Raw genomic sequence first — 72089 nt, forward strand, 5'->3', positions numbered from 1 at the left:
TCTTCTTTTTATGATGCAAAAATGTGCTTGTATTACAACACAGGGACAGGGTAGAAAGAACTGTGATTGTGAGGTGTAGCTGATTATATATTTTTAGGTTAGAGGTGGGGTAGAGATAAGGGAATTATCTAAAGGGATTTCTGTACTTTAGAGAAGACTTACAGGATCCTGAAGGTCTGGCTATTATCAAGCTAAGGTTGTTTTTAGTCTCTAGCAAAGCATTAACATTAAGGCAGCTATGAATCCCTTGAGGAATGTTGCACTCTGTATGTCTCAGGTATTTATCAAAGGGCTGTAAATTGTAAGGAAATTTAATTTTTTCTACATTTCTTTTGCCTTTGTTCTCCTCATTTTACCCCCTGAACAATTTTGACCCTTAAATCTTTAAGGTTGCTGAGGGTGGAAGGTCATATCTTCTGTAGCTTCTTCCTGCTGAATAGGGGCATAGAGATGTCCCTACCTATGGATCAACTTTGATCTGTTGGGGAACTTACATATAGGAATTACAAACAGCAGAGACAGACAAATCCAAGGTAGACAACATTTATGAATCTCCTTGAGTAGAAAGGATCATCTGTTGGCTTGAAGTTATGACAGTGAAGGAGACTCAGCACCAGGCTGAGAGACACTAGAAAAGACAATAAAAGTTAATATTTTGAGAAAGGGGTGACTCCATCGGTTAAGCATCTCACTCTTGATTTCAGCTCAGGTCATGATCTCAGGGTTGTGAGATTGAGCCCTGGGTGGGGCCTCACACTGGGTGTGAAAACTGCTTAAGATTCTCTCGCTCCCTCTCCCTCTGCCTTTCCCCCATCCCTGTGCACACATGCACATGCATGTTCTCTCTCTCTCTCTCTCAAAAAAAAAAAAAAAAATATATATATATATATATATATATATATATATATATATGTAAAATTATGAGGAAAAGAAGCCCAAAAAAAAGATCTTTGATGGCTGTCTGAAGTCTTCCTCCAGTCCAGGAGTTTAACCAATCATTAAAGGAGAGTAACATTCTCACCTCCACACAAAACTTTAGGCCTTTTAAACTTAAGACTTATGGGACCCACATATAGTCTACCTTTGTAAACAAAATAGGTGTACTTGAAAAGAATGTGTATTTGGCATTTGTGTGAAGTATAATAGTCTGTAAACACCAGTTAGGTCAAGGTGATTGGCAGTGTTGTTCAGATCATCTTTATCAATTGCTGAGAAAGGGCTGTTTAAAATTATGACTGTGTTTTTGTCTATTTCCCCCTTTAATTTTGTCCATTTTTGTTTCATATCTTTTGAAACATTGTCATTAAGTTTATATTCATTATGATATATCTTCCAGATGAACTGAACCTATTATCATTATGAAATCTTCTCTCCCCTTATCTCTACTAATATTCTTTTTCTTAACTTGTATTTAATTTTATATTAACATAGCCCTTCGAGCCTTCTTGTAATTGTTTCCATGATATACTTTTTCCATCCATTTATTTTCAACTTGTTTGTGTTTTTATATTTAAAGCATATCTGTTGCAGATAGCATATGGTTGGTTTTTTTAGTTCATTGTAATAATCTCTGCACACACTCTCTTTAAAAGTTCCACATAACATTTTGGCTTTTGTCTCATTGGTCAGAATGACTACCTTAATTGCTAGGGAAGCTGAGAAATGTTGGATTTAAGTGAGCATGTTATGCAGGGTTTTATTACTAAGGAAAAAGTAATGGGTATTGAAAAGTAATTAAGCATATCTTAGAGTAACTTCCTGGATATATTCTTTCTATGCTCAAGTACTTTCTCAAGAGTAATTCCCAGGATGGTCCTTGAACAATAAACCTTCTGAGGCCTTTTAGGTCTGGTAATATTATTTTCTTTCATTTATTTTTAAAAATTAAATTTATTTTTCTAAAGGTAATATACTCCCATGGATGCACACACACACACAAAGGTAAACAGTGAAAACTCTCCTTCCCACCCCTGTCTCCTTTACCTGTTTCCTACCCCCTTCATTTGTAAACATAGTTATTTGGGGTTTTTTTTTCTATACTTCTAGGATTTTATGCATAAAAAGAGAATAAGGACATTCTTATTTTCCCTTGTTTCACACTTAAGACACATTATAAGATATATTTTACCTTTCTTTTCCCACTTAACAATATCAAAGACCTTTAATTTTGCTTTTATATGAAAGTTGGCTAGATACAATCATTTTAAAGAATCATTTTTGAAAACTATTTGTATAAGGGAGTGGAGGTGAAAGAAATATTCAGGGGCCAGCTAACTGCCTGTACTTCTCAACTGCTCTCCAGACCCAGATGTTTCCCTGTGTTTTCCCATCAACAAAAAGCTGCCAACACTACAAGGGTGAGATAAAAAGATATACCTAAAAACTTGCCAACAATGCTAGGTCCCGAAAATGCTATCATGTGATGCTTAATTTTATGTTCTTACTTAACAGGGCCACAGAGTGCCCATTATTCTGGGTATTTCTATGAGGGTGTTTCTGGATGATATAAACATTTGAATAAGTAGACTAAGAAAAGCATATTGCCCTCCCCAGTGTGGGTAGGACTCATCTAATCCATTGAGGTCCTGAATAGAACAGAAAAACTGAGTAAGAGGGAATTCACTCTCTCTGCCTGATTGTCTTCGAGTTGGGACATAGGTCTTCTCCTGCCTTTGGACTTAAACTCAGACTGGAACTTAGACCATTTCCTTTCCTGTTTCTCAGATCTTCACACACATATTGAACTATAGCATTGTTTCTCTTGGGTCTCAAGCTTTCCTACTTCAGATCTTAAGACTTCTCAGACTCCATAATCCAGAGCAGATTCCTTATAATCCATCCATCCATCCATCCATCCATCAATCAATCTCTCTCTCTTTGAAATATATAAAATTTTCTATTGGTCATATTTCTCTCGCTGATGCAAGAATTCAGCCTTAATTGTCTTTATATTAGTTTTGACAGATATCTTACTTTTTCTCCAGATTTTGTAATGTCTTTAGGTTTAGGTTTTTGAGAAGAGAGTCAGTGCTTGCTTCCCATTTTTGTTTTATAGTCTTGTTTGTCTTTTATTTGTATTTTTTTTAAAGATTTTATTTATTTATTTGACAGAGAGAGACACAACAAGAGAGGGAACACAAGCAGGGGGAGTGGGAGAGGGAGAAGCAGGCTTCCCGCTGAGCAGGGAGCCTGATGCAGGGCTTGATCCCAGGACCCTGGGACCATGACTCGAGCTGAATGCAGACACTTAACGACTGAGCCACCCAGGCACCCCATATTTGTATTTTTAAAGACAGCCTTTTTTTTCTTTTAATTTGTTTATCCATAGTTTTTTTTTATTCCACTTATGAGTGGAATCATATGGTATTTGTTCTCTAAATCTGACCTATTTCACTTTGCATAATAACCTTTAGATCCATCCATTTTGTCTCAAATGGCATAATCTCATGCTTTTTAATGACTACATAATATTCCAGTGTGTGTGCATGCATGTGTGTGTGTGTATCACATTTTCCTTACCCATTCATCTCTGGATGGACACTTGGACTCTTCCATATCTTGGCTATTGTAGATAATGCTGCTGTAAACATAGGGGTACATATATCTTTTTGAATTAGTGTTTTTGTTTTCTTTGGGTAAGTACTCAGTAATGGAATTATTGGATCATATTGTATTTCTATTTTTAATTTTTTGAGAAACCTCCATACCGTTTTCCGTGGTGGTTATTACAATTTACATTCCCACCAACAGAGCACAAGGGTATATTTTTCTCCACATCCTTGCCAACACTTGTTATTTCTTGTCATTTTGATTTTAGCACTTGAACTGATATAAGGTGATATCTCAATGTGATTTTGATTTGCATTTTCCTGATGATTAGGATGTTGAGCATCTTTTCATATGTATTGACCATCTGTATGTCTTCTTTGGAAAAATGTCTATTCAGATCCTCTGCCCATTTTTAATCAGATTTTTTTTTGGTGTTGATTTGTATAATATATATTTTATATATTTATATATTTTGGATATTAATCCTTATTGGAATATCATTTGCAAATATCTTCTCCCATTCAGTAGGTAGTTTTTTTGTTTGTTTGTTTTGTTGATGGTTTCCTTCACTATGCAAAAGCTTCTTATTTTACGTTGTCCCAATAATTGATTTTTGTTTTTGTTTCCCTGCCTTAGGAGACATATGTAGAAAAAGGTTGCTATAGTTGACATCAGAGAAATTACTGCCTGTGCTCTCTTCTGGGATTTTTATGGTTTCAAGTCTCACGTTTAGGTCTTTAATCTGCTTTGAGTTTGTTTTTTGTGAATGGTGTTAGAAAATCTATAGAAAATCTAGGATAATTTTATATAACATATGCTCCATTTAATATCCTTGGTGTCCCACTTGCTAACTAGTATTTTCTTACAACTTAAGCAGTCTCAGATTACCCATTCACCTTTTTTTTTTTTTTTTAGATTTACAGTGTAAAATATTTGGGAATTAGTTAGGGCATATTTGTCTTTTTTTCAGAGGAACTAATCCCATAATTCTAAGTATTGACTTCTTGAATCAGGTTAAATACAAATTTTAAAGGAAACACAATAAAACTTTATTTTTATTTATTTATTTATTTTTTAAAGATTTTATTTCTTTATTTGACAGAGAAAGAGACACAGCAAGAGAGGGAACACAAGCAGGGGGAGTGGGAGAGGGAGAAGCAGGCTTCCTGCTGAGCAGGGAGGCCCATGCGGGGCTTGATCCCAGGACCCTGGGATTATGACCTGAGCCAAAGGCAGACGCTTAACGACTGAGCCACCCAGGAACCCCACAACAAAACTTTAAAAATGTGAAGTGGGTGAGTTTAGCAAGAAGCTTTATAAAAGGGGAAATATTTATCTTTGGCAATGAAATTTAGGCAGGATTTTGAGACTCTGGACTAAAAGAAAATTTATTTAAGTTAGATTGACTTTCTTAGCAGTTCTGAAACCATACCATCACTATGTAAAAATTGTTTGATTTGGTTGTTTAGTGTTTGATTCAGTGTAAATATTAAGGGAACCCACCATTTAACTAGCCTTGCTCTTTTTCAGTGTTCTGTTAGATTTTTAAGAGTGTAATTTAGATCAAATTTAAAGCTCAGAGGAATGAAACAACTTTCTACTTGTATATTGTAGCATTAATGTACTTTAGCATAGTCAGGGAATAAGATATAAATACTACTGACTGGAACATATTGAAATGTGTAGACTTACAGCATAACAAGGTGAAAAGATAGTAAGCTCAAAGAAGAACTTAATAAATAGAGAGATATTCCATGTTCATGGATAGAAAGATTCAATATTGTCAAGATGTCAGTTCTTTCCAACTTGATCTATAGATTCAATTCAATTGCAGTTAATCCCAACAAAATATTCTGTGAATATCAACAAAATGATTCTAAAGTTTATATGGAGAGGCAAAAGACCCAGAATAGCCAACAAAATAAAGAAGGAGAGGAACAAAGTTGGATGACTTACTATAAAGCTCCAGTAATCAAGACAGTGTGATATTGATGAAAGAACAAATAGATCAATGGAATGGAATAGAGAAACTCAGAAGAGACCTACACAAATTCATTCAATTGATCTTTGACAAAGGAACAAAAGCAATACAATGGAGTAAAGATAGTCTTTTCAACAAATGGTGCTGGAACAACCAGACATCCACATATAAAAAACAAAACAAACAAACAAACAAAAAACGGATCTAGATACAGACCTCACACTCTTCACAAAAATAAAATGGGTCACATAAATGTAAATATAAAATACAAAGCTATGAAATTCCTAGAAGATTACATAGAAGATAATCTAGATGACCTAGGGTTTGGTGATGACTCTTTCTTTCTTTTTTTTTTTTTTTAAGATTTATTTATTTATTTGAGAGGGAAAGAGCGAGTGTGAAGTGGGAAAGGGGCAGAAGGAGAGAGAAATGAAGACAAGCAGTCTCCCTGCAAAGTGGGGAGCCCAACATGGGGCTCGATCCAGGACTCCAAAATCATGACCTGAGCTGAAATCAAGAGCTGGACACTTAACCTGAGTCACACAGGTGCCCCCATGACTTTTTCTATATAATATTAAAGGCACAATCTATGAAAGAAATAACTGATAAGCTGAACTTCATTAAAATTAAATTTTTCTGCTCTGCAAAAGACATGGTCAAGAGAATAAAAAAAGAAGCCACAGATTGGAAGAAAATATTTGCAAAAGACACATCTGATAAGAGACTGTTACCCATAATATACAAAAACTCTTAAAACTCGGGGCGCCTGGGTGACTCAGTCATTAAGCACCTGCCTTCGGCTTAGGTCATGATCCCAGGGTCCTGGATCAAGCCCCGCATTGGGCTCCCTGCTCAGCGGGAAGCCTGCTTCTCCCTCTCCCACTCCCTCTGCTTGTGTTCCCTCTCTCACTGAGTCTCTCTGCCAAATAAATAAATAAAATCTTTAAAAAAAAAGTGGCCTTTATATAAAAAAAACTCTTAAAATTCAACAATAAGAAAAAAAAGCCTTGACAATAAGAAAACAAATCACTCAATTAAAAAATGCGCCACAGATCTGAACAGACACCTCACCAAAGAAGATATGCAGATGACAAATAAGCATATGAAAAGATGTTCCACATCATACATCATCAGCGAAATGTAAGTTAAAACAATAAGGAGATACCATACAAATCTATCAGAATGGCCCAAATCTAGAATATCAACAATACCAAATCCTACCAAGGATGTGGAGCAACAAGAACTTTCACTCATTGCTGGTGGGAATGCAAAATGGTAGAGCTATTTTGGAAGACAGTTTGGCATTTTCTTAAGAAACTAAGCATACTCTTACCATATGATCTAGCTCTAGCTATGGTGCTTCTTATTTTTACCCACAGGAGATGAAAATATATATCTACACAGAAACCTGCATACAGATGTCTATAGTAGCTTTATTCATAATTGCCAAAACCTGGAAGCAACTAAGGCATTATTCAGTAGGTGAGTGGGTAAGTAAACTGTGGTACACCCAAACAATGGAATATTATTCAGTGTTAAATATGTTACCAAGCTATGAAAGGACATGGAGATAACTTAAATAGGTATTACTAAGTGAAAGAAGCCAATCTGCAAAGACTACATACTATATGATTCTAACTATTTGAGTTTCTAGAAAAGGCAAAACTATGGAGACAGTAAAAAGGTCAGTGGTTGTGGAGGGGTTAAGAGGGAGAGAGGAGTGAATAGGCAGAGCAGAGGATTTTTGGGACAATGAAAATACTCTGTATCATGCTATAATAACAGATACATGTTATTACAAGTTTGTCCAAACCCAGAGAATGTACAACACAAAGAGTAAACCCTAATAAGTTATGGACTTTGAGTGATAATGATGTGTCAATATACGTTCATTGATTGTACAAATGTACCACTCTGGTGGTGGATATTGATAATGAGAGAGGCTGTGCATGTGTGGGGGTAGGGAGCTTATGGGAAATCTCTACCTTTTGCTCAATTTTTCTGTGAGCCTAAAACTGCTCTAAAAAGTAAAGTCTATTAAAAAAATCAATAGAGGAAAAATTTGAACAACACACACACACACACACACACACGGCTTTAAGCTTTCTACTGCTTTGCTGATTGCAGGGTTGTAAATCCTTTTTGAGTAATGAAAAATGTAAATATTAATTTTTTATTTATCATGATTGAGAATTTCAGGGGCCTAAATAGGTGACTGACTAGAGCTTTAATTACTGCTAGCTAACCAGAGAGGGTTAGTAATTTTGAAGTGAAGAAAAATTACAATTTTTAAAATAAAGTTTTTCTGATCTTTTGAAGGAATGAATGAACAAGAAATGTACAAACCGGCATGTTGGCATGTTGATGCTTTCCCTTTGAATTTCAGTTTGCTCCATATAACTTGCCTTAGAGGCTGAATGGCTCATTTAGAACCATTCCCATTGCCTTGCTTTTATACTTTGCTCTTGATTTCTCCTAAGCTGACACAAGTCACATGCAATCAAATCTGTATCCCTGGTGGACAGGCTTGTCCTAATATTCTCTGACTCACACCCAGGTTGTTTACAGTGCAGCAGTTCTGCTTCTAAATACGTCACTTTGTATTCTGATGTTGACATCTTGCTGAGAATTTCTCTCTTAAAACATTATTTCTTTCTTGATTTGTGATGAATATGATCCTCTTTTTAGAATTTTCCCCTACTTTTTAGAGGGTAACTTTCCCAAAGTATCAGCTTGCCTTTTGATTTTTTGTGGGGGGGGGGCATGTTTTAGGAAGTATTTTTTTCATGAAGGAGTTTTTATTTTTTTAAGAGTTTTTTTTATTTTTAAGTAATCTCTACACCCAGTGTGGGGGCTTGAACTTACAACCCTGAGATCAAGAGTCACATGCTCCACTGACTGAGCCAGCCAGGCATCCCTTCATGAAGGATTTGTAGCTCCAGATTGCTGAATCACAAGAGAGTATAGTAGAGGGATGATGGATAGAGTATTGAATAGTAATGGAGAGTGTGGGCCCTGATATTACTATCCAGGTTTAAACACTGAAAGATTCATGCTAAAGGGTGACTCTGGGCCAATTATTTATCTTCTTTGCTTCAGTTTCCTCATTTTAAAAATGGGGTTGATCATCCTAACTATCAAAGAGGATTATTGGGAGTATTAAAATGACTTAGCTCATGGTAAGTGCTTGGTGATCTAACTTGTTTTAGAGACAGGTGATAGAGCTTTTCATGCAAAATGTAAGATAATTTAATGTTCAGGTTTTTAAATTTTATTAAGAAATGCTAAATACATCAAATGATAGAGACAAAAGATATTTTAAAGTAATTTTTAGAGTCTATCCAGTGATAAAACAAGTATTCAGTAAGAAGGCATTCATATTAATTCAGTTACACCATGGTCCAAATGAGTCTAGCCAAAGAAGAAATAATTTTGTCTTCCAATACGTCATGAAGGAATAACATTAAAATATTTACTTCCTAATCTCTTTTTTATTCTTTTGCCCGACTTTATGATTAATGGATGCCTTCTGATGATATAAAAATATTTGAATTATGCTTTGAGGTTTTTGATAACTAGTAATATTCTGTATCTGTTGAATTAGTCTATCTCTTTCTTACTCTCTATACCTAATGGGTAGAAAAATAAAAGGATCTCAAAAATTAATAATGTGGCTAACCTAGTAATAATTAATTTAAGAAATGCTTGTTAAGGTCTACCAAGTGGAAATGAGAGGCAGTACACAAAACTTGCATAAATACTTAAAATGTTCTCAGTAATGAGCACAAAATGGGCAGAGGTCCTGAGACAGGAACCTGGCATTTCTAGGAGGTAGAAGTCAGTATGGCCAGAGCATAGTGAATGAGGAGAGAAAAAAGGGGAAATAGTAGTGTTATTTTATCTGAGCTGAACAAAAATTAATCCTCCATAACGATAGTAACATCCCTATGAGAACCTGAGCTTATTCATGCATAAAATCAACCTGGTCTCAAAAATACAGTTGAGAGTATAATACAAAAATTTTTTATTCCTAGATTCCCACATAACACAATGAGAATAAATTATTATAAGTGTATCTCTAACAGATAGCCTAAATTAAACAGAAATGTAATTAATAGGCTTAAAAAACCAAAATCAATACAATAGTATATTTATTTTTTTTCTTTGTGATTAGAGAATTATGAGGGGGAGAAATTTTTTACCTGCTTCCATTGCTTGAAATACCACCTCTGTGTTATTTACTTCTACTTATCCTCTACAATTCATCTCAAAAACACCTCTGCAAAGCCTTCTCTGACTTCACCAAACAGGTCTCAGTACTTTTTTTAAAAGTTTTTTTTAGTAATCTCTGCACCCATTGGGGGGTTCAAAGTCATGACCCCGAGAGATCAAGAGTCACATGCTCTTCCACCTGAGCCAGCCAGGCACCCCAGAACTCAGCACTTCTTAAATGCTCCAAACATAGTTTGGTTATACCTGTTAGCATAGCTTTTACAATATTTATTTGTAAAATTAGACCTTGTATTTTACAAGGACAAGGATTGTGCTCTAGATATCTTGTATCCCCAAGTACAATGATGCTTTAATTATTTTTATAATTCTTGAGTAATTCCCACCTTCCCCACCTGACTAAATCTAATTTGTTTGATACTGCTGCTTCAGATAGAATCTACTGTGGTACCTAGCCCATGTAAAATGCTCAATAAATATTTGCTGGAAGAAAAGTGAATGGCATGAGCCAACTATGCCAATAGGCTAGTCAATCCTACAGATAAAGACTACATCTTAATCATTTTTAGTCATCAGTTTCTAGCACTACTGTTTTATAGAATATAATTTTTCTTGAGAACTTTTCTCATAACCTGGATATGAGTTCCTTGAGAGCAGGGAATTGGTCTTTAATCTTTAACATATCCCCATGGCCTGGTTCTCTTTTTTTTAATTTTTAAAATTTTTTTTAAATTTTACTATGTTATGTTAGTCACCATACATTACATCATTAGTTTTTGAAGTAGTGTTCCATGATTCATTGTTTGCATATAACACCCAGTGCTCCATTCAATACATGCCCTCTTTAATACCAATCACCAGGCTAACCCATCCCCCCACCCCCCTCCCCTCTAGAACCCTCAGTTTGTTTCTCAGAGTCCATAGTCTCCCATGGTTCATCTCCCCCTCTGATTTTCCCCCCTTCATTTTTCCCTCCCTACTATCTTTTTTTTTTTTTTTTAACATATAACGTATCATTTGTTTCAGAGGTACAGGTCTGTGATTCATCAGTCTTACACAATTCACAACGGTCACCATAGCACATGCCCTCCCCAGTGTCTATCACCCAGCCACCCCATCCCTCCCACCCCCCCCACCACTCTAGCAACCCTCAGTTTGTTTCCTGAGATTAAGAATTCCTCATATCAGTGAGATCGTATGATACTTGTCTTTCTCTGATTGACTTATCTCGCTTAGCATAATACCCTCTAGTTCCATCCACCTTGTTTCAAAGGCCATTGCCTGGTTCTTAATAGGTGATCAATGAATGTTTACTAAATTACAATGTAGCATGTAGTATATACTTGGTAAATGTATGTGCAGATGATAATTTGAAAAGTATTTTTAGATATTCTTTAAAGTTATTTAAAAATACTTGAAATTGAAATATTTTTATCTTAATAGATAATCAACTTGACCTAAAGTATATTCTGTTTTTAAGCAAAAAAAGAATATGTATAGCTCTGACATTGATCAACATTGAATTATTACATTTTCTTTTGAGAACGAACTTGAAAAAAATTACCTCAGAAAAATGATTTGCAATCTGAAATTAACTTCAAAAGCAACCTAAAATCTAATAATTGCCTTTTCTTTAAATATCTTGAACAAAAGTTATTTTACATCTTATTCAACATTAAGTGGCATGTTAGACTCCTCAGATGTAAGCAATAGATACCCAACTCATACAAGCTTAAACACAAAAGAAGCCATAGGTTTGGCTTTAGGTCTGATTAGAATCATAGGCTTTGTTACACCAATATACTCACTGATTCATGTCAATTTCTCAAAGAAGCTTTCCCTTCCTCCACTGTTAGGCTATCTTTCATAACATTCTGCATACCTCCTTCATATAACATTACAACTCTAATTATATAAGGACTTATGTATGTACTTTAATGTTGTATCTGCCACTAGACTGAAGGTTCCAGAAGGGGAGAGATCAAGTCTGTCATATTCACTTCTGTCTCTAAAACACCTAGTACAGGATTTTTCACATAAGAATACTACATACATTTTTGTCAAATAGGTAATTAGAATTCTTTTTGAAAACTACTGGAAAACCTAGGGAAATATGCCTCAGAAATTGTCATTAAATTTTTTATTGAATAATGAAGCAGTCTCTTCTATCCCATATAAGAAGAAAAATTGTAACTATGCAGTGAGTCTTCTATATTAGGAAAAAGATTAGTCCCTTCTGGAAGGTACAGGTGGCCTAAAACAGAACAAGGATTATAAGAAATACACTGATGGGTTAGCTCTCTTGAGGTATACCACTGCCATTTTACTTCTAAGAATTTTCACCTATCCATACACACAGCTGCATATTTTCTGGTTTAGATAACAAGGAAGAATACCAAAAATGCTGTATAAGAGGAATAATTCTTTTATTTACACAATTTAACATGTTTCATGATCTGTTTCTTCCTGTTTGTAAAATCAAGACCAATCTAAAATAACTATTTGAATTTCATGGGACCTTATATGTATTTTCCTTTAGTTCTTCAAGGAAATGACACTTCAGAACTAAGATCATCAGAGACTAAGCATGGTGGGTGGATCAATTCTAAGTACTGACATAATGTAAAACTATTTGTATTCCTGGTTTTTGTCATTTATTGCTCCTTTTTAGTTATGAAAATTACTCTGACAAGGGAATGCTGAAGGCTTAGCAATTTTTTCCAGGACTTCAAATATAGTTACCTTTTCTCTGGGCTATCAATATATGAGAGATGACATTTGATGGTCAATGCTTACCACATCTTTGTAATTTAAGAAATGAAATTGGATGCAAATGCATGTATTTTTATTATAATGTTAATAAGCATGGATTTATAAACTACTAATAAGAATCTTTTCATATTGTAATGTCTCCAAATTCTATATTGTAAACACATAAGAAAAATAACACAAAATGTGTACAGATTTACTCTTATAAGCAGGTCGTTCAAATATGTCATTATTTTTATTTTTTCTATTATAAGTCAATTATGAGAACTGCTATAAGGTGGGTTATTTTTGAAAACAGTGGGTCAGCTATTACCAAGGAATTAAAGGTAAAATGTTTATACTGCATATTTTCAAATTAACATACTATCTATTTAAGAAAGTGATATTAAATTTAGTAAATGTTACTCTGGTAGCTTGAAAAATGCCTAATCGTTGTTTTCTAAAATGAACTAATTTTTTTCCATGAAAAAATAATACAGTATTCTTGGCTATATATCATCTCACTGTTATATTAAGATATAGGGCACCTGGGTTGCTCAGTCGGCTGGGCCTCCAACTCTTGATTTCAGCTCAGGTCATGATCTCGAGGTTGTAGGATTGAGCCCCACCCCAGGCTCCCTGCTCAGCAGGGAACCTGCTTCTCCTTCTTCCTCCCTCTGCCACTCCCCCTGCTTGTAATCTCTCTCTCTCTCTGACCAAAAAAAAAAAAAAAAGAGAGAGCGAGAGAGAGAGAGAGAGAGAGAGAGCGAGAGAGACATACCATACAAACAGTATTTTTTTTTAAAGCAGGAGTGGCTATATTAACATCGATAAGATAGACTTCAAAACAATAAAAATTACAAGAGAGAAAAAGGCACATTACACACGATGAAAGGATCAATCCATTAGGAAGACTTAATCTTAAATCTGTATACACCAAACAACAGAGCCCCAAAAGTATGAAACAAAAACTGATAGGAGAAATAGACAAATCCACAGTTACACACTGGGCAGTTAATATCCCTCTCTTAGCAATTACTACTAAACAACTACTAGATGGCAAACTATAAGATCTAAACAACACAATCAGCCAAGAGGCTCTAACTGAAATGTACAGAATACTTTACCTAGCAACAGCAAAATGCACATTTTTTTTTTCTAGTGCCCATGAAGCATTTACCAAGATAGACCATATCCTGGGCCACAGAAAATATAGCAACACGTTTAAAAGAACTGAAATCACAGAGTATATTCTGTAACTATAATGGAGCCAAAGTAGAAATCAATAATAGAAAAACAATTAGGAAACTCTTCAAACACTTGGAAATAAAATAACACACTTCTAAATAATTCATAAAGAGGAAGTCTCAAAGAAAAATTTAAAAATACATAGAACTGAATAAAAGTGAAAATACAACATATGAAAATATGTGGGATGCAGCTAAAGCAGTGCTGAATATTAAATGCTAATATTAGAAAAAAAAGATCTTAATCTAAGTTCCTACCTCAAGAAACTAGAAAACGAGGGCGCCTGGGTGGCTCAGTCGTTAAGCGTCTGCCTTAAGCTCAGGTCATGATCCCAGGTTCCTGGGATTGAGTCCCACATCGGGCTCCCTGCTCAGCGGGAAGCCTGCTTCTCCCTCTCCCACTCCCCCTGCTTGTGTTCCCTCTCTCACTGTGTCTCTCTCTGTCAAATAAATAAATAAAATCTTTAAAAAATAAAAGAAACTAGAAAACGAAGACAAAAATAAATCTAAAGCAAGATGAAAGAATAAAATGATGAAGAGCAGAAATTAATGTAATTGGAAACAATAGAGAAAAATCAATAAAACAAAAGGCTGGGTTTTTTTTAAATCAATAAATTGATAAATCTCTAATGATACTAACAAAGACAAAAAGAGTGAAGACCTACATCACCAATACTAGCAATTAAACAGAGACTATTACTAAGAGCCTGCAGCCATTAGGAGGAAATAATTATTAGATTCTCCAGTGAAACAGAATGGATAAGATGTATATGTATTAGAGATTTATTTTAAGGAATTGGCTCATGTGTTATGGAGGCTGGCAGTCCAAAATCTGCATGGTAACCCAGAGAAAAGCCAGTACTGCAGCTCAATTCTAAAACTACCAAGCTGAAAACCCAGAAAAGAGCCAGTGTTGCAGTTCAAGGGTGAACACAGTTGAGCTAGGGAAACAGGAAGAGCTAATGTTGTAGTCCAAGTCCAAAACACATCTGGTGCAGTATTTCTCCTTGGTCAGGGGAGGTAAGTCTCTGTGCTATTCAGCTCTTTAACTGATTGCATGAGGCCCACTCACATTATGGCGGGCAATCTGCTTTACTCAAAATCTACCAGTTTAAATGTTAATCTCATCCAAAAACACCCTCACAGAAACATCCAAAATAATGTTTGGACAAATATCTAGGCACTGGCCCAGCCAAGTTGACACATAAAATTAACCATCACAACTATGAACAACTTTATGCTCATAAATTTAAAAACATAAAAGAAATGAACCAGTTCCTCAAAAATCACAAACTATCAGAATTCAACCAAGATGAAATGGAAAACCTCAATAAGTCCTACAATGATCATGGAAATTTAGTTTGTAATTAAAAAGCTCCCCAAAAAGAAATCATTAGGGCCAGGTAGACTCACTGGAGAATTCTACAAAACATTTAAAGAGTTAACACCCAGGGGTGCCTGGGTGGCTCAGTCGTTAAGCATCTGCCTTTGGCTCAGGTCATGATCCCAGAGTCCTGTGATCAAGCCCTGCATTTGGCTCTCTGCTCAACAGCGAACCTGCTTCTCCCTCTCCTTCTGCCTGCCACGCCCCCTGCTTATGCATGCGCACACGTGTATACTCTCTCTCTCTCTGTGTCAAATAAATAAATAAAATCTTTAAAAAAAATAAAAAATAAAATAATTAACACCCATTGTACACAATCTATTCTAGAAAATGGAAGAGGAGGAAACACCTCCCAACTCATTTTACAAGGCTGCTATTACACCAAAGTCAGACAAAGCACACACACACACACACACACACACACAGCAAAAAACTACAGATCAATATCTCTCATAATGGAATTAATAGTCCCATTAATTTCAGGCCTGAGAATTTCTTCCATAGAAATAAACTCATCAGGGTATAAAAACATATAAGCACTTACTGAATTTGTTCTTAGTGGCAAAACCCAGAAACAAATGACTACCCATGAATTTGGTAGTGATAGAATAATTATGATATATAATATTATGCATCTATTAAAAATGAATTAAAGCTCTGCCAGTTGATTTGAAAGAATTCTCACAAAGTTGAATAAGAAAACAAAGTGAAGAAAAATGTGTGTAATATAATCCCCTTTTAATAAAGGAAAATAATGACAAAAACTCTTATGTGTTTGTGAATATATGTATGTATGTACATGAGTTTACATACTTTTTTATGATAACATAAGGCAGATGCTTAACTGACTGAGCCACCCAGGCATCCCTGGTATGTCTCTTTCTATTATTTTACTTTATTTTTTTTTTATAAATTAGTTTTTTATTAAAAAACATTGAAGCCATTTATTTTCTTAGTGAAGAATTTTGGGCATGTTCAGTTTACTTGACTTGTCTATTCAAATACAAATATATTAAGTTCAGAGTAAAAAAAGGGCATAAAATTATAGGTGCTTTGCAGAACATATAATTAGATATAATTCCTGTAAAAGTTCTTTTAATCCAAAATATTAATCACAAGTAAGGACCAATAATAATTTTCTATATTTTTCAGGCTTATGTAGAGTCCTTCCTTGTAAAATTTCAACAAATGTAACCTCAAGGTACTATATTTCAATGCTAAATAACAAGAAAATTCCTAAAAAATAAAGCTGGAAAAAATAAATAAAACTTTCAAAATTGTTATGAGCTTGTCATATACAGACTTTGTTAGGTTGAAATAAATTCAACCTATATGTTTGAGAGTTTTTATCATGCATCTGTTGAGATGATCATGTGATTTTTCTTTTTCTTTTTTTTTTAAAGATTTTATTTATTTATTTGACAGAGAGAGACACAGTGAGAGAGGGAACACAAGCAGGGGGAGTGGGAGAGGGAGAAGCAGGCTTCGCGTGGAGCAGGGAGCCCGATGCAGGACTCGATCCCAGGACCCTGGGACCATGACCTGAGCTGAAGGCAGACGCTTAACGACTTAGCCACCCGGATGCCCCATACTTTTCATTTTTTAATGTGGTATATCCCATTAACGGATTTGCAGCACAGAAAGGCTGGGGGTGTTGGATGTTCTCCTCACTCTCTCTTCTTCCCCCCCACCCCAGGGAGGAGTCGCAATCTCGCTCTGTGATGAGCTGCACCAGGTTTGGGGGACTGATGTAAAAAAAGTGAAATTGCTGTTCTTACTTGTTTTAGTGCAGCTGATCTCAGGTTTTTCATTTACCTGGAGTACTGCAACTTCTTTTTTTTTCTTTAAAGATTTTATTTATTTATTTGTCAGAGAGAGAGAGAGAGCATGGGCGCGAGAGAGCACAGGCAGGGGGAGCGACAGAGAGCAGAGGGAGAAGCAGGCTCCCCACTGAGCAAGGAGCCTGTTGCGGGACTTGGTCCCAGGACCCTGGGATCATAACCTGAGCCGAAGGCAGATGCTTAACTGACTGAGCCACCCAGGCATCCTAGCACTGCAACTTCTTAACTGAATCTGGACTTCTCATAAAGGTATTTTGTAATTTATGTTGTTAAATCTGTGTTGGTGGGGAGATGGAAATGAGGGCTGAGACTTCCTATTCTGTCATTTTGATATTTACTTTAAACCTACTCATGTCATTGTATTTGAAGTGAATTTATTATATACAGCATATTTTGGATGATGTTTTCTCAGCCACTCTGCCAACCTCTTTTAATTGGTATATTTAAACTATTTACATTTAAGGGAATAACTGATATGTTAAGGCTTAAGTCAGTCATTTTATTGTTTTCTGTTTGTTTCTTCTGTTTGTCTTTTCTTACCTTCCTGTGATCTATTTGAATATTTTTAAGAGTGGGGTTTTTCCACTGATGTTTGGCTGGAGTGGGATGTGTATTGCCCTGAGGTTTTCTGTTGTTAGGCCATTCAGTTCTTTGGCTAGGGGAAACAGATTTTTCTTGGAAGTGTTTGGTTTTTTGCCTATGCCTATTCATGGTTTCAGTTTGGAGGCTTCTGCATTTTCTTGTCCAGGATATGTGGGAGGCAACAAGGAAACTCAGGAACTCATCACTATGTTGTTCCTCAAGTCCTGAGGTCCTTAGGCAGTTTAACGTCTTACACAGTCTTCCTATCTTTGTTGTGTATGCCCAGGGTTTTTTAGTTGCAGGTAGGAGGTCTTAGGAGGAATAAAAGTACTCCATCTTGCCAGAACTGGGGTATATGTATTTTTTTCCTTTTTTTTTGTAATAGCCTCTATTGTTTTACAGAAGTGTTAGGTGCAGAATGGTACAGCTACTTTGGAAAACAGTTTAGCAGTTTTTTGGTTTTTTTTTTAATAGAAGTAAATGTAGTTTTACTGTATGATCCAGCAATTGCATCTCTTGGTATTTATGAAAAGGGGTATATGTATTTTAATAGCTGTTTCTAGATTGCTTTAATGTGCACTCAGTAGGATGTAATTGCCTCTGGCTTTGATGGCAAATTCCAGTGTTAGAAAAACTTCAGAGGATATGTGTATTTTTTTTCAGTACTGACAAATGATTCTCATAATTAGGGTAATTAATATTTTTTAGGGTAAATAATATATTAGGCTAACTAATATATTTAAACATTTCTTTTTTTATAAGCATCATTTTATTAATCTTCACTTTGGAGCACATTCAAATGACGTGCACTAAATCTATTGTCAGTACTGTCTTTGTTGGTTTACTCTGTGTGACTAACATTCAAGAAAATAAATACCCTGCTCTTTTTAACTCATTAGAATAGAAATATTCTGATTTTCTTTAAGATAAGAAGAAAAATACAAGTAGCAAGAAACAGGATGAAATAAATATAGTTGTTTTATTGGATATTTGCACATATTCTCAATGAATATAAACTGTGTTTTAGGTTATGCAGTCCAAGTACCCAGTCAGAAGTATGGTACCTGAAATCAAGCCATGTAATGAGAAACAGAGTTTCTGCATTCAATGTTTATTTTAGAACAAAGCAAATTACACACACATATCTATATATCTTTGTTTCTATATCTATATATAACCAAATCCACAAAATTACCTAGAAAGTACTTATCTTGTTTGAGATTCTCTATGATAAAGTGAATTCAATAGGTTAAAAAAGAAATAGAGGAAGGAAGGAAGGAAGGAAAGGAAGGAAGGAAGGAAGACAAAAACCTTTGCTGTGTTAAAGACCACGTGAATAGGATAAACAGACAAGCTACAGACTTTTTCTAGCAAGTTCCACTGATGTGGCATCACAGTGAAATCTCTGTCAGCCATATGGTAAGCAAAGCCAGTACCTTCAACAAGATCTGCGTCTCAGCTCTGGTGGGGCTTCTTCCTTAGATACTTTTTCTCAGTCCTAGGGATAGTATCTTCTTTTTGTAACTACTATTTCTATATTCTTTAAAGCTCTCTTTATTTTTCACTGGCCAGTCTTTTGGTCTTCAGTCCCCTGCTATTTTTAAAAATTCTTAAGTATAAGAATTAAGTTAAAAAGTATTTAAACTGTTCCTGTTCAAACTATGTGGTTTCTCTATCCTGACTGATATAGACAAGAAGAAAATATTTTAAGGCTTACATCTGACAAAGGACTTCTATCCAGAATATATAAAGAATTCCTACAAATCAATATTAAAGACAAACAATTCAGTAAAATATGGGCAAAAGACTGAACAGACCCTTCTCAAAAGATGTGCAGATGATCAGTACATAAAAAGGTGCACATCATTATTGGTCATCAGGAAAATACAAAATAAAATCACAATGGATGCTATTTTATACCCATTAGAATGGCTAAAATTAAAAAGATTTTGACAACACCAAATGTTGGTGAGAATGTGGAGAAACACGAGTTTTCATCCATTGCTGGTAGGAGAGCAAAATAGTGATCACTTTGGAAAACTGACAGTTTCCCATTATGTTAAGGAAGCACATACCTACCCCAGTGACTCAATAATTTCACTCATTTCTATTTGTCCAAGAGGAATGAAAACATCTTCACACAAAGACTTGAATAATAGTGTTCATAGCATCTTTATTCATAATAACCAAAAACTGGAAACAACTCAAATATATTGATAAACATTGTAAAGTATCCCTATAGTGGGCCACTACTCAGCAATGCAAAAGAATGAACTATGGATATATTCAACACCGTGGACAAATCTCAAAAACATCATGGTGAGTGAAAGGAGTCTTATCCTCAAGAACGGGAGACATAGCTGACTTTCTTAACACAGAAACAGGCACAGAGACTTAGACAAAATAAGACAGAGAAATTGATCCCAAATGAAGAAACAGGACAAGACCATGGCCAGAGATCTAAACAAAACAGATGTAAGTAAAATGCCTGATAGAGAATTTAAAATAATTGTCATAAGGATGCTCACTGGACTTGAGAAAAGAATTAAAGACCTGAGTGAGACCCTTAACACAGAAATAAGGAATAACATAGCAGAGATTAAGGGCTCAATAAACAAAATGAGAAACATCTTGTTGGAATGAACAGTAGGATGGAAGAAGCAGAGGAACAAACTAGTGACCTAGAACACAGAGTACTGCAAAGTAATCAAGCTGAAAAGAGAGAAAAAAGAATTATGCAACAGTAAAATAGACTTAGGGAATTCAGTGACTCCATCACACGTAATAACACTCATATTATAGGAATCCCAGAAGAAGAAGAGAAGAATGAGGGGCAGAAAATTTATTTGAAGAAATAATATGTGAAAACTTCCCTAATCTGAGGAAGGAAGCAGATATCCAGGTCCAAAATACACAGAGAACTCCCATAAAAATCAACAAAAGCAGATCCACCCCAAGACATATTGTAATTAAATTGGCAAAATACAGCAATAAAGAAAAAAATTTAAAAACAGCAAGACAAAATAAGACAGTAACTTACAAGGGAAAACCCATAAGGCTAGTAGGAACTTTTTCAACAGAAATTTTGCAAGCCAGAAGAGAGTGGCATGATATATGCAAAGTTCTGAATGGGAAAAATGTGCAGCCAAGAATACTCTATCCAGCAAGGCTATCATTCAGAATAGAAGGAGAGATAAAGAGTTTCCCAGAAAAACAAAAGCTAAAGGAGTTCGTGACTACTCAATCAGCCCTGAAATATTAAAGGGGACTCTTTGAGTGGAAAGGAGACACCAAAAGTTGACAGTATAAAGGTAGGAAACAAAAAAGCAGTAAAAATGAATATTTCTATAAAAAATTAGTCAAGGAGCTCACAAAATAAAAGAAGGCAAAATATAACAACATGTACCTAAAATGTGGGGAGGAGAGGAGTAAAGAATGGGTTCAAATTTGAACAACCATCAACTTAATATAGACTGCTATATGCAGAAGAGGTTATAAACAAGAATCAAACTTTGCCATTTACAACTACATGGGTGGGGCTAGAGAGTATAATGCAAAGTGAAATAGGTCAGTTAGAGAAAGACAAATACCATATGATTTCACTCATATGTGGAATTTAAGAAACAAAACAAGTGAGCAAAGAGGGGGAAGAGACAGACAAATTAAGAACAGACTCTTAATTATAGAAAAGAAACTAATGGTTATCAGAGGGGAAGGGGTGGGGGGAATGGGTTAAATAGGTGATGGGGATCAGGCAGCACACTTGTGATGAGCACTGCGTGATGTATGGAATTGTTGAATTACTATATTGTACATCTGCAACTGATATAACACTGTATGTTAACTAAGTGGAATTAAAATAAAAACTTAAAGTCAGTGATTTTTTAGGGGCTTAAAAGCAGCAGCGGAAACTGGTCTTCAAGGTAATTTCTAAATTCTATCAACTTTATGTCATTTTTCTGTGTCAACCTAGTCCATAATGATGATTTCCATTCAGAGGCAGATTTATGGAGAAAGTACGAAAGCTTAAGCAATTTTTTGACCTCTTCTGATGTATGCACATACTTACGCTTTTGTAAAATTTGTTAAGACCAAGGTATTTTAACTGTAATCAGTTAAGGCCACTTGTGTGAGGTAGTATTGGAGTAGCCAGTGGCATTTTTGGGATTCAGATGAGGGACAAATGAGTTGGGGGTACATCTTCTTTGAGTTTGAGGGGGTATATTTGGGTAGCTTGCAGTTACTTGCATGTTTATTTAAGGCATTGTTAGATGTCAGAATAGTGTTGGAATGGCTTTCAATATGCTCCCATGGCCCGCTGAGCCTGCTTAGCCAGCAGAGTGACAGGAAGGTAAAAGACCAGAGCCCACAGTACCATATGAAGTTGTCCTATGGTGCTGTGACAGGCAGCTCATAGAATGATGCTTCCTGATATTCACACCCTGTGTAATTACTTTCCCTTGAGTGTGGGTGGGGCTAGGGATTCCTTCCAACTGAATAGTGAAGGAATGTCACTTTTGTGTTTAGGTTACAAGAAGATTGGCTTCTTGCTAGCTTGTTTTCTCTTGCTGCAGTGTTTTCTGGTGCTTCATCTTGTATCAGGTCAGCTGCCAGGTTGTAAGATACTCAGTGTAGAGGCATGCATGGAAAGGAACATTTTTTTTTATAGTAATCATATGAAATAGAATTTATTAGATTCCATAGGCTCATAACCACAAGCCTAAAAGAAACATACAAACAGCAAATACATCTTTTACAGCTGGTATTGGAAAGAAATTTGACAGGAATTTTCAAAATTTTTTCAATAAAAATACTGGAGAAAATATATTATAGAGGCTTTTCAGGCAATTGACTAAAAATTATGTTTTCTAGATTTCATGATGTTTGCCATAGATATCTGTACTTTATTGTTATTTCCTCATCCTAAATAAATATTCATTTTTTCACTTAAAAATTGTTTAAAAACTTGTTGCTTTGCCAAGGAATTTCATTATTACATACATGGTGTTCAAAAATGGAATTATCACTTAAGTGTTTTGAATGTTTTGGAAGAAATGTTATAAAAACAGTACATTTATGTTTTAAAGATGCTCAGGAAAAAATATGAAGAGGCTGCTTTTCTATATATAGAGAAACCTCAGAATTTAACACACCTGGCACAAATAAATACTTGGGAGGGAGGAAGGTACAGAATGAATGAATTGTACTGTCTACACAGGACCACAATCTGTTTTATATCACAATAGATGCCTCATTATCACTACACTTTGTCTAACATACTTAACACAGCACTTTGAGGAGTAGCAAAGAAGAAAATTAAATTTAAAAGGCACTTTATTTATTTTAACCTATTGATCAACATGCAAGGTTTTCTAAGAAATGGAATTTCCTCTGCTCTTGCCAACCCCCCACCTAAATAAATAAATAAATAAATAAATTTAGTAATTTATAATATATAAAATATAATATATAAAATGATAATGTATAATATTATAATATATATTATAATATATAAAATATAATAAAATAATTTAGTAATTCATTCGTTCACCAACTTATTGTTCAACAGACATGATGTGAACACCTACTATGTACTGAACACTGTGCTAAATCCTGGGGATATAGTGGTGAACCCAGTAGACATGATCCCTGCCTTCAGGGAGCTTCAGCTTCCAGAGAGGCTTTATCTGAGAATTAAGAAACCTGCTATGGAGCCTCACAAATTGACTGCAGTTTTAAAGAGTGTTTTGTCTTAGGAGGGAAAATCTTTAAAAAGTGTCAAAATGTGAAACAATCCTGTAAGTTCAATTGAGGTCATCACCTAGTCTTTTTGAAAGACAAGAAGAGGAACAACTTATTCTGTCTACACCATACTTGAATCAGCAAAACTAGCAGAGAAGCAGCATGGAATATGACCTAAAGGAAAATGTATCTATGCTTCACCGCGTTCCGGCTATAGACTCAGTGAATCATCTTGGGCAACTAAGTCAACAACTGGGCTTTCATTTTCTCACTTATAAAATGGAATTTTCTATGAAGATTTTTAAGATAAGTGAGATCATATATGAGTGCTTAGAAGGGCCACTTCTTCAAACTGTTATTGTACATTACTTTATCATTGATGGTCAAAAGGAAAAATAAGGAAGCACTATCCTGAAATAAAGTCAAGTTCATTATGTTGTATAGGTTCAGGTACCCTTCATAAGAGACTGGGGCTTTTAACTCACTCTCAGAATGTCAGAAATAAAAGTTTTCTAGCCGTCCCATTGTGTATGGTGATGTTCAGGCGTGCTGGATGGGGCCTGCTTTCCCCAACAATGTGATCCATCTCCACCATCACACATGCATAGAACTTGCAGGCAGCCACATTGCGTAGACATGTATTAAAGAGAGTCAAAGGCAGAGAATTAACACCTGCATAAAGGATGCAAACTAGGCCATCACATTAAAGAGTATAAATTGATTAAATGAAAATGTAGTAAATGACATCCTAATGGTCCTTATTCTGGCTTCCTAATTCTCTGTGCACAAGATGCTTTTATGCACCATTGAAGTAGAGCCATCACAACCTCCAACTAGCCCCAGTTAGTCTAATTACAGCCTAATGCTCTCCAAATATGTCTGGCATAAAAGCCTGCATAACTTGCCTTTTCTTAATTTAGAAAGGTCAGAGCGAGCACTTTTAAAAGCCTGAACTATAGTATAACCCTATAGTACACACAAAATATACACTCTTAAGGAAAATGTGCACTTAAACTATCTTTGCTATGGTAACCTGTCTCTGTACACAGACTGAGAATTTGTGAAACTAGAGGAGTTTGAGGATTGAGATCATGTGAGTAAACTGCTATGAAAACCCCAAAAGGCATTATTTAATCTCCATGTCTTAATATTTTTATTCACTATGGGCATGAAGTTTTGTCTTAATAAGACATGTAAAATTAGATAATTGTTTTATCATATGATCAATATAACAATAATAGCTAATAAGCACTAATTGCCTTACAAGGGTTGGTTTATTTAATCCTGTAACAGCCCTAATCAGAAGGTACTATTATTATCACTATTTACAGATGAGAAAACCAAAGCATAGAGAGATTAAATTATCTCAGGCCATACATCATGTAAACGGTAGACCTGAGATTTGAACCCAGGCAGTCTGTCTCTAAGTCAGCTCTTTTAACTATTATACCAGAATGCCTACAGGGGTGTAGAAATGAAAGTCAAGGCCCATTGTATCATGCAGGATATCTTAACTCTCAGATGTCAAGGAGGGTCAGAGCCAGGCGTGGGGCCATCTGGTCTGGAACAGTGTTGAAAATCATGCCATAGACCTGGTTCCTCAAAACTTAGTTCTCCCTCTTCATACAATCACACTTGAACCACCAACATCAGCCAAGCTGGATTCTGGACGCTGCTGCCAGAATCTACTACAGCATCTCCCAGACAGTGGACATAGCCATCACTTCACCAGAATTGATTCTGCCAAGTCCCCCTTCTTTGCATTCCTAGGTTCTGCATCCAAGTCAGCCTCTATGGCTGACAATGACCACAGAGGATACGTCCTGCAAAGACAATGGAGGCAACACATTGTTTCAGGTGAAACAATTATGTAAACCTTTGAGAAAGGAAGCAATTTTTAATTGTTGATATGTGTCACCACTGAGAGGAATTTAAAGTCACCAAGAACATTTCCACTAATTAGGCACAATCAATTTGTAGAGATAATGGAAAACAGGAGTGTTTTCTCAAGGATGTATTTTCCATTTAGATTAGCAAAAAGTATCTCTGAAAATCCTCAGAGGAAGTGAGTAATCACAGGCAATATCTACTGAGTCTACATCTTTTTTTGCCTATAGAATGTTTCACCTCATATGACGCTAATGGAGAAAAAATAGTTTGTTGTTTGAGTGTAAAAACTAAATAATGATAAATTGGTTGCCTGAAGTGCAGTAAAAAAGAAACAAATGGATGTGTGGCATTAACAGAGTTAATTATAGATGCAGATTAAAAGGCAAGATTAAGTAGTGGAAGAAAAGCAGAGAGTCACCTTCGGCCCAGACCCGCCAAGCAGCAGTGGTCAGTCACCTAGCAACAAGTTCCCTATCCCCGCTGTGCTCTTTAATTCAGCAAATCTGCTCAGGATGGCAGGCTGTTCTCCTGACAAAACGCATTATGTAGGAGACTGAGGGATACAAAAATCCACTGTACACAGCACTCTGCTCCCTATTGACCACTGATCCTTTCTCTCAATCCACAAAAGAGGTTCACATAATGCCCTGAAAGGAGAAGAGTCTCCACAGAGAAAACATTTGCTTGTAATTGAGATTGACTACATAATGAAAATGATGTTCTTTTTAAAATTCGGCTTGTTGAGGCCACACTTTTGTCTCCTGGCACTCAAAACACATCCCTGCTGGGAAAAGGGGCAAACATTGTAAAAACTCAAAACTGTGATTTTTTTTCTTTTCTTTGCATTGAAAATACCCATTCTATAACAAAATGGCCAGGTCTCTCTCCTTAGAACTTAAACAAGTGATAAGAAGGTAAACAGGAAAACTTCTATTCAGAGTTGCTCTCACAAATGCTTGCTTTGCTGAAGGCACACAGGCAATGCATGCTCATTCATTTGCAAAACAACTGGACAAAAATAGTAGAGAGAATTTTGATTTCTTGATTGTGCCCTTGTGAAGTGACCATAAATTGCTGGTCAAAACTCAGTCACCATTTCAAACACATTAAAATTCTAACCTGGCTCAGAGTCAGGAGCAGAGATAAGCAGAGAGCAGAATAGCTCATCTTCTTAATCTAGAGGACACCATTAAAGTGACCTGTGTAGGGCTTAGGTTGATTTCCTATAAAAGATTATGTTGGGATCTTTGAAAGGACTGATCCAGCATAGTCACAGTTGTTTTAAAACCAGTTCATTAAATTAATTTTGAAATAATACTGAAATTATTTTTAAATAGATCAGCAAACATAATATATCTGGGTTCCTATACTCAAGAATTTTATCATACAAAATATATGACTTTTACAAAACATAAGTAATTTTCCACACATTAACAAAATGCTCTTACCAAAACATGCAAAAGTTTCAACAAACTTTTATGAAACACATACCTATGCCAGGCACTGTTCTAGATGCTGGGATTCCAGACATGAAAAATACAGAGTCCTAGCTCTCAAGAGAAACGGAGAAGTATCATAAAATTACAGCATGGTGTATTGAGATTGAGTTGGGCATGTAAGGGAACACCTTGAGTGATATAAGGCCCGGAATGTAGGGGAATGTTTTCCATACTGGTTAGATATTCTGGGAGAATGACACCAGAGCTAACTCCTAATCTGGTTAGAGAATGTCCAAATGAAAGAGAAGTTCTGGTAAAGAGAACATTATACAAAGATTCTAAAAAAGACAAAGATCCTGGTGCTTTGAGTGACTGAGAGAAGTTCAATATGGTGGGAGGGTGGAGGTGGAGATGTATTAGAGAACCAAATCATACATAGACTTGTATGCCAGGCTAAGGACTTTGTTTATTGTTTTTTGTTTTATTGAGAAATAATTGATATTCATCTCTGGATAAGTTTAAGGCATACAGCATGATTATTTGATTATATATGTTGTGAAATGATTACCACAATAGGTTTACCTAATACCTGTCTTCCCATGTAGATATAATTAAAAAAAAAAAGAAGAAGAAGAAGAAAGGAAAAAAGTTTCTCCTTATGATGAGAACTCTTAGGATTTACTCCCTTAATAGCTTTCCTATATATTATACAGCAATGTTAGCAATAGTCATCATGTTGTACATTACATCCCTAGTGCTTATTTATCTTATAACTGGAAGTTTGTACCTTTTGACCACCTTCCTCTAACCACCCTCCACTCCCTGCCTGATAACTACAAATCTGATTTCTTCTGAGTTTTCTTTTTTGTTTTTTTAGACTCCACATATAAGTGAGATCATACAGTATTTGTCTTTCTCTGTCTGACATATTTCACTTAGCATAATGGTCTATATATGTTATTGCAAATGGTAAGATTTCCTCATTTTCATGGCTAAATAATATTCCTTTTCACTATTTTTGGTCCTAATCAATTTTGGGGGACGAGTTTGAGAAACATTGGTGTTTTCTTTGAAAATGTTTGTAGCCATCTGGTCCTGGGTTTATTTTTTTCTGGGGAGATTTTTTGATTCAGTTTCCTTACTAGCAATTGTTCTATTCCGATTTTCTATTTCTTCCTGATTCAGTCTTGGTAAGTTGTAGGTTTCTTTTTTTTTTTTTCTTTAAGATTTTATTTATTTGAGAGAGCACGCACATGAGTAGGGGGTGGAGGGTCACAGGGAGAGGAGGAGGGAGAATTCCCCACTGAGCGGGAGCCTGACTCAGGGCTTGATCCTAGGACCCTGAGATCCTGACCTGTGCTGAAGGCAGACACTTAACCAACTGAGCCACCCAGGCACCCCAAATTGTAGGTTTCTAAGAATTTTTTCATTTCTTCTAGATTGTCCAGAAGTCAGTTGTTGGTGTATAGTTGTTCATAATAACCTCTATGACTCCTCGAGTTTCTGTGGTATCAATTGTAATGTCTCCTTTTTCATTTATAATTTTGTTGATTTGGGTCCTTTCTCTTTTTTCCTTGGTTAGTCCAGTTAAGGATTTATCAATTTTATTTATCTTTTCAAGTAACCCACTCTTAGTTTGGTCAATCTTTTCTGTTGTTTTTCTGTTCTCTGTTTCATTTATTTCTGCTCTAATGTCTAGTATTTCTTTCCTTCTGCAAACCTTAGTCTCTGTTCTTTTTTTTCTAGTTCCTTAAGACATAGAGTTAGATTACTTATTTGGGCTCTTTTTTGCTTCTTAATGTACATATTTATTGCTATGAACTTCCCTCTTAGAACTGCTTTTGCTATATCCCATAAGTTCTAGTATGTTACATTTCCATTTTCATTTGTTTCAAGAAACTTTATTTCCCCTTTAATTTCTTCTTGATCCATTGGTTGTACAGGAGAATGTTGTTTAATTTCCATGTGTTCATGAATTTTCCAGTTTTCCTTTTGTCATTGGTTTCTAGTTGTATGCATTGTGGTCAGAGAAGATATTTGGTATGATTTCAATCTTCTTGAATTTATTGACACTTATTTTGAGGACTAACATATGGTCTATCCTAGAAAATGTTTTGTGTGCACTTTAGAAAAATGTGTATTCTCCTGTTCTGTGTATGTCTGTTAGATCCATTTAGTCCCAAGTGTTGTTCAAATCCACTGTTTCTTTATTGATTCTCTATCTGGGTGATCTGTCCATTGTGGAGAGAAGGGTATTAAAGTCCCCAATTATTTCTCCTTTTAGCTCTGTGTATTTTAGCTATGTGTATTTCTCCTTTTAGCTCTGTTTGTTTTTTATTTATATATTTAAGGTGCTCTAATATTGAACACATAAATATTTACAAATATTATATCTACCTAATGTATTGACCCCCTTTTATTATATAATGACCTTCTTTGTCTCTTTTTACCTTTTTTTTTTTTTTTTTAGGGAGAGGGAGACAGAGAGAGACAGAGAGAGAGAGAGAGAGAGGAGAGGGGCAGATGGAGAGAGAAACCAAGCAGACTCCACACTATAGGCCTGATACAGGGCTCGATCCTGAGACCATGACTTGAGCTAAAATCAACTGAGTGAGCCACCAAGGCACCCTGCTTCTTACCATTTTTAGTTTAAAGTCTATTTTGTCTAAGTATGGCTACTCCTGTTTTTTGTTTGTTTGTTATTTTGGTTACCATTTCTTAAAATGTGTATTTCCCCCCTTTACTCTCAGTCTATGTGTGTCTTTAAGGCTAATGTGAGTCTCTTGTAGGCAGCATATTGTTGGATCTTGATTTTTTATCCATTCAACCATTCTATGTCTTTTGATTGGAGAATTTAATCCATTTATATTTGAAGTAATTGTTGATAGGTAAAGACTTACTATTACCATTTTGTTAATTATTTTCCTGTTTTGTATATGTATTGTTCCTTGTTTCTTATCCAGCTGTCTTTTTCTGTGTTTTGATGTATTTTGGTATCAGTATGCTTTGACTTCTTTATCTTGTTCTTTTGTGTAATTACTACAGGATTTTCCCTTTTGGTTACCACGAGGTTTACATAAAATATTTTAAACTTAGAACATCCTATTTTAAACTGATAACAACTTCAATAGAATTTGTATTCTTAACACTTTTACTCCTCCTCCTCACATTTTATGTTATTTCTGTTACAATTTACATGTTTTTTATTGTGTAACTAATAACAGATATTCTCATTTATGGTTATATTTTCTATATTCTTTTTTTTTTAACTTTTAAATTAGAGTTGTGAGTTCAACACCACTATTACCATATTCCAGAATCTAACTATGACTATATATTTACCATTAACAGTGAGATTTACTCTAACTTATTGTGTTTTTTACGATGTTAATTAGCATTCTTTTACTTTCACTCAGAGAACTTTCTTTAGCATTTCTTATAAGGCAAGTCTGGTGGTAATGAATTCCCTCAGCTTTTGGTTGTTCAGGAAAGTCTTTTCCCTCCTTTGTTTCTGAAGGACAGCTTTCCCAGGTATAGAATTTTTGGTTGACTGTTATTTTCTTTCAGTATTTTGAATATGTCATACCATTCTCTATTGGCATGAAAAGTTTCTGTTGAGAAATCTACTGATAGTCTCATGGGGTTTCCCTTGCCTGTAACTTCTCTTTTTTTTTCCTCTGGCTACTCTTAAAATTCTTTCTTTGTCTTTGACTTTTTTTTAAAGACTTATTTATTTATTTTAGAGAGAGAGAGAGCACTCGAGCAGGGGGAGGGCAGAGGGAGAGGGAGAGAGGCAGAGAAGCAGACTCCCCACTGAGCACTGAGCCCAATGCAGGGCTCAATCCCAGGACCCTGAGATCATGACCTGAGCTGAAACCAAGAGTCGGAGGCTCAACAGACTGAGCCACGCAGGTGCCCCTGTCTTTGATTTTTGACAATTTAATTTAATGTGCCTTGGTGTGGCTCTATTCAGGTTCAACCTATTTGGGATCTTTTGGGCCTTATGGATCTGGATATTCATTTCTTTTCCCAGATTTAGGAAGTTTTTGGCCATTATCATTTTAAATATACTCTCTTTCTCTCCCTCTTCTGGAATTCCTAAAATGTAAATATTGTTACTTTTCATTGTGTCCTATAATTCCTGCAGGCTTTCTTTGCTTTTTTTATTCTTTTTTTCTTTTTGATCCACTGACTGTGTAATTTCCAATGTGCTATCCTTCAGATCACTGATTCTTTCTTCTGCATGGTCAAGTCTACTTTTGAAATTCTCTATTGAATTCTTCAGTTATTATGTTCTTCAACTCTAGGATTTCTGGGGGTTTTGTTTGTTTATTTTTGTTTTTGATGGTTGCTATTTCCTTGTCAACTTCTTGATTTATTCATCTAATTTTTTCCTAATTTCATTTAGTTGTCTATGTTTTCTTGTAGTTCACTAAACTTCCTTAAGAGGATTATTCTGAATTGTCTGACAGTTCATAGATCTCCATTTCTTTAGAGTCAGTTATGATTAGCTTTATTAGTTTCCTTTGAAAGTGTCATATTTTACCTGATTTTTTGTGATGCTTGATTCCTTACATTGTTATCTGACATTTAGATAACAGGGCTCCTCTTCCAGACTTTACAGATTTGCTTGGGCAGAGACAGTTCTTCATTGGCCAGCTCAGTTTGGTTTCAGATTCCAGCTGGTAATCTTGGGCAGGTAAGGCCCAGTATTATAGTCTACTTTTGGGTGTGGCAAGTGTTTGAGCTTTGAGGACAGGGAACAGGGGTGTGCCACTGGCTGAGAACAGCTAGAATGAACTGCAGGCTTGTTCCCTACTAGTCAAATGGGGCTGTAAGAGGGGCTCCACAGTTGCCTGAATTCTCTGGTCAGGCTGACTAGATGGTTGGGACTGGGTACTATATTCAATAGTAGGCAGGGCTATACATTAGCTTCCCTGCCCTGGTAGGACAGCAGGCCAGGGCTCAGGTCCTATAGAGTTCATTGTTTAGGGGTCTGAATCAGGCCTGAATGTGCACTGAATTTCCTGGTCTAGTGAGGTTTTGCTCTGCAGACAGGGGAAACCACAGGCTGTGCTCTCTGCTCAAGTGCTCTTATGTAGAGGGCTGTTGAATGAGCTACACAGCTTCCTGTGTGCTCTGGTTAGGTTTCCTGGTCAGACAGGCTAAAGCTATATTCAGCAATGAGCAGGGCTACAAATTAGATCCCCCACTCAGAAACAGCAGGAGAAGCAGCTCTAAAGCTCTTTGTTGTTTTAACTCAAGCTGACCCCAAGTTTCCTGGCCAAACAGGGCCACTGGCTTTCTCTGCAAACTATCACCTCTGTCTATACTTCTCTTAGCTGGAGCTCCACTAGGCCACATAGTTCCCAAGAGTTGTCACCAACCTTTCTGGGCAGATAAGACCAGAATACGCTCCACACTGAGTGGAGCTATGTCTCAGCCCCCTTTCCTGGGCAGGATGGAGGGGGGAATGTCCTAGGCTACTCTCCATTTCCCAAATAGGTTCTCCATTTTGAAGGGACTAGGAGCTACCCTTAGCCTTGGCTAAGAATTAATCCCCTGCCTATGCATAGCATTGGAAGACTTCATGTCCAGTATTGGCTTTGTTCTGGGGGTGATCAGTTCTGCCCACCCACCTCATAGCTCAAGCACCACTGGGCCACACAGCTTCTAGGAATTGTCACTGCCTTTCTGGTTAGATAGGGCTAGAAAGGACTTTTTTTAGAGGGGTGGGGGCAGATGGAAGAGGAGGAGAGCGAATCTCAAGTAGGCTCCACATCCAGCTCAGAGCCCAATGTGGGGTGTAATCTCATGACCCTGAGATCATGACCTGAGCCAAAATCAGGAGTCAGACACTTAACCGTCAAACACATCCCCATATTTGCCAGACTGCTGATGGCACCCAATTGAGGCCTTAGCACAAAGCAGTCCAGGCATAGTACCTCTTGGCTGGATGGTTAACCTAATTTTTAAAAAGTCATCTCAGAACTCAAGAGGTAAAAGGATCATGAAAGGTGACAAAACTGAAATAGTGTTACAAGGACAGGAACTCCATTAACAACAAACCCAGGGCCCTTCCGTTTTGCAGTGAGCACTTGTTAAACTGATGCTGAGAGGCTTAGCAAATTTTAGAATTCCTTTCTTCCTTCTCCCAAAGCCTATCCTTGCAAAAGTTTCATAATGGGTATTTCAAGGGTTATTTCTGAGCCACACAGACACCCCTAGAAGGGACTCTTAACAGTGGGTGGGTCTGTGACTCAGCACCTTGCCTGGGTATGGGCAAACTCTAGGGCCAGCACAACTCTGTATTTGAGGATCTGAATCATGCGGATCTGCATCCCACTAAGTTCCCTGGTCAGAGTGTGCTCCTCACTTGGTTCTACAAATGAGCAAAACTGCTGCTTGGGATTACTACTTGGGCACTGCAGGTATGAACTCAGTCTGCCAAGATCCACGTGATGGTCATTGCAAGCCATTTCTTGCTTCTCTATCACAGTCAGATGCCCAGCAGCTTAGCCTCACAAATTTCCCTGCAATCTTCAGGGTTCGAGATCAGAGTAGGGGCTCCCAAAAAGTGACCCACCATACCGGGGGAGGCTAGTTGTACCCCTGGTTCTCTTTTTCCACTGGAGGAAGTAGTGGCTCAGGGGAGACCTCTCTGTGTAGTACTGTGCTGTCCTGTGAGAGGAGCAATGTGGTATACATTAGGTCATTTTTCTTACCCTTTTAATGCAGTCTGTCTTGGTCTCTGAGGTGCAGGGTATTCCTCAGCCTTAGACCCATGTTCTAGGATTTGCTCAGTGGTGTCTTGTTCTTGAATAAATGTTGGTTCTTGAGAGGGGGAGTGAAGTCAGGAATGACCCATGTTGCTATCTCAGTGACATCACTCTTAGGACTTTTCTTGAAGGAAGTGAACAAATACTGATAGATCTTAGGATGCAGTGGCATTAGGTATGCAGGGGCATTAATAGGTGATTTTTATTTCCTCTTCCTGCAGAAAGCTCCCAGGTAATAAAAGAATGCAAATTCCCCATTATAAGTTACCATTTAACTTAGATGATAGAGTTCAGATTTTGCTAAAAACTCTTGATGGGAAAAGAAGATTGTTGGTTTTATTGAGTGGTTGAAGGTGAAAAAATAATTCAATTTTCAGGGCATAATGAAACTATGATATTACTGAGTCTGCACCAAATTGGCACAGAGTGAAACAAAGCAAATTATAGTTAAGGCATTTGTGCATCATTATTTTGCTGATAAATAAAATTGTGGTAGTGACTAAATTAGAATAATGGAGCAAATAAGTTATTTTCTGGCTTTCCAGCCTTGAGTGGGTGTACTATGCATCTGGGCAGAAAAATGGAAGATTATAAAAAACACAAAACAGATGCCCTAAGACCCAGTGTATTATCTGCACAGACCCATGATTAAAGACATGTCAATACACAGTATTGCGATTGACTGGTAGTTGTCATAGGAAGGCAGTACGGTGCTGTCTGCAATCACAAACACCTGCCTGTCCTTTCTACCCACATTCTCTCTTCCCACACCTTCAGGGTACAGTTTTTTTTCTAGACAGGGCACAAGAGGCAGAGTCCAGTATTTATATCAGAACCAAGTATGAACGAGTTCCAACTGATGATTTCATAACTCTGCTAGATGGCACATCCCCATATTTGCCAGACTGCTGATGGCACCCAATTGAGGACTTAGCACAAAGCAGTCCACACATAGTACTTCGTGGTTGGATGGTTAACCTAATTTTTAAAAAGTCATCTCAGAACTCAAGAGGTAAAAGGATCATGAAAGGTGACAAAACTGAAATAGTGTTGTAAGGACAGGAACTCCATTAACAACAGACCCAGGGCCCTTCCATTTTGCAGCGAGCACTTGTTAAACTGATGCTGAGAGGCTTAGCAAATTTTAGTTTTCCTTTCTTCCTTCTCCCAAAGCATATCCTTGCAAAAGTTTCATAATGGGTATTTCAAGGGTTACTTCACAGTAGCTTTCTTCATTACTAAGCAGAATCTGTTGGGAAAACAGGATCACAACAATGCTGATCAGTTCTTTGTAAAAGGTGAATTTAAACTCTCAAATGAAAATGGGCCATATCAACTCTGCATGATGAGGCACAGGGGATTTATGAGAATGATGTCAGAGGTTGTAGAAATGCGAGGGTTAGGGAGTCTCACTCCAATAGTTTCTTTCAGAGAGCATGCTTAATAACTTTGCAAATATTACCTTCTCATATTTATGTCTAATCAGTTAAACCACATTATCTACTCTCTTAGCTTTCTCATAGAAGATTATCTGACATTTAGCATTCAACGGTTTTTCTGAAAAGGTTAATAGTTCACCAGCCAAAGTTAGAACTAAACAGAATTGATCATTCCTAAAACTCTTGGTTGAAATGTGAGGGCTTTGTGTTGACAGCCAAGGGATTGTAATGAGTCTTTCGTACATTCTTAAGGCTTGTTTCATTTGCCCTGTGAATGGAGAGAGTAAAATTATAGTCTCTAGGTGTTTTCCATGGTTCTTTCACATGCAGGCTTCCCGACACCAATTAAAGAGATTATGTCATCAAGTGAAAGGAAAGCTATAACTTGTATGTTAATGCTGTGATTACTTGAGACAGGGTCACAGGACCCAACAGCATAGCAGCTGACCTTCAAAAAACTAACTTTGAGCTCAATTCCTAATTAACCTTTTTCAATGAAAGAAAGTATAATTTCAGGCCATTGGCCCTCTAAAATACTCTTATACAATGAATGTGTTATGAAAATCAATTAGTAATTATCAAGATATTTTTCCCCTTAATGATGTTATCTCTGAGGATAAATTTTTATTTCCACTCCAAGTATTCTGTTTTCACCATGAATAAAACTGCAGGAAACACACTTAAGCCTACAAAAAACTTAGTGTTAAAATAAGTTCATGGTGATGCACAAAATGTCAGATATGTATTGTACTCTGCCACTGCCTACTCAACAGTGTGAGATTATCAATCATTTGGACATATGGAAATATATGTAAATTTTAAAAGTTCTGTTGGAATCCAAAAATTTTATCACTTTCAATTAATGTTCTCTGTAATTCTTGACCTCCATATTAAAGCAGAATTTATCAAATTTAAAATAAAAATTAGCATTTTTATGCCAAAGATTTAGAAAATGCTTTAAATGTGACTTGAAATGTGGGTTCTACTAGCTCACTCCTTTGACTGCTTTGAATCCAGATTGTAGATAACACAGGCCAAAATATTGTTTTAGTAGTAAATTATCAGAAACTAGTCTGACATCTGTATTTTTCTATTTTGCATTTCCCCCAGTTTTGCAATAGCATATTTTATTCTGTTAGTATTGGATAATACTCTACAAAATTCTGCAATATTTTAATCAAAAGAATTATTACCCTTCTGGTTAAAAGACCCCAACATTTAGATCTGAAGTGGTATTGTGGTAGAAATAAAGCAATAGACTTTTTTTTAAAGGATCCCACAAAATGCCCTGAAATACACTGGCAAATATGAATTTCTCACTTACTCTTTGCCTCATGAACAATGTACAGAAGAATACACTGCTGTTTTGTTTATCAGTTGTATTTCTTTTGGAGCATTCATATATACCAGAATTGAAAAGAAGAGCAAGGACCAGTAATGAGACACAATTAATGTCTTGCATAGGTTTCACTCAAATCAGAAAAATGGCACCAAGAACATGGTAGTGAGCACAATAGAAAACAGTTGGAGCACAGCTGGAAAAGTTGCCTTGATATCTAAGTATGCAATTGGCATTGATCCTTAGGCTTTTAAGATGAAACAGGAAAAAAAAATCTTCCAGCTCTCAACCCAATCTGTAAAATAAAGAAACATATAATGTTGGAAAAGCAAACAAAATATGTACATTCTTAAAGCAATTTTATGTAGGTTTAGTGTTGTTCCAAAATAAAAAATAACCCTGGAGAGAAGAATTCAGCGTTTTTGTAAAATGTGTGTGTGTGTGTGTGTGTGTGTGTGTGTGTGTGTGTGTGTGTGTGATGTACTTGTCGATGGGGGAGTTGGCACAGGAGTTTAACATGGTTATGAAATAGAATTTTCTATTTCAGGGAAAGGCAAAGTGACTTCTGAAGTCACCACCAACACACTTGTTTTCCACTCCTGGTGGATTCTTTTGTACTGTTTGATTCTCTTGATTTCATTTAAAAATGACAGGATTTGAAGTATACTAAATAAGCCCCATTCCTCAACTGGTAACTAAGGTGACTTGGAGCACAACAAGTAGATGGCTAAGGCTCACTATTAACATTTACCTTTATTTGGTCAGCTTAAATACATATTAACTCACAGAAGGTATTATGTAATTATAGAAGGGTCAGTTATTAATAAATTTTAATAAATCTTGGCAGATAATTACATTAAAATATTATAGCATAAATGAAATAGTTACTGGATTTTTGTCCTCAGCTAGAATTATCTCCTTGATACATAAAGGAGATGAAATGCAAGGATTCCTGGGTTCTTTTCCCAGCTCTCATTGAACTCTATTTCATTCTCCAAAATGCTCTGGAATTGGGAGGAAGGCATTGCTTTCAAGTTTCCAAAGAGAATGCTCTGTTCTAACAAGTACCGTGATCAGTAACTATGCCTGCCCCATCCACCAGCTATAGAAGGCCACAAACATATATATTTCTACCTCTTCTCATAAGCCTTTCTACTCTTGATTTCTATAATAGCTGCTCACAATAGGTGAGCAGCTATGCATTTTTTAAAGTCTCACTGAATTATTTTCCATCTTACTTAATTCACAAACATTTGATGAACACTTCCTATTCCAGTCCTTCTTCAATCTCTAGTTAACTCTATGCCTTTGAGCAAAGCCCTTAACCATTCTTGGCGTTTCATCCTTAAAATCTCTGAAGTCCCTAGCGACTATGAACTCTCATGTAACTCTGTAAATCCTTTTGAAATCTTTCTCTGAAAAAAGACAAAACCTATATAAATAGATATTAACATGTATATTTTCAGTGTGCATTTTCTTTAATCAATTCACTTGTGGGTGTCTATATAAATATGCAAAGTTCATATCAAAAAATCAAACTGCAGAGGGGCACCTGGCTGGTTCAGTTGGTGGAGCGTATGACTCTTGATCTTGGGGTTGTGAGTTCAAGCCCTATGTCTGGGTGTAGAGATTACTTTAAAAAATAAAATCTCTAAAAATAAATAAATAAGTAAACAAATAAACTGCAGATAAAATATCTCCATGTCCCTAAGTTATACATGATAGGAAGTAGGTGGTATCACTTAGTTCCTATCACTTAGAACCTAGTTCCTTTCATTTAGTTAAAACATACTTGAGGCATAAAATTCCAACACAATATGGGGAGTAGGATAATTCAATGAAATTCACTGTAATGAGATTTGATACTTACACAAATGTATGCAAATATCTACACCTGTATGCAATATAGCAAATGCATCTACGTGTGGAAATGAGAATGTGTATGGGTACAATACTTGTATATGATTGTGTTTTAAGTAAAAATTGCTGAATATGTTTGGATGGAAACCCCTTTTAATCATTACTGGTGCTTGCCAAGAATGTATGAAAATAGCTGAAGAAACTATTTGACAAAAGAGTTTAGGGACAATGTGTGTTCTCAAGGTTTACAAACCCTAGAGTCATAGCACTGTGAAGTAAGACACTATGAAGGAGAGGAAGGCTCTGGTGAGGAGCGAGGCTTCTTCAATCCACCTGCCTGTGGAGCAGCTCAGGATGCAGACAGGAGTGTGATGTAGCCTCCCATAGTGCCAGGGTAGGAGGAGCTGGGAAACTGGTGGTTAACAGTGAACACTTAATAAAGATATCCCTAAACTCAGACAGAACTGTAGTGTTTGATGGATTTATGTCACACTTAGATAACCATTACAGAGATTTCTTAATAGAGGAAATAAATTCAGATGAGTAAGAAGCCATCATTTCTCTCCAACTCAGTAGTACAGTGAAAGGAAAGAAAATAATTGTAATTTTTAAAAAATGACTTTGGAATATGTTACAATGCTAAGAAAAAACAATGCCAGTGTGCCTTATAGTCAGCATTTAGCTTGACAGTGGACTTAAGTCTTTATATTAAATATTATTATTTTAATGGAACCTTGAATGCTAAATTTATTTGGGCTGATACTGAATTTTTTAATCGGTTAGTTTTCAAATAACTTAAACATCCCTGGGAATGGATTTGGGAACAGGGTTTACTCCGCCACCTGCTGGTCATTTGAAAATACTGCTGCTCTCAGGAGCTTGCCACATGAATGAGGAGCCTAACCCTGGTTTATGAAAATGCTGTGCTAGTCGGGAGAAGATAGGGGGCGGTGGCGGCGGTGGTGCAGGAGTCTCAGTTTTATCACTTAATCTATGGCCAGCTGCCTAAGGCTCCCTGCATAAGGAAAGCCGCTCTCCCCTCTCCAAGGATGGCTCTACCCACCCCTTTAATTTCCTCCTCCCCAGGATAGGTGTCCCGAGACCTGCCTTACATACCTCAAATGGAAAAATGCTTTTAACACTGTAAGGCATTATATAAATAAATGTATTGGTCAGAAGTAAGGGTTGAATTAACAGTATGCAGTAGTCTCTTGGCTTTCTATAATCCGTATTTCTTTTTAAAAAAAAATTTTTTTTATTTTATTAAGTAGGCTCCACACCCAACATGGGGCTGGAACTCAGGACAGGAGATGGAGAGTTGCATGCTCTACCAGCTGAGCCAGCCAGGTGCCCCTATAATCTGTATTTCATGTGGACATTGTGAGAAAACTTTTAAAGTCCAAAATCTAACTGAAGTCACCTTAAATCATCTTTAGGAAAGTATAAATTGCCTATGCATATTTGTATGTATACTGAACCAGTTTCCAACTTCAGCAGATCCCTTACCTGTACCATCCCTTCTATCTTCCAAAAATACCGATTCCAATTAAAATGCTGAAAGTTTCCAAAATTTGTGCTTCAAATGGATACAGTGCCAGTGATCATAAACACAAAATTACCTTCCCAATCTTTTCTAGTTATGGCAAATAGTATTCAAAGGTGGCCTTAATGGAACTCAGGGAAACAAAACCAAGATACACACAAAGCATAAAGGCCAAAATTGAATTGATTCAAATTGCCAAAATGAACTTTCTCCCCCCCGCCCCCAACAATTTCTTGGTTTCCTCGCTATGAATGATCCATTTTTTGAAACCCCAATAAAATTTCCACAGTTTATCTTTGTGAGGAATTCTGTTGTTGAGATTTAATATAAATTTGCAGGTATTCACAAAAGGCAGGTCAGGCAAAATCACATCCTCCCCAATTGCTTTATTTCTTCACAAAAATATCCCTTAAAATAGGCTTTTTCATGCTCCTGAACAGCACTGCAATCACTCTCACAAAACAAACATAGAATTCTGAACCTAAGCAAGCCACTTAGTCTGCTTGAGGGAGACAATGTCTTTCTTGTCACTTGATTTTGTCCTTTTTTTTTTAGAAGAGGAAAGTTTTTCCCCCCCTCCTGTTTGCAGACCACCCATGAATCTTTTTATTTTTCTCTTTTAATCTGAGAAAGGGGAGAAAAGGAGACTTGTTGCCCTTAGCAGTTCTTGGGCTTTTCTGCCAATAGGGTAAGTTAATTATTTTAACCTACTGATGAGGGGTGGCCAGGGCAGTCAGCATGGGAGGGAGGGGGAAACAGGTGTTTCCAACACCTGCATTTCTAGGCTTAATTGCTCTGAAATCTTGTAGGCTCTCAACTGCATTCCCCTTTCTTTACTGAGGCTCAGGGGGAAGGGTTCGTTTGTGGAGTTTTTCACTAATTGTAGCATAAATATGCAACCACTTTTGGCTGAACAAATTATTTTCTTTAAAATGAACTCCAGGTAAATTTAATTAGGCAAAAAGGTGATTGGCAGGTATTACTCTGAATGCAAGGATTAAAAGTCCTACTGTTGTTAAAAGAAAAAGTCAGAGTCAATTGTCAGCCATAATGTAGTTGTTTTCTTCTCAGAGCAATGAGTTCAGGTAAAGAAAACCCAGATCAATGATTCAGGAATTCTCCATGTTGTGTGACATAGCCACTACAATTAAGTATCAAGAGGTAGTTTTGTTTTCCCTAGAGTGCATGAAAAAAAAAAAAAAAACCTGCTTTTAAAATATGCTGGGATAACCTATGTACCAAAATGAGCACTTAATGTGGGTACTTTATATTCAGCTTGAATGTTTTCATAAGCACAGCTTATAAGAGTGCTTACTACATGCCATTTTTTGTCTCATTTAACCCTCACACCGACCCTGTGAGGTATTTCCTATTATTTGCCTCATATTACAGGTGCAGAAGCTGAGGCATAAGGAAACTAATTAACTTACCCAAAACCAGATAGTAAGTGGTTGAGGAGGGATTCCAACTCAGGCAGCAAGATCCAGAGTCTGTGATTCCCCTTCATATCATGAATTCACTGGAAGTCATTAGCTAGTAAGTCTCCCTACACTGAACTGTTGTTCTCTAGGAAATTTTCTTCTCGATTTTTGAGGGTGGTAGAGGTAATATAGGGATTAGAACTTACAGTGCTGAGCAAAAAGCTCAACGGGTTCTGTTGCCAAGCCAAATCGTTTAAGAACAGCTCTGATCACACACAGTATTATTTAATAAATGGTATGGGAAGATTCTAGAAAAGCACAGGAGTCCAGAATAGCCTGGGTAGCCTGAAATCAGGAAATTTTGGAAAACCCATTATTTTGGAACTAATCCCCCTGCTCAATAAGTAACCTGTGGTCCAGAGAATTTAAGGGGGAGTTTGTCAAGCTTTCACAGCAGGGTCAGAGTCTGGTGCAAGATTATAATCCAGAAATACTGCCTCGGAGCATGTGCCTTTTTATCCCCACTAACAAATTTTTCTTCCTTAGGTGAGGGTAATTAGACCAATCAATTAGGCCAACAATTTAATGACCTTGCCGTGCAACTGATGTCTTGTGTGTTGGTGAAAAGGCCACTAAATGGAAATACAGTCTGTTACCGACTTAATGGTTCTCATCAGGCAGCAGCCAACACAAGCTCACTTGGCACAGGAAATCAGGTGTCAACACTGGCTGAGTCTGGCAAGTCAATATTCTAGCCTCAGACAAGGCAGCCTTAGTTCTTGCTTCCACTTTCCTTTCTGCCTGCCCATTTTCACCTGTGCGTTTTCAGGATGTGGAGTTGTGGAAATAGGAAAGGGGGAGAGTCCTCATACGGAACTGCCTGAAACTTCTCTTCACTTCCTGATAAATCCCAGACATAGCCTTCCATCAGGCCTGGCTCTGCCTCTCCCATTTTCCAGCTTCCTTGAAGTCACCGTAGAATGGAGGTCTGTGAGACATTTTTTTTTTGTTATGTTACGTTAATCACCATACATTACATCATTAGTTTTTGATGTAGTGTTCCATGATTCATTGTTTGTGTATAACACCCAGTGCTCCATTCAATACCTGCCCTCTTTAATACCCATCACCAGGCTAACCCATCCCCCCACCCCCTCCCCTCTAGAACCCTCAGTTTGTTTCTCAGAGTCCATAGTCTCTCATGGTTCGTCTCCCCCTCTAATTCCCCCCCTTCATTTTTCCCTTCCTACTATCTTCTTTTTTTTTTTTAACATATAATGTATTATTTGTTTCAAAGGTACAGGTCTGTGATTCAACAGTCTTACACAATTCACAGCGCTCCGTGAGACATATTAAAAGGAGATCTTGTTAAAGCTTCTGATGCGGGAGGTTTCAGGTGGGTCTGACAGTCTGCATTTCTAGCCAGTTCTTAGGTAATGTTGATGCTGCTGATCTGTTGATCCTACTTTTGAGTAAATTCTGTTCATTTAAGAAGGGCATTCTATTCCATTATTTATAAATAAATTTACAATTTTAGGGAAGGTATTTTTTAAAATAACAATTACACTTTTATGTATCAATGAGTTCTGCTATCATAGTGTGGCTTGGCCTGTGTTTGTAGATATGTGAACCAGTTAAGAGAATTTGAACTACACAGTTGATAAGTCTGACTCACATGCTTAGAAAGTTCTTGTTGATTTTGATGTTTAAGTCTGCATTTTAGATATTCAAAGTGTTTGAGAGAATCAGATATGCTGAATTTATAACCATAATTTAAAATATCAAAGGGAATTTGAATAACTATGTAAATGTTATAGAAATTTAGGGGAATTTGATCTTTTAAAGTTAAATTAATTGACTATTAATCAAAGAATAGGACAAAGAAACATATCTAATTCATAGATCAATAAAGAAATTATAATGAAAATGAGAAAATATTGAGAATGGAATGATAACAAAATACTACATACTGGGAGTGTGGGTGGCTCAGTCGGTTAAGCATCTGCCTTCAGCTCAGGTCATGATCTCAGGGTCCTGGGACTGAGTCCTGTGTGGGGCTCCCTGCTCAGTGGGGAGTCTGCTTCTCCCTCTGCCCCTCTCCCGCTCATGCTTGCTTGCTCACGCATGCACATGCATTCTCTCTCACACAAAAATAAATAAAATCTTTAAAAAAATACTACATATCAAATCTCGTGGGATAAAGCTAAATTGATAGTTATAGATAAATTCAGTTTTTATTTATTTTATTTTATTTTTATTTTTTTAAAGATTTTATTTATTTGAGACAGAGAGAGAGCACATGTGGAGGAAGATCAGAAAGAGAGGGAGAGGCAGACTCCCTGCTGAGCAGGGAGCCCGATATGGGGCCGGATCCCAGGACCCTGAGATCATGACCTGAGCTGAAGGCAGATGCTCAACCGACTGAGCCACCCAGGCGCCCCTAAATTCAGTTTTTAATACTTATGTTAGAAAAGAAGAAAGCCTAAACATTAGATGTTACAAAAAAACAGGATAAACTGAGAAAGAAGAGGAAGAAAATAATAAAGAGCATAAATTCGTGAAATAGAAAACAAGTAGAAAATAAAGAGAATCAACAAAGTCCTAAATTGGCTATCTGAAAAGGCATAAATTAAATTTACATAAAGATTGATCAATTAAAAAATAGAGGACTTATATAAACAAAATCAGGAATAAAAAGGAAACACCACTACAGATGCTGCAGAGATTTTTTTAAATTAGGATATTATGAACTGTTGCAAATACATTTGAAAATTTAGGAGAAATGGACAAATTCTAAAAATATATATATATAAATGATAAAATTGACTCAAGAAAAAATGGAAAACCTGAATGGTTCTATAACCATTAAAGAAATTAAATTTAGTCATTAAAAAATGCTATAGAGATTATCACCAGACGCCTTCATTTATAACAGTTTAACAAACACGGGAAGGAGCATAGGAAAAAGAGAACACTCCCAAACACACATCTAAATGGAAATTCCAGGTGGATTAGAGGCTTGAATGTGAAAGGCAAAACTATAAAGCTTTTAGAAGATGAATATCTTTGTGGCCTGATGATGGGGAACTATTTCTTAAACAAGGCACTAAAAGCACAAACTCTGGGTGAAAAGTCCAATAATAAAAAACGTCAGAATACATAAAGAGAAAATTTGAGATAACATTTCACACTCCCCAAATTGGCAAAAATTTTAAAGTATGACCAAATCAAGTGTTGGCAAGAATGGGGAGGCAGAGGGCGCCTGGGTGGCTCAGTTGGTTAAGCAACTGCCTTCAGCTCAGGTCATGATCCTGGGGTCTCAGGATCGAGTCCCGCATCGGGCTCCCTGCTCAGCGGGGAGTCTGCTTCTCCTTCTGACCCTCCCCCCTCTCATGTGCTCTCTCTCTCTCACTCTCTCTGTCTCAAATAAATAAATAAAATCTTAAAAAAAAAAAAAAGAATGTGGAGGCAGAGAAACTCTTATATACTGCTGGTGGGAGTGTAGATTGTTACAACCACTTGGGAAAACAATTCAGCTGTATCTAAAAAATTTGAAGAGGTACCTGCCATGTGACCCAGCCATTAGATATACGCACCAGGAGGCACGTACAAGGACATTCATAGGTGCAAAATTCATAATAGTGAAAAAACTTGAAATAACCCAAATGTTCACCCAAGTTAGAATAGATAAACTGTGATATTAGTCATACAACAGAGTATTATACAATGTTGAAAATGAATGAACTAAAGTGACACACAACAACATAGATGAATATCAGGGACATAGTGTCACAGAAGAATATAAAAGGAACAGCACATTCCTCTGCCTGGCACTCGTGTCGTTCCATAATCCATAAAGCCCATTTAATCTATGCAATCTCATGTCCTTCCCCAAAGCACATTAAGTTACTGACTCTACGAGGCACTGCTTCTTTCATAGTTCCTCACGTATGCCATGGTCCTTCCTCCTCCCTTGATTTCACTTACATTATCACCACTTCTAGAGTCCACCAAACAGCCCTGGTTTTCAAAGAGCTCCACCCCCAGGAAGCCATCTGTGACTCTCCTCTGAACTTCCACTGAATTTACTATCAGGACCATGACATTCTGTGACAAGTTGTTCTCCAGGAAAACTTGATTTAACAGATACATACGGAGCCCCGTTATGTGATCCAGCCTGTGGGAGGTGCTGCTAGGGGCACAGAGATGAATATAAAATAGTCCCCAGTCTCCAGTTCTAAAGAGTGAGCCATCAAAATTAGGCAAGGCTTTACAGCTGAGGCTGCTCTTGAGAAAGTTGTAAAGTACCAGGCAGTGAAGCGGTTAGAGCGTGGAATTCACAGACCTGTCTTCTACTCCCAGCTCCATCCCATGCACTAGACGTGTGACCTGAAGCGAGTCATTTGACCTTTCTATTTTTTAGATTCAGGTATTGTGTATTAGATTCACTTCCTGGGTTGTGATGGGTGTTACACCAGACGGTGCCCTGGGGTGTGCTGAGGGCATTATCTGGCACACAGTAAGCATAGGGAAAACAGTGGCTAGTAGCAATGAAGACGGCTAGGATTTCAACAGGTAGAGATGATCCTGTGAACAGTCCAATTTGCTGGAGTACAAAGTTGAGGCAAGAGGAGTTCAGGTGAAGGAGGTGGTTTGGATCTGTTGTAGAGAAAGAAGTTGCGTCTGAGAAGTTTGTGCTTAATCCTGTGGAAAGGGTATTGCGCAAGGAGACCAACAAGACCATACTTGTTTCTAAGAAGGCCCTGTGGAGAGAGTAAAAGCAGGGAAACTGATCAAAACCATCACACAATTTTACTGTTTTGGCTGTAGTACAAAGTAATAAAGCCACTAACAGTTGAAACTTGTAATAATATTAAGTTTTTATTTTGCTTCTGTGGAAACAAAAAAGAGTAAAAAAACAATATAGACTTTTACTCTATAGCTTAAATTTAATTCCATTATAATTTCCAAAATTTCCAATAATGCTGATAATCATTTTTATTGCTACAACTCTACAATACAAACATAAGAAAGATTTTCATCACCAAGGACACTGTGAGAGGGACTCAGTTCTCTCAGTGGCAAATCTGCCTAGCATTTCACTGACTCATCTCTATTCTAGGAGGTAGGCAGGGGGTTGGGAGAGGTTGAAAACAAGGGCTTGAGATGCTGCTTTGAATTGATAATTAGTTTTATTTTTAAATTATCATGGCAAATATTTATCATGTGACAAATGATGGTTACCATCTAACAAAAATATAGGCAAATTGCCTTAAATAGTAAGCTAAATTCTTCATAGTCCTTGCAATATCTTTGAAAACTCTGAAATTCACACAATCCACTATGATCCTCTGTCTTGTTTCTCCAAATTCCTCATATCAGTGAGATCAAATGATCCTTGTCTTTCTCCGATTGACGTATTTTGCTTAGCATGACACCCTCTAGTTCCATCCACGTCGTTGCAAATGGCAAGATTTCATTTTTTGATGGCTGCATAATATTCCATTGTGTATATATTCCACATCTTCTTTATCCAGTCATCTGTTGATGGACATCTAGGCTCTTTCCATAGTTTGGCTATTGTGGACATTGCTGTAGGTGCCCCTTCAGATCACTAGATTTGTAACTTTGGGGTAAATACCAGTAGTGCAATTGCTGGGTCGTAGGGTAGCTCTATTTTCAACTTTTCAAGGAACCTCCATACTGTTTTCCAGAGTGGCTGCACCAGCTCTGGTGGACTATTTTTTTTTTTAAAGCTCTTTATTTTACTCCACTATAAGTTTGTTTTGAAAATCTGGAAGACTGGATTTTGCTAAGTACAGATTTTGCTTATTTCCATTTCCACAGTGTTACCCAGAGAACATACAAAGGATTATTTGTAGTTCATCAGCAAATGCTAGAAAACATGCTAGGAAGTCTGCGATAACATAAGGTATACAACTTCACTGACAAAGAAAAATATCCCTTCTTAAAAATGAGCTTCAAAAGGAGTTCTTACATTTACAATGCACTGTAATGCTCTAAAAAAATAATCACCATGGTTTCCTTTCTTTAAAAGAAATAATTTTTAGGTATTTCCATTTTCACCATCAACTGCCACAGCTTATGAGCGAGTTCAGAATGCCGTGCAGTCACCTGACTTCCACAGATGCTCCCTTGAAATGGAAATACTGGGAGCTGATCATATTTCTCCTGAGGCAGGATTCCCATTGCCATAGATAGCAACTGTCATATGTGTTTGAGAAGTGGGAGCTTCACAGGACCATGGACAACATGGGGAAAGAAACATGCTACACTGTGAGAAAAGCTCTATTACTAATGGCAGAAGCCCTATTTGTTGCTCTAGCTTTAAAAAAGCAGACATATAGGGGGTGCCTGGGTGGCTCAGTCAGTTGAGTGTCCCACCCAATCTCGGCTCAGGTCTTGATCTCAGGGTCTTGAGCTCAGGCTCCCTGTGGAGCTCCACGCTGGGTGAGGAACCTACTTAAACAAACAAACAAAAAGCAGACACACATTATGAGAATAAAAATGTGTTATGAACCATGTAGTCAGTTAGGAAGAATAGGGAACATTTACTGAGAGTGTGCCTGGCACTGTTCTGAGTACTTGATGTATAAGAACTTTTCTCACTTCATCGTAATGACCTGCTAAGGGTGGTTCTATCATGATCTCCATTTTACAGATGAGAAAACTGAGGCTTACATAAGAGAAATGGCCAAGGTCACACAGTGAGTAAGAGGCTCACTCAGGGGATCAAACCCAGCTTTGCTCCTCTGAGACCCCATCTCCTAACTACTGTGCAGCCCCACGTCCCAGGAACCTCGGGTGTGGTAGCCTCCGTTACTGGCCAGTGCCAGCCTGGGGTGGGCGTTTGCCTACAGTAGAAACCCCATGTCAGTGCTGGCAGAACAAGGAGAGCTCCTTCCAGCCTGCTCCCCTTTCTCGAGAGGCGAGACACAAAAAAAGTGAGTGGTGGAGCTGGGGTTCCATCTCCGGCTCTCCTCTCTGTCACACTTTGCTCTGCTCTTTACAAATGTGCCGATTTTATTTGCAGCTATCCCAACAGTTTTACTATTGGCAAAGCTACTGTAAGGGGAGCTTTACTATTTGGTTGTAATGTAAGGGCTTCTTAAGTTCAAGTCCCTCTATGTGAAGCATTAGCTCTCACAGACGGGACCATCACCCCTTGGTTAAGTAGCTGAAGGACCTTCCATTTTGCAGAACAGGACTGTGTCATCAGCCGGTTTCTCTGTCATTGGTATGGCTGGAGACAAGATGAATGGAATCATTTGCTACGATGGTTCAGATTGGCTATACCACAGTTTGGCCATATTGCTTGTTTGACTGTGACTTAGACCAAAAGAAAGTATCCTGCCCACGTAGCTGTTTCTCTCCTCCTCACCTTAGACACAGAAAGCTCCTGGAGAGAGGAGCTAAGCCACACTCAACAGATGCCAGTGGCGTCTCTAGTGAATATTAGGCACGGGCTGGCCTTTCATAGTTATAATCCCACCCCCCTCCCAAGATTAAATCTTCCAGGGGAGAGAGACAGTCAAGCCAGGACAATGCAGTGTGACAATGAGAAGGGAAAGCCGGCAGGGTTATGTGGGAACAGGGGAAGAGCGCCCAATTCAGAACTGGGGGGCCGGGGTCAATAAAGCTTTCTCAGAGGAAAGATGTCAGACCTGAAGGGAGAATAGGAATTACTCAGAACGAATGGCCTGAGGAAGGAGAGGGGAAAGGGGAAGACAGGGAGAGGGAATAGCGTGGCGAAGGAAGTCAGAGGGGGCATGGCATGTCCATGACACTGGAAGGGGTTTCCAGAACTGTTATGTGTTTATTGATTTTACATAAGGGCCGAGGAACTTCCTACAAAAAAGATTTTATCCTTGTCCAACTGGGGTTTGGAAATATACAGCCATAATCAAAACCAAATTGTGGGAATGCTTGCAGAAAATGAGGTGAGAGCTCTGTTTACATCCCATGTCATGAGATGTGGGGTTCTGTGCATGCACAGGAAAAGCTGGAAGCAGACTTGCAGCGGAATACCTTCTCCTCTGCCTCCAAACTGACTACAACCCAGAAGGTGCATTCTTCTCCCTTTTCCTGAGTGATAACTTGGACCTCTGGCCTTGCAGTGCAGCCCCACCTTCAAGTTCTCTCAGTCTCAGGGAGGCCACAGTCCTGATCTGCTTGCATTGAGCCACAGAGGTTTTCTGCTCTGTCTACACCCAGACAGTGGTGATGGTAGAGAAGAATGAGAATAAGGTAACGCTCGGGCAGGACCTCTGTGGAGCTCTAGAGGCCTGAGGCAGCAGAGTCCTGGCTCAGGTGGCAAAAGAAAGAAGGTATCACTCCGTATGTAATATCTGGGAGCTCAACTTGCTTTGGGGAGTCCAAATGGGCAAAAATAAAAGTAGATTCTCCTGTCTTCACAAGAACAGTAATGGCCCCTGGTACTGGGCACGGCACATTCTCAGCCCTCCTGTCACCCTGTTGGAGGCAAAGGCAACAGGGCAGGTGCCAGCCTACAAGGGAAACCTCCATGCATTTGTTGGGTCCTGAGACAGAGTTGTGATTTGGCCAGCAGCAGCAAGGACGACTGGGGCTAATTCATGGATTCCTGTCAAGACCCTGGGGGTTCCTAGAGATACGTTAGCAAGAAGGAACTATGTAAAAGAAGGTGTTTTCTGTGGTTGAGGAGGGAGAAAGGGACTTAAGGCCACTGAAATTTGGGCATGAGTTGAGTTTACATCCCTCCTCACCGGCTGGGGAAGGCTGAGAGATGTGGGCCACCTCCCAGAAGCATCACTAGTATGGCTAAAGATGAAGTTTCATAGAAGTAGTGTGTGGTTGAATCCTCTGTAGCACTTATTACATGTCTTGCACATAATGAAATTTCATAAATATCTGACAATCTGATGACTGACTGCATGTTTTTCTATTGGATCTCTGAAAGGAAAACCTGTAACCACGAAGACAAGAGAATTATGGTGACACAGAATGAGGTATGTGTATCCCTCGGCATGTGCTTGGAGAGAAACATGGTGAAACTTGCTGGGACACTGAGTTTTCTGAAGAGTTTTTGGACAAACATTAAACACTTGAACTGGTAAGTAATTTAAGACATTTTTATAAAAACAGGCATGGCTGGAGGTGTCTGGGTGGCTCAGTCGGTTAAGTGTCTGCCTTCGGCTCAGGTCATGATCTCAGGGTCCTGGGATCGAGTCCTGCACCGGGCTCCCTGCTCACCGGGGAGTCTGCTTCTCCCTCTGCTCCTCCCCCCTGCTCATGTGCACTCTCTCTCCCACCCCTCTCTCCCTGTGTCTTAAATAAATAAATAAAATCTTTAAAAAGAACAGTCATGGCTGTATTAAGAAACACCATATTAAAAATCACACTGAATCTCTTTATACTGTATAAGTGATGTATGAAACGGAATATGAAACAAAGAGAAAACAGTGATTTCAGGCTTGCACTAGGACACTTAGAACCTCCCCTCACCTCTGTCCTCCCGGGGTCTTCATCTTCATTGCCTTAGGCCCATAGAGATACTGAAAAGCACTGCTGGGCAGAGAGGTGGGCTGGTGGTCAGGAGATAGGAATTTTAACTTTCTACTTAATAAAAACAATAATCTATTTTCTACTTACTAATAGTAATAGCAGTAGTAGCAACAGGCTGGTGTTCAGCAAATGCTTACTAAGTGCCAAGTACTTTTAATGCCTTATCTCATTTGAAACACACACACACACACACACACACACACACACTTCTGTTGAGGTCTATACTATTAATGTGTCGATTTACTGATGAGAAGCTGAGGCACAGACAGCTGAAGTTACACAGGGGCTATGGGATGGAGCTGGCTTTCAAACCTGGGGGTCTTCAAAATCCACATTAAGTGATAGGACCTCAAGATGCCTACGAGCTCTGCTGCCCCCAGCTGGGGAAATGGGCTGTTGGCCTAAGCCAAAGCAGCCAGCTTTGGGCTGCACAGGTGGCCTGGAGGGTGGCCAGACAAGAAAACTTGGTCCCAAAGGCTTGCTTTATATTGGTGATATCCAATGATTCCCATTTGTATTTTCTTTTTTTTTAAAGATTTTATTTATTTATTTGAGAGAGAGAGAGAGAGAAACAGCATGAGAGGGGAGAAGGTCAGAGGGAGAAGCAGGCTCCCCGCTGAGCCGGGAGCCCGACGTGGGACTCGATCCCAGGACTCCGGGATCACGACCCGAGCCGAAGGCAGTCGCTCAACCAACTGAGCCACCCAGGCGCCCTCCCTTTTGTATTTTCTTGAGAAAAGTGTGAATGTAAGACAGTCAGACAGAGGATACCGGGCCAGAGGCAATAAAGGGGAAGTACAGTGGAAAAGCAGAGGCAGAGGGGGATGCTATCAGAAGAAGCTGAGCCCCAGGACCCCTGAGTTGCTGGGAGATTCGACATGGTGGCCAAGTCCCTCATTCTGTCAGAGCGGGAACACAGCACCCTGCCTCCCCCTGGGGGCCCCGCTGAGGCAGCTTCCGAGAGGTTTCCCCCACGTCCTCACCTCCTGTGTAAACTTCCAGTCATCCCCTGGGATGGGGTCCATCTGTCTTCTTTACAGCCCAGCAAGCTAACACAATACCAATTCAGTGTAGGTCCTTGGGCAAATGCCTTCTCCCTTCTGGGTCTCAGATTTCTTTTCAGTAAGTTAGGCAGTTGTGTTCTCAAGTGAGGACAATACTGTCCCACTGAAGACACTTGGAATGTGTGCATATGGAGGCAGGCGGGTGTTTTGATTGTAAAGAAAAAAAGATGAAGGGGGTGCTACTGGCATTTAGCACCCAGGAGCCCTCAATACTAAACATGCCAAGAAACACTGGGTGATTCCTATAAAAAATAGAGGTAAAGCCATTTTAAGTTTTGCAGCTCTGTTAAATAGGCTTCTTAGAGTTGAAAGTTAAAATGTTGAAGGGAAGTGAAAAAACAGCTCATGATTTATATGGAGCTTTCCAAACAGACTTTTAAATACTGGGTGATTTTCTAAAGGAAACGACTTTGCTGTGACTGGAGGATTTCTGGCATGTTTCTAATGCCTCTGAACTCTAAAGATCTAAAGCCATGATCACATTAAACATAGACGTCCTATGATCCAGAAGGTGTTCTGTTGATAAATTGTATGGTAGAATTTTCTTGAATTGCAAAAGAAAAAAAAAAAACCACACATTGTTTTTCTTAAGCCACTGGTACCTGATTTTATTTGTCTGCTAATGAGGACTAATGGAATGTTGGCAGAGTCAGACTGGAGCATACCTTGTTTAGGGCCCTTTCTTTCTTTCTTTTTTTTTTAAGATTTTATTTATTTATTTGACAGACAGAGAGCACAAGTAGGCAAAGTGGCAGGCAGAGGGAGAAGGAGAAGCAGGCTGCTGAGCAGGGAACCTGACGCGGGGCTTGATCCCAGGACTCTGGGATCATGACCTGAGCCAAAGGCAGATGCTTAACCAACTGAGCCACCCAGGTGACCCTGTTTAGGGCCCTTTCTTTAGGGCTAACTGCAATTGCCTTTTTTGGTCCTCCTGGATCATATATGGACCTAATGACTTAAATTTTAGGTGTTCCTTCCAGCTTATGTTATTTTTGTTGTATCTGATTGCCATGTGTGTTATAATTAACTGAATATTTTTTATCAACTCACTTTTAAAAAACTTGTTTGCATCCTAAATAATTTCTATGAAATGACGCTTTGATAAGCTATTTATATTTTTCAAATATACCTTAAAATATGTGCATAACTTAAAAATTTTTAAAGTTCACCCATATATTACCTCAATAACCTCTGGTAAGTGTAACTATAACCATAACCTATAATAATAAAAAAGGAACTTTAAAAATCCAGACCCTATAAAGAAAACAGAGGGATTAAAAGAGAATAAATAAACCCATGTTTGTAACATGAATACATAGAAGTTTATGATAAAGTTGACTTAAGCATGAGTTAGAATGTGTGCGTGTGTGTGTGTGTGTGTGTGTGTGTGTGTGCATGCAGTTATATCTAATATTCTTTGTGGCCTTATGTTGCATTCTGGTATTACCTTCCAAATACTCCTTAATAGGTAACTGGTCAAACAGCGTTACCACATTGAATTATGGATGCTGTAGCCAAAAGCGAAGAAATTTGACATGTGTGTTAGTCTGTTTTGGCTTATGTAGGGTGGACATACAGTTTCTTTTAGGCTTTGGAAACCATTGAAACAGATCCTGTGGCAGAGACAAGGGAAAAAATATAATGTGTGGCCACAGAACTGAAGGTGAGGAAGGAGGGAAATGAAGACAGGAGGAGGGTCAGGGAGAGAGAGTTAAAACAGGTTAATAGATTGTGGTCCCAGTGAAGTGTACCCAACTTCATCAAATTCATAAGAAGGAATTAGAACTCTTTTCTTTCAAACATATGGGTTCCTCCACCAGCTATGCCTTTTTCTTTGAAGTTATGGAATTACCACAACGAGAGCTTCACATGTATGGAGGACCCTCAGTGTGTCACAATTCTCATCAAGTCAAAAGGTCTATTTATAGGAAACTAGTACCAGACCATTGTCAGGTTGACATTGTCCATAGATTGTGTCAACTTATCTTGCTTCTTATAAGCTCCAAGCAGACAGAGAGTCTCACCTGTTTTGTTCAGAGTCTGAGCACCTGGGCTCAACACACAGAAGGCACTTAATAAACATTTGCTGAATGAATGAATGAAACTTGGTCTTTCCCAGCTTCAATGAAAAGCACTGCAAAGCAATTAAGAAGAAAATAAGGAAGCCTGGCCCCTGACATTTGTTGATGGAGGGGCCAGGACGTCCATGAGGACTGAGGTGAGGAGGACCAGAGTGAAACACGTGAAATGCACCACGACCCCACGTGGTCATTCTTGAAGCCCATTTCAGGGACTTAGAACCTTAGCCAGAAAGTTCCTCTGCTCCCTCTCTGGGGACAGTTCCCATGATTTAGAGATAAACTGTCTGATGTATACAATTAGTCTGGACTTCCATCTTCAATGGTCTTTGCAGCTTGAAAATCACAGCGCTGCATGGCTATTCGGTCCTCAGAACTCTTAAATCCCTTCCCTTCGCCCTCCCCATCCCCCACCCCCAGCGGTAACTAAGAAGCCTCACTGTCCTGTGTTTCAGGAATCATCCCCAACTGCTAGTGCTGTCCAATGTTATTTTATTATTTCCAATTAAAGTATTTTAATGTATTTCTGAGAACAATTTAACTTGCCTAACATTGTAAGATTTTCCCCATCTGAATATCCAAATCATAGAAAAAAGTCATTTGACAGATATAAAAGATAGTATATGGATGACTGATTTGGGGGTTGGGAAATAGGTTTACACAGGGAAATCATGACTATGACACTTTCACACAAAACTAACTCTCAGGCGTGGTTCCGTATCATCTTTAGTGTGTGCCTGCCAGCCACTTTACCAGCCACACTCTGGTTTTATAGGGTTGCACGAGGGAGACCCCGTCTTGGCTCATCTGCCCACACCTCCCGGGCACAGAGCACGCGCAGGCCTGGATCACTGCGTGGTTCATTAACATACACCCCCCCGCCCCCGGGAGCTTGGGCGGGAGTGTCCGTGTCCAGGGGAGGGGCGGTGAAGCCTCCTGAGCGCCGCGCGGGGCTGGGCGCCTGCAGGTACACAACGCAGACGAAGCCACCGAGAGGCTTCCCCTACTCTACGCAGCCCCCGACCCGGGAGTTAGACCAAACCCGTCCTGCCCCGGGGTCTCGCAGGAGGGCAGCCTCCTTCAGAGTCCTCCGCAGGCAGCGTCCTGTGAGCGGGCCGGCAGCTGCATCAGGCCCGCAGCCCCCCTCGTGCACGCCGGAGCGCCCCGGGGCCGTCCCGGGGATTTGTCAGTGCGCCCTATATAGCGGCGGACAGCTGCCATCTGTTATGTTCAGCAACAGCCCCACGCCGCTCCCCCTTCCCGGTGAATAAGCCTGCCCCGTCGGGCATTAAGCCGGGTAGTTCCTTTTTAACGACTCCAACTCCCTCTCGCAGGCAGGTTTCGCCCACTAAGCAGCGGCGGCTGGCTGTCTTCAGCGCCCATCCTCCTTTCTCCCTGCAGGAGGCCGCTTGCATCGTGGGCCTCGGCCTACGGGCAGGTGCCTCACTGCCAAGGCAGAGAGAACACCTCCCCTCCACGGGTTCAGTGGGGAGAAAAATCTGTGATGTGTGCACCATTTTTAATGCATCGCATTTCAGTTCTGCAAATGCGAAGTGTAAATTGGACTAGAGTATGATTGTGAATCAGACCAGACGTCATGATTAATTTATCACCATGCTCCAGATCCATCAGCTAAAATAATATGAATTTAAAGTAACGGTTCCTCCTGCCTTTGTGTTTGCTGGTGAATTCTAAAGAATAGATCCCTAAAGAAATAAAGGAATTCAGATGCCACTTTCTTCTTGTATTGAAAAAGCACGGAGGCAAACATTCTCACCCAGGTTTCTAACACCGATTGGAATTGAATTTGCCCACTGATATTTTCTACCAGCCCATGTCCCACTCTCATTGATACACCAGAAGCTGCTGAAGAACACTGAATTGGAAATGAGCTTTCTCATATTTCAAGCAACATATGAAATGCCTAAAGTTCTGGTTCTCCAAGGGGCTGAATATTAGCATTTTCTAGGGCATCGCTGCTCAGAGTGTGGTTGGTGAAGCAGTTACACACCATCACTTTCAAGATGGTTAGAACGCAGATTCTCAGGCCCCACCTCAGACCTATGCAGGTAGGTCCTGAGAGTCTAAATTTTTAACAAGGCCTCGAGTTAAAGTTGAGGAAGAAATGATTCAATTTTTTAAAACCACAAATACTTTTGCCCAAACTTCTAGATGTGTGGAGGAAGCAGCCCACATGATTCTTATACATGGAGTGGTCAGGTGTGGAGGTCACTGTGACAAAAGTCTAAGGTTCGCGTGACTTTTATGCTCATGACATCAGCCGAAGTTTTGAATCCGTAGAACTGTCTTTGGTGTCTTTTGGTGCAAGTGGATTTATCTGTGTGGCTGTCCATGAATTACAGATGCAATAAAGCTTATGAATTTTTTGTTTGCATAACAACACATTTATTGCTCTATTAGGAAAGCTCAAAACCGAGAAGTTGGGTTTTCTCCCTGCATAACTGGCTTATTCACTTCCAGACTGAGTGTAGGCATGAGAAAATCTTTTGCTTGGCCATTAAAACTGCCCCCTCCCCATTCAAATGGCCTGACTTTACTTATAACAGTACCTTTCATTCAGAGGGACACAAAAGTCCTTTATGCTGATGCTCAGTGCTGTTTAGGGCTATATTAGAAGACTGTGTCTCCTTCTGGACTTTACAATAAGAGAAGGATGTGGAAGCCTTGGCAAAGGTTCAGAAGAAATTCCTAAAGGTTATTTTTAAAATTCAAAGTGAATCTTCAAATTGCATGGCATTATCTAGAAAGTGGGCATTCATCCATTGACATCAACAGCATGAAATGAGTCTTCACTGCAGCTTGAGAGATTTTCACTTGTAGAGAAATTGGCGATGTAGGAATAAGTAGAGAAAGAGGAAGGGGTGTCTCCAGTGCACAGGTTCTCCAGCTCGGTGGCACATCACAACCACCTGAGGAGGTTTTAAAACTCCCTGTGGCAATGAAGTCAGAATCTTTGTGGATGGTACCCAGGCATCGTGCTTTTTAAAGCTCTCCAGGTGATTCTGATTTGCAGCTGAAAATGAGAAGAGAGCACCTGTAGTGTGCGTTAGCACCACCTGGGGTGTTGGGGGAAATGCAGGTTCTGATGAAGCGGGTCAAGGGCAGGGCCAGAGCTCCCGCAGGTCTAACAAGCGCTCTGCTCCAGTGATGCCGAACTCCGGTCTGTGCACCAGGCTCTGAGTAAGGGGCCAGGGGCCTCTAGACCAATCTCCTTCCTGGGAAGAGTCCTTGATCTTATTTTCAGGCTATCCCAGAGTCCCTATGGCTATATGACATTTGTCAACATGCAAAAGAGATCACTTCAGGCATCTTATAAACCAATGAGAAGAAAAGCAACATCAAGAACACTGCTTTGGATGAAAATATTTAACAATGATCAGTATCTCCTTGAATGGGAAGGTATCTACAGAATTTAAAGGACAGAAATATTCCTAGCTTTGGGGGACAATATTACCATCCCTAATCTCATGTTACTCTTTCCTCAAAATGGCTTTAGTAGCAGAGTCATCCCAGTGGTATCTGGTCAAGTCCAGGGGCAGCTGGGGTTGCTGGTGCTGCTGCATCTGGGTTAGTAACATCTGGCCCAAAGCAGAGTCATCTTGAAACCTTTAGGTGTCTCTGAGTTCTTGGCCTTGGAGAACCAGCCTTGGAGAACCAGATTCCATTCAGCCGTCAACATGATAGGGCAAGTAAATAAACAAATTTAAAAAATTTTAAATGTAAGCATGTCTACAGTGATAGTAATGGCTAGCTTAAATGACTGGGCTTTAAGTGTACTATTTTTTTTTTTAAGATTTTATTTATTTGAGAGAGAGAATGAGAGAGAGCACAAGAGGGAAGAGGGTCAGAGGGAGAAGCAGACCCCCCGCTGAGCAGGGAGCCCGATGTGGGACTCGATCCCAGGACTCCAGGATCATGACCTGAGCCGAAGGCAGTCACTTAACCAGCTGAGCCACCCAGGCGCCCTTTAAGTGTACTATTTCATTTAATCTTCTCAACAACCTTCTGGGGTGATTACTATTATTATCCCTCTCTATTGTACAAATAAGATAACAGAACTTAGGAAAGGTGAGATGCTTGTTCAAGGTCACACAACTAGCAAGTAGCAGGACCAAGATTGGACCCCACTTCTGTTTGACTCCGGAGTCCCCACACTAATTTCATCCATGTATCGATAAATCTAGCTTGCTGTTTGGAATTTTCTGTGGCTATTTCTGCCACTTATACGCAGTGTGTTCATGTTTTCCCTAGGCTGTGGTCCAAATATTTTTAAAAAGCAGCCTTTTAATTTTTTAATTAGCCCAGTTCCCCAAAGATAAAACTCTTTAAAGGTCAGATGTTAACTTAATCCTCTTTGGGTTATCACTGAAAAAGATCAGCTGAATTGACCTTGACAAAACCGCCTCAGAGGCTTGGGGACAGACAGGCCCTTCAATATCAGTGAACGCAGACAACTGCTGTTATGAGAAGGGGCATTTTCTGTGCTTTTGATAGCAGGCCGATTTGTTTTTCTTGACAAGACCCTGAGTAAAAAGACTTAATATCCATCCTCAATGTGAATCGAATCGTGTCCTACTGACATTAGATCCTCAGCCCCAGGGAGCACCAGGCTGGCCACTGAGGGGCTGCATTAGGCCGACTCAATGACCACGAGAAGAAACAGAGCGTGACAGGGGCTGAATTACATTGCCAGAAAGGGCAGGCTCATCACACGCCTGTTGGCCTGTCTCCACCGCAAAGCCTAACCAACAACACAAGACAGCAAAGGCCCACAGTTCGTGTAACACTTTCCTAAGGACAGTCAGGGTTTCTAAGATATCAACCTCAAATGCAGTGTTTGCCTGAAAAGCATCAAAATCTATCCGCTTCGAGTCAACATGGTAACAACTTTTATACCTGACAACATAACCAAGCACTGCCGTCCTGGGTCTGTGCTAGGATGGAGAGAGGGGCATGCTGACCCGCCCCAAGCCTGCTGCCTGCCTCATCCACCAGGCTAGGATGGGGACAGCCATGGCCAGCACTGACTGGGTGGATGCATGGCCCCAGTGGAAACAATCGGAGTCCTTTCCTGGGATTTTTAAAACTGGAAGTGAGAAAAGGACACTTTACCCTCCCAGTGGTAGCAGAGGAAGGATTGTCAGAGCCCTTGTGCTTCCCACAAGGAGGAAGCTGGTCTGACATAAGGTAAGAAGGGCTAAGGGGAGGGTAGTGAGAGCACTCAGATGCCCTGTCCCGGTTGGTCCTGGCCAGCCCCAGGTTAGTGGTTCAACGGTGGATATTGTGCAGTAACGAAATCCCCCTTTGCCTAACCTAGTTTAGTTAACTTTCTAACACTTGTCACCAAGAAATGTCCTGACTCCCACGGAGCAGGTGTGAAATGTGATTTTAGAAAATCTATGCTTCATTTTCAGTGTTATCTCCTCTGAAGTGGATACGCAGTGCATTCCTGCAGGGGACCCTGTTTTCTCCTGTTTCAAAACCAGCAGGCTGATGGTTCTTTCCCAGAGGATCAAACCGTCAGCTTTCTATGGTTTTTTAAGAACAAGCTGAGAATTTCAGAATTTCTCCTTTGGGGAAAATCTGCAATTTCTTTAAGAATGGGAAAAGGGGGCACCTGGGTGGTCCGGTCGGTTAAGCATCCAACTCTTGGTTTTGGCTGAGGTCATGATCTCAGGGTTGCGAGATCCAGCCCCACAGAGGGCTCCCCGCTCAGCAGGGGGTCTGCTTGAGAGTCTTTCCCTCTGCCCCTCCCCCCATTCACTCACGCTCTCCCTAAAATAAATAAATCTTTCAAAAAAAAAAAAAAGGAATGCATTTCAACTCAATCAGCTGATGAGTACAGGCACGTTAGGAAAGAGCAGGTCTTCCAGCTGTTGTTCACATGACATCACAGTGTTGACCTTAAAGGTTTAGAAATGGAAAGGGAGGGGCACTTATGGAACGTGCCTCACAACGTGTGAGGCACATTTTATAAAATAATCATTACAATCACAGATAAGAACTCTAGTCCATTTTGTAATGGAGCTGAGAAATACTATGATTTTAACTATTTTCTGATCCTTTACCCATATCCTTTCTCTTATCATTCAAGCATCCATGAGGACTTTCTATATGGATAGGACTAAAATCCTAGCAGAAAGAAGAAAATTCTTGCTGTTTGAGTTCAAAGGTAGATTTTAAAAAACTTATAGCAGATATCAGACTTTCAAATGTAAGAGCCAGGTACTTTTTAATTTTTGTCTTTTTAATTCTAAAATCTTGTTTCCAAACTAAGGGCCAAAGACAAGAGTACCTAGAGTCCAGACTTTATTCTATAAACCAGAGGTCAGCAAGCTATGGCCTGCAGGGGTAAAGCTTTTATAAATAAAATTTTATTGGACGCCTGGGTGGCTCAGTCGTTAAGCATCTGCCTTCGGCTCAGGTCCTGATCCCAGGGTCCTGGGATTGAGTCCCACATCGGGCTCCCTGCTCAGTGGGGAGTCTGCTTCTCCCTCTCCCACTCCCCCTGCTTGTGTTCCTGCTCTCGCTATGTCTCTCTCTGTCAAATAAATAAATAAAATCTTTAAAAAAAATGTAAAATAAAAAGAACTATAAAGTTTTATTGAAACAGTCACACCCATTTCTTTATGAATTGTCTATAGCTACTTTTGTTCTAGAACAGCAGAGTTGAGCAATTGCAACAGAGACTGTATGGAACACAAAGCCTAAAATCGTTACTTACTATCTGGCCCTTTTCAGAAAATTTGCTGACCTCTGCATAAACCATAAAAGGAGGAAGAATATAAGAAGAGGTGGTGTTTTCTCCCCACCAAAAGAGATAAGGATTTGACCTGCAGGAGGAAGGGAGAAATTTAAGGATGGGTCACTAGAGCTTAGAGACTTCCGGGCCCTGTGGACTGGGCACAGAGCCCACCATCCTGAGCTAAAGTCCAAAAGAGGGAGTGGGAAATAAAAACCACAGATTGAGTTGGAAGCAGAGAAACTTTTGCCTGCAGGTGACCGCATGAAGGGTCTGACAGCAACCTCAATACTGAGTGGTCTATGGGAGTTTCCAGAAGTGTCCTGTGTCCCCTAAAAAGGGCTTGGAAGTGACTGAGAGGGCTGATAGCCTGGATGAAGTCTCTCAGTTATGACATGGGCATGCCATCAACAAATGAACTGGACCAAATATGTTGGAGACCCCAGCAGGACTAAAGCCTGCTTAGAGACTGAGCCAATATCCAAATGCTACCAAGGACAGAGGATGTTACATGTCCTGGATGCCTCACCCTTAATGCCAGCATAATTCTTGAAGCCCCTAGTTCACCCTCAGAACTCAGATTATTCCTTGGACAGGAAGAGATAGAAGCTGGGATCATGGTCTAAGTGGTTCCCAAAAAGTCAGTGGGCTGCCTGGAAGGCGGTGGGCTTCCGCTGTTAGCAGTATCTTTTAGCTCCTCTGTCAGAAGTTCTGCCCCAGTGAAATGTCATCAGCATTAGGACAATAATAGTGGTGTCTATGACAGGACTGTCCCACAGAACTTTCTGCTGTAGTGGAAATGTTCTATATCGTGCCATCCAATATGGCAGCCACCAACCACATGTGGCTCTCGAGTGCTTGAAGTATGGCTGTGCAAATGAAGAACTGATTTTTTTTACTTGCATTTGATATTTATTAATTTATGTTATAGTTTAAATAGCCACAGTTCAGGTCTAAGAGATTAGATTATCTTCCAGGTAAAAAGTAAAAGGAGTCACTGAAGAGATCCAGTTTGGGGGCTAGTGGACATTGTGATGTCTGTTTTCTAATCCCTCCAGTTTTGTCAATGGATTAAATTCCTAGAGAGTTCCTGGCATGTTCTCACACATAATACAGATTAGAGAACACGAATGGAGAAGCAAAACACAGATTGTTTGACATGAGATGCCTCAAGAGCTTGTATTTTGATCCTCACAGGCCATCTGGAACTGGTGTGGGAAGATGGACAAAGAGATCTGAGATGAGGAAAACACACAGATCAAAAAAGAAACCCAAGGTGAGAAGAAAAGGTGGAGGAGCAAGGTTCGGGCGGAGCGGGGGCTGGGGGGGGTGGGGAGATGATGTAACCTCCTGGGCTGCCTGTTTCCCCTCCCACAGCACTCTCAAAACCTTCCAGAGCCTGTCTCCACACCCAGCTGTATTTGGCCTGCCCTCACCCCTTCTTTCCTCCCTGTCCAAGCCTGTAATTACTGACACCAGGTGCACCACTTCCCCTCATCCCCTGTGACTTTATCGTTCACAGAGCTACGAGTGGTAATTTGCCAACCTCCATGGAAGTTTCTTTTTAAAAGCAGAATACCCTGGGTATAATGTTACATCACTAAGAATCCTTAGACAATAGAAAAGGAAATGGAATTTATCCAGGGAACAAAGCAGTCTGCAGCTCACTTCTCTTTAGGCCTAGACAACACTGTTGGGATTGACCGCAGGGCTCTGGGAGAATGGAGACTGCACTCAGAACAGGAAGGGGCTTGTGGCAGGAGGAGCTCCTGGGGTTGGTGCTGAGTAACTCTGAGGGGGGCATTTGCCCTGATGCCAAAATGAGATTAAGGCAAGGAAGCCAAAGGCTGTGGTTTATCCACGCAACAGATTGCCCGTGAAGACCACAGAGTAGTTAGGAGGCTGGATTGGAAGGCAGACTTCCTGGTTTCCTACCGTGGCTTGACCAGTTAGTAGTGGTGCACCCTCGTACAAGTCAGGCACCTCTAAGCCTCAGTTGCTCGTCAGAGTGCAAGGACAATTATCATGCCTCTGTCATGGTGTTGTTTTAAGGACTGAAGGGAGATGGTGCATGGGAAGCAATTAGCACAGTACCTGACACAGAATACACACACAGTAGTGTCAACCATGTGGTGGTGCTAGTTTGATTTGCTTTGCCCAGCCCTGTGCAGAGTAGTCCTAAGACAGAGGCCATGTTTTGGGGACATCTCCCTCCAAGCATGTCATATTCTGTGTCTTGAAGAAGAGAATGATGCATTGTTTTGTGTATCTCTTGCTTCTATGGGCCTCTATGCAAGTCTCTTTCCTTAGGGTGGCAGACTGACAGAGACTCTTCCTCCTTTCAGGCCTTTACCTGGCTCCAGAGACCTACTGCTCCAGACTGAGAGGTTGGGAAGTCCACTCCAGTGAACTAAAAGAGATAAGAAAAGAGCCATTGGTAAATAACTTCCATCTTGGATGACAGAGGGAGGAACGAATTACAGATTGTGACTCAAATACAAGGGACTCGAAGCTGTGTGTTCAGCGTGTCTCCCTGTTTTGGGGTTTCCCAGGGGTGGGAGAAGGAGGTACAAACCCCAAGGGTCCCAGGTAGCATCTCCAGTCTTTTCCAGACCAATGCGTTCTCTAAGGAGCCAATTCTGGAGGATTTAAAATCTTATTTTGGTAACCAGGTTTCCTTACCACCCCTCCCCATCAGCTCTTCTGTGGACTAGGTTGCCTTCGAGAGGTTTATGGGAATGCCAGTTCTCCAGGCATCTTCATTTCTCTGAGAGAGACTTAGGAAGAATTTAGCAAGGCAAGGATTTAGGAATAAGGTGGAGTAATGATGTGGGACATGTGGGAAGGAGAGGCCACGAGGAAGGAGCAGACACCTGCTCACAGATGAGAAGCATGATGATCATCAGCCCCAACCCCCTTCCTGAACTAGACTTCATCTGAACCCTTGGCGACAGCCGGAAAGACTTTTAAAAACATTTAAAAAACAAATAATCATGGCTCACAAGTTAGAAATTAGGCCAAATTTAGTCATAGGGATACAATTCATATTTGCGGCCCTTGAAAAACTGCCTATGAGGGCAGTCACTTTGGATGGCTGCTAGCCCACCTCTCACCTCCCAGTTCCATCAGGGTGGGAGGCCACAGGGCTGGCCCCTGTGCTTCCCAAAGGCTGAGATCCTACCTAAATATGTTTCAAAGGTGATTTTTCAAAAGTCATGCTTATGTCGTGATCTTGAGTTTTTGTGGTGAAAGGATTAATAATTGGCCACTTTGAATGTAACACCCAAATGGAATTTACAAGCAGTGTCTGCAGTGCTCTCTGCCATACTCCATAAAATATTCCTTATTATTCATAAAACTCAACTTACTCTGACCTGGAAAGCATGCATCTGAAACCAAGAGCTCACCCTGCCTGCGAAGTGGTGGGTGGGAGCCCCCATGTGAACCTTCGTCCTGCCAGTGGGGAACTGCAGGGCTGGCTCTGTAGGGGCAGGGGACACCCAGGGAAACACAGTCACTTGCTGTTCAGGAGGAACCTCCAGCCAACTGCTGTGGTTTATGGCTTTAAGAAGGTGAAGATGCGCCAACAAACCTGGCAGAAATTTATCTGAATACACAAAACTCCAAGACAGACATCAGAGCTGTGCCCATGAAAGGAGCTGACTGCTGACAAGCCAGGGGTAGGGTGTGGGGACTACAGAACTGTATGTACTCGAAGCTTCCTCAGGTCCCAGGTGAGCTTCTCCCGTTAGCCCTGTCCAGGTGCCTCCCCCGCAATCTCAGGGCAGCCCTGAGGCAACAGTTAGGAGCTTTCTGGAATGATATTGGCAGGCCCTGTAGTCTCTGCCCCTGTCCTGCTCTCTCCCATTTGCAAAAGCAGCTGCACCCCCACACACTGGTTGTGCCCGCTCCCCAACTGTTCCTGGTCCAGCGGAGCTGGGTGGGACACAAGCACACACCTGGGAGGCTCCAGGATAGGGCTTTATCTGCTGTCTCCCTAGTAATAGCTGTCACTCACTGAGTTGTCATTAGGAAGCATCCAAGTTAAGCAATTGACCTACATGCTCGACTCAGCGGGGAGCCAACATTATGCATCAGCTGAATTCTGCATTCTTCCACTCCCCTGTTCATTCATAAATGTGAGCAGCATCCATCACTGTTTCTCAGTGACAAGAATCAAGTCTTTCTCACATTTTATCACCCACAGAGACCAGCTCAGGGGCTGGCATGTACCGTTGGAAATGTTAAAATCCTCCACTTATGTACTGGATGTCATGTACCGAGTGCCTGCCATACTCACAGATGACCTTGCCCTACCCCTCGTGACTCTGCTGCCCTAGGTCAGAGGTTGGCACCTGAGTGGAAGGCCCCTGTCTCACAGGCTGGCTGTGGTCTCTGAGGGGCTGGCCCAGAGAGGGGGCCCAGCCCAACCCGACTCTTGAGAATGGATGCTGACTAGCCAGCCCGTCAGATCCTCTCCTGGGGAGTTTGGATGAAAGGTCTATGGAGTTCATCAGTTGGTGGTAGCAAAAGTAGTAGAAACAAGTTGAGTCACACACACACGGTGGAATCCTGGAAGTGAGCAGCGATGGCTGCCCGTGTGTCAGGGGCTAGAGCCGGTATGTCCTCGGATGATGGTGTCGGAGGCTTGGTCTAGCTAAAATTAAATCCTATACTTAGGAACATGTTTACTGTTCTACAACCACCATCCCAACGTATGAATACTGTAAAAGAGTTTGGGACTATAAGCTGAAATGAAAAACAGCCAGTTTCTTAGCTGAGCCCATTGTCTAGAAATTCAGGACGAGGCCAGGCGCTGCCCAGTGTCTGCACCTGCTTTCTTGCCCCCCTTCCTCACCCAGCTCCGTGGCCTCATGTGGCTAACTGGAATGGGGTCTCTGGCCACACGGGCTGCCGTACCCAGACTGTGGGTCACCGCCTTGTTCTCCAGAGGGGCTGTGGGTTGGGAAATCAAACTGCCTGACTGTTGTGTTTCTGGCTGGCCAGGGAGGGGCATTCCCAGGATGTGGTAGATCTAGCTTGGGGTCTGCTGTTCCCGCGTAGTGCCAAACAACAGATGCCTTCCAACTAGTAGGTGCTTTCTGTAAATTTCTAGGTAATTTTATTTTATTTTTCCAATGTGCATTGTCTTTTTCTATCCTCATTATAGTTGTCTCTGGATAGCAGGGAATTGAGTATTCTCAGTAAATCTGCACATATCCGTATACACCCATGTAAGATGCAGACATGGTTACGTGATGGGCATTACCAACAAATATGACGTGATAACTAACAATAATAACTACATTCTAGAAAATAAGTGTGGGGTTCAGCTAATAACATGACCAGCTAATAAAATAATGGTGGGTTTTTTTTTTGCCATGAAGTAAAATATATTGGTCAAAACACATACATACACATTGCCAACATGTATTGCCAATTGTCCACAAAAATCATGGCTATATTAACCTACACTCAAGAGTGTATAAGTTCATATGTTCTCACACATTGACCAACACAGGATCTTACTCTTTTTTGTTTTTGCCGATCTGAGAGGTGACAAAGAGCCCCTTTGGAGCAGCTGTTAGTTGTCCCTTTCCTAATGGGTGGTAGATTTATTAGTCATAGTCCAGTCAGGAAAATGGAAAATTTACTCCCACTTTCTAGTCCATCTCCTATCATTTGTATGAAGTAACTTCAAAACAAAACAAAATCTGCTGGCAAAGGAGAAAAGTAGTCGAAGGGACTGGAGCTCTATCATCACAAGGTGGAGTTGAAAAGAAAAGAACAGATTTGGAGCTGAGACTTGACTTTAGCTTCAAGATCAGAATATTTCCATCATCACTGGAAATTCATATTTCTCCTGTGAATTTCCTACCCATAGACAATGCATCCATTGCTTTTGCATTGTCTTTTATTTAAAATTGAAGTATACTTGACACACAATGTTACATTAGTTCCAGGCGTACAATGTAGTGATTTGGCAAGTCTATATAACATAACGTGATTTTGTAAGACTACAAAATCTCTTTTCCCAACTCATTGTGGATCTGAGGACATCCCACCTGAATGCAGTTAGAGGAAATAAAATGTCATGGAGTTTCCGTTAGGATATTTTTATATAAATGTTCCTTAGAAGACAGTGGTTCCTGAAAGTTCTGATCACAGGTTGGTGTATCCAGGCTAGGACTTTAAAATGCGGGGTTGTCAAGAAGCAAGGGACTTCAGGTTCTGGTCAAGATGGAGTATTGGGGACCAGTTTTATCCTTCCACATGAAACAAGAACATCGACAAAATATATGTAACAAAGACTTTCAGGACATTGGACAATTGGGCAGGAAAGTACAGGGATCCCTGAGAGAAGGGAAACATAAAACATGAGCCCGTGAATGCCAGCTCATTGCCTGGGAAGAGGCTCCATCACAGGGAGGGGAACGAGGTGGAGTCTGGTGACCCCTCCACACCAGGCAGACAGAGTTTGCAGTCGGGGGAGCTCAGGAGTTCTCAGGAGAGAGTCTCTGAGAAACCTGAAGAGAAAGGGCTCTAGAGAGCAACAGAGGCTCCTGCAAGTCTCCAGCTGAGCTCCAGCCGGCACAAGCATGTGAGGAAACCACAGAAGTCAGCTACAGAACCACCCAACACTGGATAATGTATAAGTATTCCACATATTCCATATTTCAGGAACGACTGTCTTCTGAGCAACTGAATGTGACTTTGGTGTAGAGAATTTAAAAAGTATCACCCTCTATTTGATGAATGGAGATGACTAGGTAATGATAAACCTCCCTTTTGCACTGGCTACCGGAAAGCCCCAAACCAAGCAAAGCCCCTATGACATGCATTCTATATTACTAGCCTTGCTCCAGGCTTAAACTTACTTTTGCTATTCTTGCTTCCTGTCTTAGTTGGAGCTGCCATACAAAAGTACGATAGGCTGGATGGCTGATAACAGAAATGTATTGCTCACTAATCTGGAGGTTGGAAGTCTGAAGTCAAGGTGCCAGAATGGTTGGGTTCTGGTGAGGCCTCCCTTGCAGGGCGCAAACTGCCAACTTCCTGTATCTTCACGTGGTCGAAAGAGAACCAGCCAGCTCTCTGGCCTCTTAAGGGCATGAATCCCACTCCTGAGGGCTTCACCCTCATGACCTAATCACCTCTTAAAGGTCCCACCTCCAAATACCATGACATTGGAGATTAGGGTTTCAACATATGTATTTTTATATATGAACATATGAGACATTTGAACATTTAGCCCATTGCATTTTCCTTAATTCCCAATCTTTCTCTTAAAGTCATTGGTATAGTTTTGAAAACTATCTTTGAGAATAAGGCAAAAACAAATCGCCAAACCAGGACTCATGTTTTGAGGAAAAAAATTCTAGTTTTGACTTTTAGAAAAGCCAGTGAGACAAAGATTAGCAATGGAAGTATGTCGAAAACATTTAGGACTATTGGAAAATAGTAGAAATCGGCAAGATGTAAGAGAGGGAATACAATACTTGAGGTAAAGATTGACATAATGTGCTCTCTGAGATAAATGCTTTTAATAGCACATTATCAATGTCCAGTCTACTCTCCAGGGCACATTATCCAGATTCAAGATCGAACATAGGGTGGGGGGAGGGGAATGGCTTGGGGATGGGCTAGCTCAGAGATGGGGAAGCAGTCAGGATGGGATGGCAGTCAAAGACCAAGCTCAGGACTGGGGCAGGGACTAACGGTGGGCTGGAGCTCAGGATAAGGAAATCAAGGATGGAGTGAGAATATGCTGGGCACATGTGTATTAATTTTTTAAAAATCTAAAAGTCGGAAAGGTAAGAGAAAGCCTTTCCTCGTAGTAGAATATAGAAAGTATGGAGTTCTAAAATCAGCTGATGCTAGAACTGGTGGGTGGAGTTAGATGAGCAATAGACGATTTACAGTCTCAGATAATCTCCCCACATTAATTACAAAGGGAAAAACAATGACTTCACAGTGGAGCAAACCAGCAGATACCACCTTAATTGAGTGATCAGAGATAACATCTGAACCTAGTAATGAGAAAACACCAGAAAAACCCAAGTTGAGGGATATTCTCAGAACAACTGGCTTCTATTCCTCAAAAGTGGCAAAGTCACTAAAGACAAAGGCAGGCTGAGGAGGCAGTGAAAGCGACAAGAGAGCTGATGGCCATGCGTGATCCCCACTTGAGCCCTGGGGTGGGAAGAGTAGCTGGAAAGACACTGTGGTGTAAGTGATGAAATTTGAATATGGACCGTGGGTTAGGGAACTGTATTTTAGGAATGTGCCATTACCTGATGGTGAGAATTGGGCTGTGATTCTGTAAGGAGACGTCCTTGTTCTCAGGAAACACACATTGAAGTATTCAGAGGTGAAGAAGCTCAGTGTTTGCAACTCATTCTCAGATGGCTCAGAAAACAGCGTTGCTGCTACAACAAATGGTACCACTGTTGGCCCACACACTCTTGCCGGTTGGTGGTTAAATTCACCATTTAGTATGTCAGCTACTGAAGGCAAGGACTAAAGAGTAGAGATCACAGAGATTTCCTGGACCTGGAACAGTAACTGATGACACTTTGTATTGTCTCCCTCTGGGGAAGGGCTAATGCATTTTTCTTTCTTTCTTTTTTTTTTTTTTCTTTTTTATTTAGTTCAATTAGCTAACCTATAGTACATCATTAGTTTTTGATGTAGTGTTCAGTGATTCATCAGTTGTGTATAACACCCAGTGCTCATCACGCCCCATGCCCTCCTTAATGTCCATCACACAGTTAACCTCATCCCCCCACCCCTCTCCCTTCTGCAACCCTCAGTTTGTTTCCTGGAGTGAAGAGTTTCTCATGGTTTGTCCCCCTCTCTGATTTCTTCCCATTCAGTTTTCCTTCCCTTCCCATACGGTCCTCGGCGCTATTTCTTATGTTCCACATATTAATGAAACCATATGATAATTGTCTTTCTCTGCTTATTTCACTTAGCATAATACCTTCCAGTTCCATCCATATTGATGCAAATGGTAGGTATTCAGGGCTACTGCATTTTTTGAAAATTGCATTATGTGAGGCCAGGAGCATTTGGGGATAATATAGGAGTGAAAGGGACGTGGATGTAGATGTTGGGAGACCAGCAAGATGATTTCTAGCAGACAGTTGCCGTCAGTCACGGCCCAGTATTCACTCCCCCTCCTGGGCTCTGTTTCCTTTAGGGAATCTCCTCTACAGCCTTATGTATGGTCTTGGTGCATCTAAATTTTGGCGTCTGCCTCACTATGAAGCTAAGATGATAGATCTTTCCTCTAATTACCTTGGTTTCCACCCATTTCCAAGCCTGTTTTTCTAGCTTCTTGTAGGTCTGTGAGCTGCTAAGAGCGTTGCTATAAATTTCACTTTTTGCTTAAGTTATCTAGAGTCAGGATCTATGGCCTGGAAAGGAAGAGCCCTGACTGATCTGTTCGCTGTGTGGTGGGCACTGTGGTAGGTGTTTTGTATACACGTCAACAATTCTCAGAGCCATCTACTAGCCTCATGGAGAAGACAGGCATATACAGGCTAATTGCTAGTAAGCAAGAACAGATCCATTCATCTCTGCTAAACGGGGAATTTTATTTTATTTTTTTTTAAATTTTATTTATTTGTTAGAGAGCGTGGGCGAGAGAGTGAGCGAGAGTACAAGCAGGGGAAGCTACAGGTAGAGGGAGAAGCAGGCTCCCTGTGCTGAGCAAGGAGCCGGATGTGGGACTTGATCCCAGGACCCTCGGATCATGACCTGAGCCGAAGGCAGCCCCTTAACTGAGTGAGCCACCCAGGCATCTGCTAATTGGGGAATTTTAAATGGGGAGCATAAGTGCAGTTTTTACTGTAGAAATTGAGGTTGATCCTCACCAGCCAGGGGTCAGAAGCAGTTTGTAAGCTTTCTGTCTCCAGCCTATGCCCAGTGTCAGGTGAGACAGGAAGAGAAAGCCATCGTCATAAATAAATTTGTTAATCTTTTTTTCTTTATTTAAATTCTATTTAGCTAACATACACTGTATTATTAATCTCAGGGATAGAATTTAGTGATTCATCAGTTGCATATAACACCCAGTGCTCATCACATCACATGCCCTCCCTAATGCCCATCACCCTGTTACCCCATCCCCCCACCTGCCTCCCCTCCAGCAACCGTCAGTTTGTTTCCTAGAGTTAAGAGTCACTTATGGTTTGGCCCCTCTCTGTTTTTATCTTATTTTCTTTTTCCTTCCCTTCCCATATATTCATCTGTTTTGTTTCTTAAATTCCACATATGAGTGAAATCACATGGTATTTGTCTTTCTCTGACTTATTTTGTTTGGCATAATACCCTCTAGTTCCATCCACGTTGCTGCAAATAGCAAGATTTCATTCTTTTCGATAGCTGAGTAATCTTTTAAATAAATGGTGCTGGGAAAACTGGATATACATATGCAAAAGAATGAATTTGGACCCTTAGCTTACGCCATATATAAAAATTAACTCAAAAATGGATCAAAGACCTAAATTTAACAACTATATAGCCCTTAGAATAAAACATAGTTGAAAATCTTCATGACCTTGGGTTAGGCAATGATTTCTTAGGTATGACACCAAAAGCACAGGCAATAAAAGAAAAAATAAATCAGGCTTTGCCAAAATTAAAAACTGTGTATCAAAAGACTCCATCAACAGCTCACAGAATGGGAGGAAATATTTGCAAATCATCTATTTGATAAGAAATTAATATCCAGAATCATAAAGAATTCTTACAACTCAACACACCAACAAAGCCAAACAACCCAGTTAAACAATGGGCAAAGGTTAAACTAGACATTTCTCCTAAAAAGATACACAGGTAGCCAGTAAGTACATAAGAAGATGCTCAACATCATTAGTCATCAGGGAAATGCATATCCACAACAGTGAGATCCACTGCATGCCCATTAGGATGGCTATTATTCAAACAAAGAGAAAAGTGTTGATGAGGATGTGGAGAACTGGAACCCTCATACATTGCTGGTGGGGATGTAATATTGCGCAGCTGCTGTGGGAAACCATCTTTCAGCTCCTCAATAAGTTGGACACAGAATTACAATATGACCCAGCAATTCTACATATATATACCTGAAAGAATTAAAAACAGGGACTCAAATTTGTACACCTATGCTTATTAGCAGCATTATTCACAATAGCCAAAAGGTGAAAAAAAACCTGTCCATCTATGGATAAACAGTTAAACAAACTGTGGTATACATATTCCATAAAAAGGAATAAAATTCTGATACCTGTTAGAACATGGATGAAATGTGAAAACATGATGCTAAGTGAAATAAGTCACACACAAATACACAAATAGTGTATCATTTCATGTATATGAAATATGTAGAATAGGTAAATTTCTAGAGACAATAAAGTAGAATAGAGGTTGCTAAGGTCTGAGGGGAAGGGAGATTGGGAAGTTATTGTTCAGTGGATATCAGGTTTCTGTTTGGGGTGATGAAAGTGCTCTGGAGATGGATGTTGGCAATGGTTAAACAACACTGTGAATGTACTTAATGCCACTGAATTGTACACTTAAAATGGTAATTTTGTTATGTACACGTTGCAATAAAGAAATTA

The sequence above is a fragment of the Zalophus californianus genome, chromosome 6 (assembly GCF_009762305.2).
Source record: "Zalophus californianus isolate mZalCal1 chromosome 6, mZalCal1.pri.v2, whole genome shotgun sequence".
NCBI lineage: Eukaryota > Metazoa > Chordata > Mammalia > Carnivora > Otariidae > Zalophus > Zalophus californianus.